Below are 54246 nucleotides of genomic sequence, written 5' to 3' on the forward strand. Positions count from 1 at the left end.
TGGCCAGGTACTGTATATATAAAAAACTATTAGGAATGTACTGGCGTCTAGTATCATAAAAAGTATATAATGACTATTAGCAATGTACCGGCGGGCCTACTAGTATTATAAAAAGCATAAAGTGACTACTGCAAATGTACCGGCCTATTATTAGCTGAGTTTTATGCTATTACCATGTACTTTGATCGGTTCAGTAAAGAAAAGTTGTTTTGAAAAAAAAAATCCTGCTCAATGCGAGTATTCATCTTGCTGTGTTAATAAGGAAGGAGTTCCTGGCATAGCTTATAGATATGGTATTCGATGGTTCCATCTATAGTTATCAGAAATCCATTCCCGAAAATATGGATGTGAAAAATGAGTTCCAAGAAGGACCTGTACTGAAAAAAACAAACACCCCCAGAGAGAGAGAGAGAGAGAGAGAGAGAGAGAGAGAGAGAGAGAGAGAGAGAGAGAGAGAGAGATTGCATGCAAAGAACTATATTTCATATAGTGGATTTGGTATATATATTGGGCGCTCTAGAGTCCCAAAACAGAGTCCTAGTAATTTAACGTTTTGAGGTCAGATCAACACCCCAGTCATCTGAGTAGAACAAGTCCTAGTTTGGACGCTAGGACCCCCCCCCTTTTTTTAAAACCCTTAGTTTTGTAATGTTTTACATATAGTGGAATTGCTGTATATCTGGCGCCCTAGTGCAAAGGGTCTCGTGTAGAAAAATCAAGAACATCCCCAACTTTTTTCAAGAGGGATGTCTTGAGTTTTCTACACAAGCCCATGTGCTTAATCAGTGCTTCAAAACGATGCCTATACTTACGCAATACCATTTTGAGGGTAGTTTCTTTTGAAGAACAATGTTCCAACATACTCCGGGGTCACCTGAGGGAATGGCAGAATTCCTAGTATTGGCGATACTCGCAATAATGCAGGGTGTTGCTATAACACGGAATGAAAAACGGAACGGAAGACAAAAAGGAACAGAAAACGGAAAATAATTTATGCAATAATGTTATGGGGACAGTGGTGGATTTAAAACAAAAAATCAAGGTAAATCATGGTCTCTTGTTTAAAAAATGTAAACAATAAAAGAAGCAATAATTTCTTCCACTCTCGGAGGAATAAATGACAAAATCTTTTGATTTGATAAAGTATATTTATTGGGAGAACTTACATTTTTTCCCTATAAAACCTTAAAATTTGCGTCATTTTATCAATTTCACCTTATAAAAAATGACAGATAATAGTAAAAATTACTATATAAAAAAAGACATATTTCGCCCCCTGGACCCCCACCAGAGCTTTGCCCTGGATCCACTAGGGGCCTCAAGGCGGCCCCAAGCCTAATAAAAAGTTGCTCCACTAACTGCAATTCCAGGATCCACCCCTGGAGGAGGTCAGCATTTTTTAGAATCAAAAGGCTTATTATGAACTAGGGAAGCAGAAATTACACAGAGAACAGGAAGTTATCCTCAGAATTTAATCAATTTGATGCAAAATTTTATGATAAAGGTGTTTTATCGCTTGTAAACATTCCTAATTTGTTGGTTTTAATCAAAATGAATAATTTCTCCCAATTTTTTGGCGTTATACTATCTATATTAGGCCCCAATCATTCTAATTCTTGAATTCTGTTCCGTTCCTTTTTTGGTCCGCGTTTTAGCATCGGGCTCGTTATACAGTTGAACATTTCCTTAAATGAAATATTATTGGTCTGATAGCAGATAGGAGAAAAAGATCGATTGATATAGGATTTCAGCTGCATAAGAAGGTGACTGAGCAGGAATTGAGGCCATGAGTGTGATGATAACTAGGAGGTAAGACACAGTAGTTAACGTTAAGTTTAATCAATACCTCAGTTGGGGATCGAACCCGGGGACCTCCAACACGACAGCCCAGACAGTGCTCCAGACCTTCCGGTCAACACGACAGCCCAGACAATGCTCCAGACCTTCCGGTCAACACGACAGCCCAGGCAGTGCTCCAGACCTTCCGGTCAACACGACAGCCCAGGCAGTACTCCAGACCTTCCGGTCAACCCTATCCCGAGCTGAGTAATCCGAGATTCCTCTGATTTCTTGTATTTTCTATTGTGACATGTGCGAGGGATCACAGAATAGGCTCTTGTAGGATAACTGTTATCAATAGAAAACTTAGTGCCGATTATCATGAAGGAAATTAATTGCTTTCATATAACTTATAAGCAGATATTCACAATTTAATATTCTAAAGAATTTTTCTTTATCAGACGAAATAGTAAAGTTTATTCACTTTCGAATGTACAAGTTTAAATGATTTCTCTCTTTGTTCGTGTTGGCTATATTTGCCACATTGAATGAGGAAGGAAGTGAAATTCATCTACTTCAACTAAACTTCCTGTAAATGGGGGAGGGGGTAAGAATCTCAGATTATAGCCAGAGCAACATGTAGTAGGGATTTATGGCTCATGTATTTAACACTACATGTCCACTTCCATAGATTATTAGAATCCTTCATCACGACGAGTGTGGGATTGGGAAATTCCACCAGGGACAAGATTCATAGTCTAGGACAAGGCTTTGCCGAGTCCTAAAACAGCGAATCTTGTTCCAGAGGTGGAATTTCCCTATCCCACATGTAAGTGAATAATAGAGGATTATTTTCTCACATTTTATCTAGTGCTGTTTAGTGCATTAATTCAAGAGCTTTGAGAAGATTTAAATCATCAAAATTTTCATTTGAACTTAAATGCTAAAACTCATAAGACAGTCAGAAAGAGCATACCTGAAAATGGTTTACACTAGCTTCTCGGGTAAAGTGAAATCTTTATGGTTTCTTTACCATCATTTTAACACGACTTTTTCAAGTGTATAATTGTATATTTATTTCAACTATTGTATTTTATATCATTTGATTGTACGGCGTGAAACTTTCTTCATGCACATCATGTTTTAGATTTTAGTAATTTTACTTAACATTTTTGATGATTTGCTAGCATTGTTTTGATATTATTTGTCTTAATGCTATTATAATTTCCTTTTACTACTTTTATAACATGTTGTATCATTTTTATCATTTGTGCAGCACTTTAAAGTGATTATTTATAGTCATATAGGGTGCTATGTCAATAAATATTATTATTATTATTATAAAGTAAACTAAAAAAAAACCAAGGCTGTCCCCTGGAAAGCAATATTAGCATCCAATACAAAATATTTTACATCAACATATAGCATGTACATGACATCATAATCAATGATATTGTAGCTAGTGATGGGCAATCAGGGGGGAAAAATTGATAATCGGATTAATCAGATGCACCTTTTGGACTTTCATTCATTTCAAATTTGTGGCAAAAATATATTAAATTTACTTTATTAGTCCCCTCCCGACGAAGTCGAAGGGGACTTTAGGTTTGTGCTCCATCCATCTGTCCGTCCGTTTGTCTGTCTGTCCGTCAGTCCTGCAAATCAGTTTTCTGGACTTTTTTTATTACGTACTTGCAGATATTTGGTACATTGCTTTGTCATAACAAGTTAAAGATCAAGTTTGAATTTCAACTCGGCCCATTGACTTTTCACTAAATTATGGCCCTTGGACTTAGAAAAATATATTAGTTTTCTGGACTTTTTTTTTTACATGCTTGCAGATATTCATTTAATATTTGGTACATTGCTTTGCCATAACAAGTTACAGATCAAGTTCAAATTTCGTTTCGGTTCGTTGATTTTTTACTAAGTTATGGCCCTTTGACTTAAAAAAATAGCTTAGTTTTCCCAACTTTTGTTTTACGTGCTTGCAGATATTCATTTGATATTTGGTACATTGCTTTGCCATAACAAGTTACAGATCAAGTTCAAGTTTCGTCTTGGTCCATTGATTTTCCACTAAGTTATGGCCCTTGGACTTTAAAAATCTTCTCAAGAACCACTGAGCCAGAAAAAATGATATTGACATGAAAGCTTTCTGACATAGTGCAGATTCAAGTTTGTTCAAAGCATGGCCCCTGGGGGTAGGATGGGGCCACAAGGGGGGGGGGGTATCAAAGTTTTACATACAAATATATAGGAAAAATCTTCAAAAATCTTCTTCTCAAGAACCAATGGGCCAAAGAAGTTCACATTTACATGAAAGCTTTCTGACATAGTGTAGATTCAAGTTTACAAAAACCATGGCCTCCATAGCCATAATAGGGACTACGGTTTTACATGCAAATATATATGGAAAGTCTTTTGATATGGACCAAGGTGACTCAGGTGAGCAATGTGGCGGGCCTCTTGTTTTTATGTTCTTACAGATATTCATTTGATATTTGGCACATTGCTTTTCGGTCTGTTGATTTTTTACTAAGTTATGGCCCTTGGACTAAATAAAATAACATGAATTATCAATTTTCTGGACCTTTTTTTAATGTGCTTGCAGATATTCATTTGATATTCAGTACATTATGATGGTTGCTTTGCCATAACAAGCTGCAGATCGATTTTGAAGCTTTACTTGTCCAGTCTTTGTACCTGAATAGTAGTTGATTTCCAACCATTGATATTCCTATCTTCCCTTTTACCATAACCTTGGTGTCATAATGAACTTCAAATATTGTTGCGGTCCAATAATTTTTGCCTCCGGTAGGGGACTATGTATTGCTATGCAATGCTCTCAGATTTTTTATGCTTGTTTTTACTCTAAATTGTCTTTTTACCCTAATTAGAATGAAATCAACCAAATTTGGCAAAAAGCATCCTTGGGTGGATGGCTTTCAAGTTTGTTGAAATGAAGGGCCATGTCCCTTTCAAAGGGGATATAATCACAAAAATAGGGTGGGGAGTCATTTAAAAATCTTTCTCTGAAGAACCATTGGGCCAAAAGAGCTGAAATTTACATGAAAGCTTCCTGACATAGTTCAAATTCAAGTTAATCATGACCCCTGGGGGTAGGATGGAGCCACAATAGGGGATAAAGGTTTTACATACAAATGTATAGGGAAACTCTTTGATAATCTTCTTCTCAAGACATTCAACCACTGAGCCAGAAAAGCTGATATTTACATGAAAGCTTTCTGACAGTGCAGATTAAAGTTTTGTTAAAATCATGCTCCCTTCCCCCTCTTGGGAGTAGGATAGGGCCACAATAGGGGATCAAAGTTTTACATACTTAAATATGTTGAGAAAATCTTTAAAAATCTTCTTCTCAAAAATCATCGGGTTAAAGAAGTTTCCATTTACATGAAAGCTTATTCCTGACATAGTGCAGATTCAAGTTTGTAAAAATCATGTCCCCTGGGGGTAGGTTGGTGCCACAATAGAGATTAAGGTTTTACAAGTGTTTAGATATGGGCCAAGGTAACTCAGGTGAGCAATGTGGCCCATGGGCTTCTTGTTTAGCTCACCTGAGCAGAAAGATCAGATAGTGAACTTTCCTGATCACATTTTGTCTTAAATTTCCATCAGTCGTAGATTTTTCACATTTCAACTACTTTTCATAAAGCATCCATGGGGAGGTGATTTGGATTTGTTGAAATGAAGGGTCAGACCTTTTGAAAAGAGAGATATTTAAGATTGGCTGTTTGATTGTTTTGCTGTTTTCTGCCACACTCAAAAATTTTTCAGTTATCTGGTGGCACCCAGTTTTTATTGGTGGAAGAGAGAACCCAGGTACATTGTACCTTGGAAGAGACCACCGACCTTCCGCAAGTAAACTGGGAAACTTTCACACTTTCCGGCACGAGTGGGATTCGAACCTGCGCCGACCAGAGGTGAGAGCTAGGCCGTGTTATTTTGAGCGTGATGATCTAACCACTCGGCCACAGAGGTTCCTAGATATTTAAAGCTGTATGACCCGATGTTCATGTATTATTTTTGTACATAATTACTTTAAAGCAGATTAATTACTTTATAAAGTTATTAACTTTCCCTTAATTACATGCTTGAAAACATCTGCATGTAAAAGAAAACAGTGCGAATATTATTTAGAAAGTAAATATAGTGGCTACATATATAAATCATCCCATAATAGACGCCTATAAATAGACCCACGTGCGTCAGGGGAATCCCAACATGATGTATTAACTCATACCAACTGCTGAAAGAGCGTAAAACAACGAATTACTAAGAGGTATTTGATATTTTTATTTCTATTAAACTTATGGTACGGTACTGTTATAACAAAATACACAGCTTTACACAGATAAGACCACCGATGATCTGAAAGTTTGAACTGATCACGTGACTGTCACTTGAAATGGCAGAGTGACGCGGTTATTTGTAAACATCGATTTAAAATCAAATTATTTGGATTAAAACAGGTGAAATAATTTATGATATGTCGTACAGTCTCATAACTACATACGTGCGATGATTTAATAGCGTTTTTACGAGATGGAAATAAATATTGTAATTCGGACCATACAGCTTTAAGAAATTGTGAAAATATGATGGCATATTTTGAAAAATTTCTTCTCAAGAACCACTGAATGAGAAAAGTATATACTTTGGTGAAAATGTATATTCAAAATTATTCAAGTCATGGCTGCCAGGGGTAGGTTGGGGCCACAATAGGGTATCAAAGTTTTACATGGTGAAATATAGGAAATATATCTAAAAATCTCCCCAAGACCAACTAAATTAATCACAGTAATATACAAGCATCCTTAGGTACTGTAGATTCAAGTTCAAATCATGGCTTGGGGGGTACATGTATGTGTGTACAATTGGGGAAGAGAGTTTTATATGGGATTTAGTTTTACTTAATTGTAACACACAATTTGATTGGATCTTTTAAAGTCGTGTAAGTGGAATTTTTAGTGAGACACAAATTTATTAATTTTCCCATAAAAATAGGCATATATATTTAGCAAGAGCTAATTTTAGCGACTATATATTATAATTCCAAGAAAGATATCTATTACCTACAATAGGATGATACGGAATAAATTGTTAGTGATATTCAATTTTAGTGATCTCAATGCCTTGCTTAATAATGCCAAAATCAAATCTTTATATCGTATAAACAAAGTTGCCATTTAGTCCCGCTTTATATGATGTCTTTAGGAATGATGTCAGAATGTGTTTGATTGATATTTTTCGATTTTGTTTCTATGGTATCATTGGTCCTCGTCATATAGAATTAATGTTTACTTTAGAATAATCCATCAAATGATATCATACATGATTTATTAAAGTAAATTATAAGGACTGAAGTAATATGTGCTCCTTTTATATGATATAAAGTAAGACGAGACCCAGTGGATGCTTTTTGTGTTTTGGTGATCTGTTTTATTTCTAGAACTTCAAGTTTATACTTGTGGACGCAAACCCTATTGAATAGCGCATGGTATCCACTAGTGAGAATCTAACGTAATTTAACCTCAAGGTGTTGGTCTCCAGTTTTCATGCGCCAAGATCGGGGGAGGGGGGGGGGGGGCATATTGTTTTTGTCATTCTCTCTGAAACTTTAACCTTGCTAATAAGTTTTGAACAATAAGTGCTAGAGCTTTAATATTTCACATTCGTATTCCTTGTGACAAGACTTCTCTGTGGGTACCAACAGTCCCTGTGACCTTGACCTTGGAGTTTGACCTAATTTATGAAAACATTAATCTTGCTAATAACTGTTTAACAGCAAGTGCTAGAGCTTTGATATTTCGCATGAGTATTCCTTGTGACAAGACCTTTCCGTGGGTACATGGTAAAATATTTATTTTAAACGTGCCTACTCTATGTCAGTAAAGCGTTTGTTGCGGTAAAACAGCTATTCAATTGTTTAGTAGAAAAGGTATGCAGAGTGTTATTCAGTCGAATCATTTACGTAACCAGAAAGAGGACTTGGATGAGGATCAGCGCTAAGTTTGCATAAAAATCGATGAATTTATCTCACGGAGGCGTGCATGTTGATGAGGTTAAAAAACTAGAATCGAATCCCTGTATAATGTGTTATTTAGAAATAAAATTAATTTTCACCACAAATTAAGTTTTTTGTATCATTAACGTCTTATTTACTCTAATGCATAAACATATACATGTAATTGGAAATTGATATGTATGATATCTTAACTGCGTTTGTTTTAGCCCCAAAGATGTAATGTATATCTTACGTCATATTTACATTTGTGTACACATAGGAAAATATGCTGATAGAATTGATCTACGTATAAAGTTTATTTGTGGTTATGTAAATAGTTGAGTAGTTACAATTGAGTGAAGGAGGGGGGGGGGGGAGCTTGGTGAAAACTATGTGAATTTTTTTTTATATTTTTTTTTTTTTTAACATACATACAGAATATATATATACATACTTTCTGCAAAGAAACTTGTACAAAATGTAAGAAGCTGTCAAAGGTATATGTATATATTCTTTTCTGAGAGAGAGAGAGAGATGCATTCAGTCATTATCTAATATATTAAAGGTACATATATATTGAAATTTATATATTTTTTTAAACAAACAAAAAGAAAAAACAACAACAAAAAACCACTCAATGAAATAATTGCTTCCAGCGGTTCCAGCAGGTGTCAAACAAATCTTTTTCACCATTTTTATATGCAACATGTCTTTGAGTTTCATAAAATGTATTCATTAGCGATATCGCAACATTACATTCAGTGTCTTCCCTTTACATCGATGTGAATTTAGTTTTTTGTCAGACATTGAACTTTTGACCTTGCCCCAAGTATCCATTGTTGACTGATCACATCCACTGTGAACCCTATATCTTGTCTGGTAAACAGAGTAATCTGTAGTCCAAATTGATATGTAAAGAACAGCCAAACAATTGTTATGTAACACGTCAGATAGCATTCAGTCTAACGACAGATTGTATTTGCAACTAAAATCATTAAAACAACCATAGAATTTGCGAAATGCTGACTTAGAAGAGTGTTGAACCCCTGTAACTTCTTTTGTCAGTAGCTTGCCTTGATTTAATATTTGATCATTTGCAGAACATGTTCTTGTGTAATATAATGAAATAACTTAAAATCCAATCTTTGGTGCAGTCCATATGCATAAAATCATATTTACATATAGTATACTTAATTGAAGTGATGTCAATGTTATATCATGCACAACTAATGGAATTTTTCTTTGTTATGTAAAGGTGAAGAGATGAACTTGGAGGCATGGAGACTCCTGAGAAGTCTGTTGCCATAGTAACTGTTCAACCTGAAAAGTTGGTGACCATAACTCATATCAATCAAGTATTCACTGATAACCCAGCAGCTGTAGAACAGTGTGTCCAGGATAAATTACAAAAATTACTGGAACTCAATCAAGACAAGAAAACTCACACTGCAGCACAGAATGAAATACAGGCAGAAGAAGACCAAGTGATTAGATATGAAGTTACTCAAAACCCCAGTCTACTGAAGAGAAACAAAAATTATAACTGTGAAAGTTGTGGTAAAATATTTGGACGATCATCACACCTTAGACGCCATGAAAGAATTCACACTGGGGAGAGACGTTTTGTGTGTGAAGTTTGTGGTAAAGCTTTCCATCAGAGTTCTGGTTTAAAGAGGCATGCAATCATTCATACTGGTGAGAAATCTTGTGAATGTAAGGTGTGTGGTAAACAATTTGCTCACAGTTCAAGCTTGAACACACATATGCTTCTACACATAGGGATAAGACCATACATGTGTGATATTTGTGGCAGAGCATTTTTTCAGAACAGTAATTTAAAGAAACACTTGGAACGTCATGAAAAAACCTCAATATTTCAATGTGAAATCTGTTTCAAAGGCTATGCAACAAAAAACCATCTCCAATCTCATATAAAGAGACACCATGAAAGTTTCTTGGCAAACTGTAATATTTGTTTTAAGCAATTCAGAAGTGAAAAACAGCTCCAGACACATGAGAAGACACATCAAAGAAGTGGGGACCCTATATGTAAAGTCTGTGGGAAGAAGTTTAAAAATCATTCCAATGTTGAGCGCCATATGATGATTCACACAGGCCAAAAGCCATATGTTTGTGATGAGTGTGGGAAGGCGTTCAATCAGCTACAATATCTAAACACCCATATGATGATCCACACAGGCCAAAAGCCATATAGCTGTGACATTTGTGGAAAATCTTTTATTCAGAAACAGAACAAAGGGCAACACATGAAAACGCACAAGAAATCAATTGATATGTGCTAGAAATTCTAACTCAGCAACAATGGAATCGCATAATACTAATTGAGAAAATCTTCCTCTTTAACACATAAAACACATACAAATCAATTGAATTCAATTGTGCTATGCATTCCTACCTACCTACCTAGTCCTTGTTGCACTCGTGGGCACATAGGGCAAGGACTAGTTTCTTCCACTCCTCTCTGTCTTTTGCAGCCTTTTCAATTTCACCCCAGGTCATGCCAACCTCTCTCATTTCTGTTTCAACGATCCTCCTCCAGGTGGTCTTTGGAAGGCCTTGCTTTCTTTTCCCTTCTGGAGTCCATCGAAGTGAGACCCTAGTGATGTCATTGATGGGTTTCCTTAAGACATGCCCAATTCATCTCCAAAGGTATTTCATAAGTATGGTGTGCATGTCTGAGGATTTTGTTCTTGCATTCCTACTCAGCAACAATTGAATCCTATAATACTGATGGGGAAACTCTTCTTGAAAATCAACTCAAATTCTGTTCATTTCAATGTGTTGACAAGTCTTCTACTTGTATACTATGTACATGTATTGTATGGTATTTATACTCGTATATTTTTGTATTACTGTATTTAAACTTGAGTTTTACAAATTGGTACAGTCAAGCTTTAATTATGGGATTTGTGAGATTGATTGCTGTTCATTATCTTCACCTTTTAATAAATCACTGTTTATCTTGACTTACTTTTACCTAATACTCTGGTGATGGATAGTGCCTGTGGGCCTCTTGTTTCATCTTCTCTAGAACCACTGGGTCAATTTCTCGTGCACATCTGACAAAGCATTCTTTGATAAAAAGGATTCAAGTTTATTCAAAGGGGAGATAATGGCATGATATTGTGATGGTTTTTGAAAAGATTTCAGTAGCCGCTATGATAATTTCAACCGAACTTCGCACAAAATGTCATTGGGTTAAGGGGATTTCAATTTGAACAAAGGAGATAATAGTGAGGATTTTTATTTTGCAAATCTTCTAGAAGCACTGAGGACATTTCAGTCAAACTTGCATCAAAGTACTTGCAAGGGGAGCAAACCCTTGTTTTCCAGAATAATTGCTGATATTGTCACAACCTTTACTTAACGTTTCTAATGGTCAGATTTGTTCATATCCGTCTCTAGTGTCTAGGAATGGAACACAATGGGGTACTAAGTGTTATACAGAAATATACATGATTTAATCTATCTAGCTGTCTTTAGGTATAAAGCTTTTTTAAAAAAATGTTTAGCTCACCTGAGCTGAAAACTTTTCTGATTACTTTTTGTCTTCAGTCCGTCCTTAAACTTTGGACAATTTCGACTTCTTCAGAACAATTGGTACCAAACTTACCATAAAGCATGATTGGGTAAAGGGGATTAGTTTGTTCAAATGAAGTGCCACACCCCTTTTGAAGTTTAAATGATTAAAGGCTAGGAGTCATCTAAAAATTTACACTCCTTCAGCAATTAAGCCTATTTGGCAAGGCAGGGCTTAGCAGTGTTATCAGAAGGAGCAGCAGACGGATGTCTGTCTCTACACATGCTCTGCAGCACACACTATTTTGAACAGGGAGAATTGCATGTAGGTGGCACACTGGCATGACTATATTAAAAGAAAACTTAACTTTTCCTGCAATTTAATATCACTGCTCCATCTGTGAGGCACTGAAAGGATATATGTTTAGAATATAACAAATCTTTAACTTGGGAACTGTCGAATCAATTCTTCTTTTGAAATACATGTATGTAGTTTTTAGATAATCTAAACAAATACTGGTGTATATTTATAAATGGAAATCTTCTAATTTTCCTCTTTAATTAAGGATTAGTGTGTGTGTGTGAAGTGTAGTACAGGTGCGTAGGATTATTAAAAAATGTTTGTTATATATTATAATATTTGGAGACCTACATGTACTATCTGATATTGTCTCTCCAGACATTGTAATGTTCACACATAGTCCAGATTGCAAGAAACTCTAGAGTAATGGTTGATCAATTGCACATATATAATTGGTAAAAGGCAATGGGAGTTACACAAATCAGACAAACTGACTTGACATTATGTGAGAAAAGTCAATCCTTATGATGTGGCAGAGTAATTTTCAGAATGTTAACCTAGTTTTTAGCTCATCTGAGTTGAAAGCTCAAGTAAGCTTTTCTGATACCCATTGTCCGCCTGCTAGTCTTTAAACTTCACATTTTCGACCTCTTCTCTAGAACCATTGGGCAAATTTCAACCCCACTTGGCAAAAAGCATGCTTGGGTGAAAGAGAATCAACCTGAAGGACAACACCCATCTCCTAGGGGAAAATACAATGACATTTAAAAAATCTCCAGAACCAGTGGGCCAATTTCAACGAAAATTTGCACAAAACATTTCTAGGGAAAATGTGGTTAGTTGTATGTTGTATAATATCCCACCCAAAAATATTTAACTCATGGAGACGTCATCATTGCTGGTGAAGGACTGCACAATTTTGGCCTAGGTATGCTAGGAGCTTATGGCTTTGAGCAGGAAGTGATCTTTATCGTGGTTTTGACTCAAGGAGCGGTCAGTTTTACCTCGTTATGGTGAAACTGTCACATCAAATATACGTAAATATGATGAACTCAAACATATGCATCATTCTCGTTATTTGAACGGTTCTAGACCACATCTGACCAATTTTTACCAAAGTCACTTACCAGTTGCGATGGTCCAGTGGTAGAGCGTTCGCTTCGGTAATAGAAGGTTATGAGTTCGAGTCCGCTCGTGCCACGACCACATCAAACCATATAAGTAAACGTAAGTACCGATTGATCCTTTGCGGTGACTTCTCAATATGAGTAAACAATTTTCGACGAGACGTAATACAACCAACTAACCGCCCGCAGTATGGACATCTTTGTATCATCTTTGTTCTCGTCATTCTAAAATCAGTATGATTTAAATTTCGTTCATTCCGAAATTCTAACACATCAGATGGGAGCAGACGGTTTAAAAAGAGAAATGATGACTCAAATATCAGATTGGTAAGACTACAGTCTTAATGACTGACTAAAGCTACAGTTCGAGGTTATATGGCACATTAAAGTGATGGTATTATATCTAGTCATATTGTCACAATATTGGCTCTAGAAAAGGAAAAATTTCTCGTTTTCAAACTGACCCTTGACATGTAAATAAGAAACACAAACGAGAAACAAGTTTATTCACATAAAAGAAAAAGACTTGCTTTTACACAACAAATTGATGTTACAGGGGTTTCAATAAAAATAGTCTTGTTTAAATTCTATGCTCGTTATATAATGATTTAGTTTGCCAATGCAACCTGTCACCGGGTCAAATGCTGTTTGACGAGTTTCATACCAATTGCTAGGCCGTTCCTGACACAATAATTTTGACTAAGGAATACTCCGTTTACCTGATACATGTATGCCCAAGAGTCTGTGTTTGCCCAACTCTTAATTTTGTGTTCTTTGTAGGAATTGAGATTAATCAATGTTCGTTATCTTCACCTTTTCACGTATACAACAATTACATATTACACACTCGCTAAAATTCGACACTCACGCACTCTAAATACTTAATATATGACAACAATGCAGTTTGCGTATGACACAAAATCTATTTCATATAAACGTCCGTGGCTGAGTGATTAGAGCATCGCACTCAAAATCACACGTCCCGTCACCTCTGGTCGGCGCAGGGTCGAATCCCGCTCGCGCTGGTACGTGAGAAAATTTCTCAGTTTACTTTCAGAAGTACGGTAGTCTCTTCCCAGGTACATTGTATCTGGGTTCTCTCTTCCACCAATAAAAACTGGGCGCCACCAGATAACTGAAAAACTGTTGAGTATGGCGGAAAACAGCAAAACAAACATATAAACCCCGAGCAGTATAGGTAGGACGTTTATTAGTCGACAATACGATGCACACATGTAGGGTACCTGTTCTACGGTACATGCTGTCTATGTCACCACCTGGATTCGGAAGATGTAATGCGTGTTATGGAGATTTCTCATTTTGACTACGGATAACTTCGTATACCGGATCAGGATATAGTGCTCACGGTGGGTGTGACCGGTCGACAGGGGATGCTTACTCCTTCTAGGCACTTGATCCCACCTCTGGTGTGTCCAGGGGTCCGTATTTGCCCGACTATCTATTTTGTATTGCTTATAGGAGTTATGAGATTGATCACTGTTCGTTATCTTCGCCTCTCATATAGCTTCATCCATATACGATGCGCTGGTACATGTACTTGTAGAACTACAGTTTGGTGTTGTTAATGTATGTGGGTTTATCACTAAGACCTACATTTCATCAATACACTTTAACATAGCAAACCCCAGGTGTTTTGACTCACTTTACTTAATGCGTTGATATTTCTATTTTGTAAAATTTAACAAGAGTACCACTAATTCATATTTTTGCTCTCGGAATTTCAACACGAGCTGGATCGTAATTTGAAATAATAAAAAAACCACCTATACATTCATTACTTAATGAACTAATATCCTGTAATAATAAGCTTCAGAAGGCACTTCCGTGAATGTTGTATTAAACATCCATTCTTCCATGCATTGCAAAGCAAGAGGCTGGTAGTCATGATGAAACTTGTTGGCGAAAAGTTCTCTCTTCGACACCAATCTATTCAAATCACCAAGGCCAAAAACGCAAATGTCCCGAACATACTTCCCGTGGCAATCTTTATGAACCATCTGCCATAGCGTGTAGACGGCTATCCACCATTTTCTGGTTGGAACGCCTACAATAGATGGTTGATATTTAAAGGGGCATGGACACGATTTAATTTTTTATTTTTCCATTCTTATTGTTTATAATGCTTAACTAAGGTATTTCTAATGGTCAACCAAAATTTGAATATCAGTTGTTGAGTTGCAAGTGAGATACAGCAGTCATAATTCTTGGTTATGTAAGCGTGTCATGTTTTTGTTTACATTTAGATGGCTTAATAGAAAATAGCAAGTTTAAAACAAACTGAAATGTGCCAAACACTAGAAACTATTCAACTGTGTTAAGAATTAACTTGTAAATTGAAAAAAATCTCCTTTAAACGAAGCTTACTAGTATATCTAACATATGTAAACAAAAACATGACACGAGCCTTGTTTACATATCAAAGAATTGCGAGCTCTTTATCTCCCAAGTACCTTGACAACGGATGGTCTACTTCTGCTGTAACCATTAGAATACCCTAGTTAAACAGTGTCAACATCAAAAATGGAAAAATAAAATTTGAAAATTTTCAGCATAAATCATGTCGATGCCCCTTTAAGTATGTGGTAACATTTTATTCATTGATGCCCCTTTAAGTATGTGGTAACATTTTATTCATTGATGCCCCTTTACGTATGTGGTAACATTTTATTCATTGATACCCCTTTAAGTATGTGGTAATATTTTATTCATTGATGCCCCTTTAAGTATGTGGTAATATTTTATTCATTGATGCCCCTTTAAGTATGTGGTAACATTTTATTCATTGATTGTGACAACACAGTCTTAAACAATATTTAGAATTAACTAAATTCCCTTTCAAAATAGAAGAAATTCTTTAAAATCACGTTTCAGTTTTTAACACTTTTGATATTCCAGATAATGGGACGAATGGATTTGAGTTACCAGACATATACAGAATTTCAAAACGTCATAACAGCCGTTACGAAGAAATATTGCACGATTTAGTAAATGTTCTAGCAAACTTATATTTTTACTCCTTATGGAAATATTAACTGCCGTGAAGGAGAAGATTCAGACATATTGTATCGTAACATATGGGAGAAGGTAAAAATAAACTTGGATTCTCAAAAAAACAAAAAAAAAAAAAAAACCAACAACAAAAAACCCACCCATCACAAAGCTCTTCTAAATTCAGCAGCACCAACATTTACATGGACAACTTTTCAACACTTTGCAAAAAGACTCCTTATGATAAATTGAGGACTAGTGTTTTTAGTATCACAAACAGCTGCTCTTCAATAAAAATGGATGAAAAAAAGTGAAAATAACGAACATTCTTTGTGACCAGACAAGCAAAAATACTTTGTTACACGCCATCCAGAATCTACACACCAGTACTCTAAAGTTGGCATAAGAAGATGCAAGAATTCCTCTTCGAAAATGTCTACGTAGTGCGTGGAGATCAGATCTTTCAACAGTCTGTTAGAATTTTATGTGTGCACAGAGTGAACTTTTGTTATCTGACCTGTTCTTTTCTATGAAGCAGAATTTATTCAAAAGCTTCTACACGAGAAAAATAAATCTTACAGAAAAATAATTCTTACGCTATGGTTTACTTTTAGACATTTCGATATGTCGGCGACTTTAAATCGACGAATAACATAAAAGTTTTGGTAGAACATTTCTGGATCGTCCAATGTATTATGTTTGTTAGAGGGTTGTATTGTTGATTGTTGATAATAGATACGGTAGCTTCAATCATTTTCACGTTGATATGAAATGTTTTGAAAACTAGAAAGTGATTTTGAAGAATAAAGGATAAAAAAAAAATAAGAGTAGGGCAAACATAAGTGCATAGAGGGAGGAAGTTACCTCCGTCAATAAGGTCACGATAGCAGTTCTTTAAAAAGATAATGAATAGAATATCTAACACAGGGCAAACACGGACCCTTGAAAACATCAAATGCGGCATTACATGCACATTACGAATAAGCATTCCCTGTTAACGTGAGCCCTCCATCTTGACATAAAAGTTTTCAGTGGAAATCATTACGTAAAACGGCCCAACAACTTATACAAAACATAACAGAGAGCGCTCGACTGGTTGTATTTACAAACGAAAACGTTATAACGACCATACAGTAGGCAAAGTATTGACTTTAAACGTTTTGAAACCCCTGCAACACATACGTATTTGTCTTAAAATGGATCGTAGGCAGAACATGTTCTTTAACATTGCTAGATGTAGACATTACATACAGGTGATAATGGGATAATGCTAATATTGCTACACAAGTCATTCCTTTAACTTCTCATTAATTTCTATGTACCTTTACATATCCAAATACGAAGCAACTATCGAAGACACTATGACATCTTTTATTTAATCTTTATTGGCATATATCGAATCGACATATGAATAAAAGACTAGCAAATAATGAAACAATTTGTCCACACAGAAATTCCAACTAATTGTTTAAGGACCTGATCTACATAGACTACTCAGATGCTGTCCATGTGTAAGTGGACAGCTAAAGAATGAGGTGCAAAATGTCATTGTTTAATCACTCTTTATTGCTAAAATTGTATACCATATACTAGGAATTACAAGTCTTTTTTCTTCGCTATGTTCCCATATGCATTTTACAATATTTCATCATCACCTGCATATGGTGTTTATGTCTCTCAACTAATTCGATATGCTAGAGCCTGTTCTGTGTTTGATCATTTTCTTAAAATCGAAGCAAGTTACTGACAAACAAGTTGAGGTTACAGGGTTTCAACAATCTCGATTAAAGTAAGTATTTCGCAAATTCTCTGGTGCTGTAATGATGAAAGGTGAAGATGAGTAACATTAATCAATTTCATAACTCCTATAAGCAATACAAAATAGAGAGTTGGACAAATACAACCGTCATTAGGTTTGATTTGACCACGAATGACTCCGTTTACCTGACCTAGATGGCTCTCATCTGGTGTGACCGGCCAACAGGGGATGCTTATTTAACTTACACAGGTACCCTGATTACATCTCTGGTGTGTCCAGAGGTCCGTGTTTGCCCTACTCTTAACTTGATATTTTTATGGGATTCGTTATCTTCACTTTTTTCAAATATCAAGGGTACCTACATGTTCGGAGGGACTGAGCAGTACTACTCAATGTATTGGAAATAACAAAAAGGTCACCTAACTCATTTCTCAATCGCAAAACATCTTAATCAAGTAGCCCTGGAGATAAAGACGTTTTGTGTTGATGCTGAAATCATATATCAGCTAACTATTGTATCACACATTTACATTGCATTACTTGATTGAATAGCGTACAGCCTCGAGTGTTCATTTTATGCTGATTAGATAAACTACAAAGACATTTTAAAGAATATTCATTTCTATGAACATTTTTGTGACCCCCAACCTAGCCCCAAGGTCACGACAAAGCCGAACTTGAATTAACACAATACGACGATGCCTCAATACCAATATAACTAACACGACCTTGTTGTTCTGGAGAAAAAAAAAACTTTTAAAAAGATTTTTTTCTTTGTATCCATGCATCTGATTTACCCTAACCCCATCGATAATAGTTTGAATAAGAAAAACCTGAATCCACACAACTTAGGAACGTTTGCATTTTGATTTGATATAGTGTGGCCCTGCTACTCATGAAAAGAACTTGTTTTGATTAATCTAATTTCGGTATATTCCCATTTGAGACTGATATCCCCTATTGTGGCCCCACCCTACTCCCGGATACACGTACCACAATTTTAATAATCTTGAATATGTACTATTTAAGGACGCCTGTATTCAATATGCCTTGTTTACCCAATTAATATGTTTTTCCTATGTATCTTCATGTTACTCTTTGATCTCAAATTGTAGCATCACCGTACAACAGAAGTTCATCAATTGACTAAACTTGAATCTACACTATGTCAGGAAATGTTCACGTAAATTTCATTTTTTGGCCCAGTCCTAGATCTACCTTAAATAGTCCAGGAATATTGCCTATCTCGGGTTTTCTTCAAAAATAGGTCAAACTCCAAAAAAAAAAACATTGGAAAGAAAGATTGATACTCGAATTAGATCGAGACATGCTACCGATAAACAAATTGATGCTACAGGGGTTTCAACAGTCTCGCTTAAAGTCAGCATTTTGCAAATTGTATGGTCGTTGTAACGATATAGTTTGCCAATACAACCTGTCATTGGGTCAAATTCTGAGTGATGTGTTTCATACCAATTGCTAGGTCTTTCTTTACACACTGAATTTGACTACGGATTACTCCTGATCAAGACATAGGGCTTGCGGCGGGTGGGACCAGTCGACAGGGGATTCCTACTCACACCTGCCCACACCTCTAGTATATATAGGGATCCATGATTTCCCAACTCTTCATTTTCATTGATCGCTGTTTGTTATGTTCATTTTTTTTTATCTAGCCAAAAAAAAAAAAAAAAAACAAAAAAAAAAAAAAAAACCCCACAAATATAAAATATCAGAGTCCTATCACTTACCATTCAAAAGTTATAAACCAGATTAATGTTTTGGAGTGACAGACAGACATACAGACAGGAGAAAAACAATTGCCATGGCTATAGTCGCGGGGTAATGAAAATTGAATACACACAATTTAGGAACTGTGTATTTTGATAAAATGTAATGTGACCGGTTTACTCTTGAAAAAAATGTTTTTATTGATTTTCTGTATATTCCCATACATATTTCTTATCTCTTATTACGACCCCACCCTACCCCCAAAGACCTCTATATTAACTAGCATTGAATTCAAGCTACCTGGAAATGTTAATATTGATACGACTAATTATGGTCAGCTGTACATGTGATGGAGATTTTCAAATATGTTTCCACACACACACACACACACATATATATATATATAATGTTATATGTATTCTCTATTGCAGCCACAAACCTTCCTCCGTGGGATCATTGTTTTAACACGTTTAAATCTGCACTACTTGGGGATGTTTGCTTATCGATATATAACTTATACGGTACCAATTTTGATGCACCAGATGGGTTTCGACAAATAATGTCTCTTCAGTAATGCTATGATTTATCGTGGTTCTGTTCTTCTTAAGATGATTTTTAAAGATGGTCCCTATCTATATATCTATATATCCACAGGTAAAACAAATACCCCCTATTGTGACCTTAACCTACTGTTAGGAGGCATAGCTTGCCTGGGGATAATTACATATTCATATGAATAATCCTGACCCTGTTGTTCTTGAGGAGATGACATTCAAAGATTTTTGCTTATATATCCGCATGTAACACTCCCTATTCTGCCCCAACCCTACCCCCGGGGTATGAAGTAAAGAAGCTTGAATTTACAGTATGTCAAAACGATTGCATGTCAATTATGATTTTTCTGTGCTCCTTTTTCTTGAGAACATTTTTAAATAATTCCACCCTATTTTGTTTTTACTTTTCGTGATTTTCTCCCCTTCAAAGGAAACACAGCTCTTCATTTATTAAAATTTACTCCCCTCCCGTATTTCTAAACGAAGATTTGTGCCAAATTTAATGGAAATTTGCCTAGTGGTTAGGGAGATGAAAATGTGAAAATTTTATAGACAGACAGCAGGGCCGTAAATTACATGGAGGCGGAGGAGGCAGCTGCCTCCTCCAACTTTTGAGCCAAAAAAATTAAAATTTAAAGTTCATTAGAATTTATGTTGTTTCCAATAACTAAGAACATGATACCTCCCTTAAAAAGCATTCCAAATCTTTCTTTTAGAATGAGTTAGTCAAGTAACATCTTAGAAGGCCCTAGAATCAAGGATTTTGCACGAAACGTGTTCAGTGTGCACAAAATGTGCTCAGCGTCTGGGGGCCTGGGTGGCCCCCCAGACCCCCGCCTGATTTCCTGCCTCCTCCAAATTGAAGGTTAATTTACGGCCCTGGACAGACAGACGACAGACACAAGGTGATCAGAAAAGTTCATTTGAACTTTCTGTTCAGATGAGCTAAAACGAATAATGTTAAGAATATGTAAGTGTCCATGCCAGTATCTGGTTAGTACCTTGGCTAATGTAGTGAAATACAAGCGTTGTGTTTTCAATGTCGCAAAGCCATATTCCTACATTTACGTTAATCAAGGATCCATTGATACCAACAAAAGCATTATTCATATCATAACTTCTTTACTCACCAGCGCAGTTAACACCCGGCACATTAAGATGTTTGTTAAATTGTAGAGTGGCCCAGAAGGACTCATCCGGACTGTATGTATCTTCTAACCATTTCAAAATACCCTGAGCTTTGGCGTCGTTTATGGAATAATTCACAAAGTCCCTACTGAACACACCGTAAGCACTCCCCTTTCCTACAGTGATATTATAAGGTGGCGGATCCTTCTTTTTTCCCGTCGACTTCAATTTGCCATCTTTGGCAGTATACGTTTCATTGTAGCGATACATTGTATTTTTATCGTAGTCACTGTCTACGTCACTAGTCGCATTAAATGTTTTGAGAATTCTGACGATTTCTAAGTTAGTTTTTAAAGGGAATTCCTGAGACGGTAGATTGATTACATATCGCCAATTAATGTCGACATTATTTAGTAAATCAGACATACAGTTCAAGTCTGCCTTAAGACGAGAAAATCCCGCATAAATAACATCCTCTGATTTTGAAGCAAGGAAGACATTAGGTAGACAGTTAGCGATGGATAACATAGCGTAACGTACCCATGCATTGTCTGAAGTTTTGTCTACATGGATGCAGTATAAATTGTGTGGGCGATAAATAGCACGAAGCAGTTTCTCTGTTTGAACAACGTCTTTATAAGTTAATATCGTATAAGCGATCGGAAAATCAAATTCTTCTTGTGATACGAAGAAAGATTCATAATCAAACGTTTTTAAGAATGCTCCACAGTTTTGAGCAAGATTCCCCATTTCCCTGTCAGTAGGAAATAGATACGTACGGTTGGACATCGTTGTATTAGCAGCTGATATGTAATGTTCGTCTCCTTGGATTATTCGCTGACAATCTATATCATAAACAATACGTTTAGGTCCAGAATGTGCTCGAAATATTGACGTCATATGAAACCTTTCACTAGAAAATTTAGCTGAAAACGTTTCAAAAGTGTACGTTTTCTTGTTCTGTCGTAGTGGCATCGGCTGTCTGTGTCTTAAAGTGGTGTTTTGAGGTATTATGTGCTGATTCAAGGCAAACATAACAACATACAATGCTGCAGAAATTGTTAGAAATCGATTTCTCCAACGCTTCATGTTCCACGATGCAGCAGTCTCTCGTCTAAAACCAAGAACATAAAAATTGAATACATAAAAAGATGGGAAAACGAACAGTGATCAACTTCATATAGGGCTAACGTCGGGTGTGACCGGTTGACAGATGCTGCTTACTCCTTCTAGGTACTTGATCCTACCTCTGGTATATCCAGGAATTCGTGTTTTCCCAACTCTCTATCTTGTATTCCTTAAAGGAGTTATGAGAATGGTCACTGTTTCTTATCTTAACCTTTCATACTACTATCATAAAAAATGAAATCAGCGCAACATGGACATCTGGAAACACAAGAGATGTGATATGAAGTTTATGGTGATTAAGAATCTCCTACCAATACTCGCCGTGTGCCTTGCATTTCGATCAGAGAAACAGAGTGATATATTGTTAAAATCAGAACATGTACCAAATACAGTTAATGATTGGATGTTACAACGAAAATTTGCATATCACTTAGGTTTTAAAGACGTCATAGCTAATGAAAATTCTATACCCAACATAGTCATCAGATAAAATGCAAGGGTATCAAATGTTTGGGTATGCCAAAATCCTTTTTCCACTGATTGCAATTGCATGCATTCAGATGTTGCAAAATATATGGTCATTATAACGATCTAGATTGCAAATACAACCTGTCATTATGTCAAATTGCAGTCTGACGTGTTACATACTATTGTTAGACTGTTCTTTACATTCTGGATTACTCCGTTTACCTGACCAAGATATAGGTCTCACTGCAGGTGTGACCGGTCGACAGGGGATGCTTACTTCTCCTTGACAGCTGATCCCACCTTTGGAATGGCCAGGAGCTACGTTTGCCCAACTCTTAATTTTGAATTCCTTCTAGGAGTTATGAGATTGATCATTGTTCATTATCGGCACCTTTCATGTATCTGATTTTAATAGCAATTAAAATCTGTAATTAGTAATCGACCACATTGCTTGGAAATAGGATTGACACTACCTTCCTGACAATCACAATTGGCTTCAAATAAATCAAAGTTACTTTGTATGTTGTGAAGGTATATTTAATGATATCATACAGCCCAGTAGCTTAGTACTTCGTTACTAGCTTGAAAATACGGATGTATATCTAATTGCTGTTATAAAATTTAGAAATTCATTTCAAAATTAAGGATTATCTCCCTCGTGCATAGCTCTTATCCTTGGACGAATTTGGCTCCACTTTTTTGGCACGCTGTTTTTGGCTACATTTAGCTCTAAAACCTCATAGTTATTTCGGATTTCAAACATTTCGGTTGAGCATCACCGAAGAGACATTATTTGTCGAAATGCGCATCTGATGCATCAAAATTGGTACCGTATAAATTTTACATTATGACCCCTGGGTCGAGGCCTCTGCTGGTGGACTGTTAGTCCCCGAGGGTCTCTACAGCCCAGTAGCTTAGTACTTCGTTACTAGCTTGAAAATACGGATGTATATTTAATTGCTGTTATAAAATTTAGAAATTCATTTCAAAATTAAGGATTATCTCCCTCGTGCATAGCTCTTATCCTTGGACGAATTTGGCTCCACTTTTTTGGCACGCTGTTTTTGGCTACATTTAGCTCTAAAACCTCATATTTATTTTGGATTTCAAACATTTCGGTTGAGCATCACTGAAGAGACATTATTTGTCGAAATACGCATCTGGTGCATCAAAATTGGTACCGTATAAGTTTTACATAACACACATTCAGTATTCCAAGAAACAATGTTTGCCATCTGGAAGTGTAACGATACTCTACCAATATAGGCAGATAGGCAATTATATCCCATATTATCTACAGATAACAAAGTATTTCTACTCATTGAAAAATTAAACATTTCAATGAATTAATGCAAGATCTAATATTTATCTTATAAATACGGTTTTACTGTTGGTGATACATGTGAAAGGTGAAGATAACGAATAGCGATCAATCTCAACTCCGAAAAGCAATACACAATAGAGAGTTGGGAAAACACGTAACCCTGGACACGCTAGAGATGGGATCAGGTGTAGAGCAGCCAGTGTATGTATAGATCAATCCATAACAGGTACGGAGAATAAAAACAACACCGAAGTTATCCGAATGTGTACGGACATTTGTCAAAACATCTTCTCAGCTAGCACAAAAACGTTATTAAACCTTGCATTAAAATGTTATATAAACGTTCTCTTAAAAAGACTGGAAACATTTTTCTTAAATGCTTGAAAAACGTAAAAATGTATGGTCACGGAAATGATATGATACAGTTTTCAACATTGATTGGAATTTTATAATTTTATAATAATGTTTTAAAAACGTATTTGCAACGCTTTCAGTTTACCGAATTTTAACTGTTTTATAGAAAGGTGAAGATAATGAACAGTGATCAATCTCATAAATCCCATAAGCAATACAAAATAGAAAGTTTGGCAAAAACAGACCCTTGGGCACACCAGGGGTGGGATAAGGTGCCTAGGAGGAGTAAGCATCCCCTGTCAACCGGTCACACCCACCGTGAGTCCTATATCTTGATCAGGTAAACGGAGTTATCCGTAGTCAAAATCAATGTGCCACGAACGGTCTTATATCTTTGGAGCTACCACTGCTAAATTTTTAACGTTATTTGGTTTTTCAACATTTGACAGTTCGGAGGTAGTTTCCATTGAAACCCATTCATGTACCTATATGATAATTGTTATTTTTCAAACAGGATACACCTTCTTTCTATGCTTAAGCTATTTTTATAAAATATAATTACTTTCATTTCAGCTTCGTATCTTCTTAACCCACGTATTCAGCTGTTAGTTGTACTCATTCCCTGGGCGATGACAGATCCTCCTGTCCATTCCAGCGTAGACAATTCAGGTGGGTTGGAACTGTTAGTTACCCCTCACCATTACTAATTTACTGCTGACAGTACTTCACAATATTGGCGTCGTCGTCGTCGTCAGGGTCGTTTTTTTTCAGTCGGTGAAGTGCGAAGTTACATATTTACATTTCGCGCCAACTTTTTGTTGATCGTGTATTATTAACATAAATTCTGAGATCGATTGCCATTTTTCTTTATATTTGTTTCTCATTTCTACACCGTTGCCTTACAAATACACATCGTGTTGTCGGATTTTCTGATAGCAATTTGGCCCGTGGGGATCCGAGTTAGAATTCGTCTTCGATACCCCCTTGCTTGTCGTAAGAGGCGACTAAATGGGCGGTCCTTCGGATGAGACCGGAAAAACCGAGGTCCCGTGTCACAGCAGGTGTGGCACGATAGAGATCCCTCCCTGCTCAATGGCTATAAGCGCCGAGCATATGCCTAAATTTTGCAGCCCTTCACCGGCAGTGGTGACGTCTCCATATGAGTGAAATATTCTCGAGAGGACGTTAAACAATATAAAATCAATCAATCAATCTGATAGCAATTAATTTTTTTAAATCCACTTTATATTCTCTGTCGGACTTTCTGATAAAGGGATCAACAAACACGTCTATTTCTTCCATCTATATTTTTGTTACTTGTAAATTCTAATAAGACATTTTTTCAATTAAAATGGTGTAAAACCTGTAGATATTGATAACAGCATTATCATAGATTTAAAAACAATTCCCAATATTGGCGAAAAAAGAGCTTTGACCCTTGTTAAGTTGAACGGAGAGCAAATTCTCTAACTTTAAAAGATATCAAACTCTACCATTCATTCCCAGTACAATTTGAGATCCACTGGCGAGTAAGGGTGTGATTGTGTTTTGAGAGAGAATTGAAAGGGAGAGAAAAAACAATCAGTTTTGGATCATGAGGAAACAATAAGCGAAATTACAAAATTACAATCACCAATTAGCTGATAAGAAAAAGAGATTGAAAGAAAATATATACATGTACAAATTAAATAATCAGAGAAAGACATTGTTGCTTCCCAAAAACAGTTTGAACATTTAGAAAACACCTTGGATGCACAAACAAGCAAGCGGTACTTATTGCAATGGATAAGAACCCAACAACACTTGACATTGCGATACAATACATGAAAAGTACTATAACAAATCAAAAACTTATATCAGGTGCAAGCAAGTGTGAAACAAAGAGGGTGAAATTTGAGAGTTCCGAAAGTGAGGGTGAGACCGATGAAGAAGCATCAAGCAAAGTTAGAGCTATATACAACACAAAGGAAACGCTATTACAAAGGGTTGAGAGAATGGAAGAAGACAAAAGGGATCAAATATAATGTTCAAAATATTCTTTAAATCCTCAAATCCTCTATTTAGTTTAATAGATCTAGGTCAAACAGTCGATGGAATTCAAAGGTTAGATCTCCATTTAGAAGTTCGAGTAGACAAGCTTGCTTTAAATGTGATAAAATTGGACACTTTGCTAGATACGGTCCTATTTACAGAAGTGGGTCACCATATCAAAATAGAGAGACATCATCATCACCTAACACTAAGGAATGAGAATAAAGTTAAAAACACATTATATGTTCTTTGTACAGTAAATAACAAAATAACCAATGCTGTAATAGATACTGCTGCAAAGTTACAATTAGGAGTTTTAAATTTTTTCAAACTCTTAAGCCCAAGCCAATATTTTGAAAGGAAATGGTATTGAAAGGAGCAGGAAATATAATATCATCAAAGCAAAAATTGCAGAAAATGTGATATCAAGGATTGAACCAATAGTGCAAAAATGGAATGTTGTTGTTAGAGAGAGAGAGAGAGAGAGAGAGAGAGAGAGAGAGAGAGAGAGAGAGAGAGAGAGAGAGAGAGAGAGAGCAGATTCTTTATTACTTGGTCTTGGTTTTATGAATATGCACAAGGGTATTGTGAATATTAGAAACATGACTCTTACATTGGATCAAGTAACATTTCCAATTACCAAGATCAAAACAAATTTCTGAAAATGTTGAAATATAAAGGGTTTCTCTTAAAAACTGTTATACCTCCTTAATCAGTCAAATTTGCATCATTCTAGACTGATAGACCATTTAAAGATTCAATATGCATTGAAGATTGGGAGGGAGAAAACAAGAAATTACAAATAAATAAAGAAATAGGATTATTTATGAAGAAAGGGAAGGGGAAATAATAGTTCATCAGAAAATACACTTTTCAGGAGAGACAAAATACACCTGATAGACAAAGGAAATGCAATTTTACTTGCAGACTTCAAAGACTTTTTATAAACAGCATAATAAATGAAGAATGTAAATATATCTATTTCAAAAGCTGTTTATAATGTTAGATGTTGTATATATATATTACTTCTTATTTTTATGACATTAAGTCAGATATTCTGATTTACGTCATATATAATGGAATTTACTGTATTGGGGAATAATTTCACGGGTTGTAATTTTCGCGTTTTTTTGCATTTCAGACACGTTCGCTGTTTCATATATTCGCGGATTGGAATCACTATAAGCGACCCCTTTTTTAAAGACATTGTGTAATAAAGAATAAAAAAAATAAAAATATTCACGGTTTCTTAAATTCGCGGATTTAGCTAGACCGCGAATATAGCGAACATTTCTACCGCAATTTATTTCCCCCGATACTGTACAGTGGCGTGTTTAAGGGGGCGCTGCCAACATGCCCCCTCCCCCCATGATTTTTAAATTTAAGATAAATCGTGGTGTCTTGTTTAGAAAAATACTAAACGATAAAAGAAGCAATAATTTCTTCCACTCCCCGAGAAATAAATTACAAAATATTTTGATTTCTTGAATTACTTTATTGGGAAAACTTTTTTTTTTTAAAAACCCTTAAAATTTGCGTCATTTTATTAATTTCACCTTATTAGAAATTATAGAAAATAGTACAAATGACTAAATACGAGACATATTTCAAGCCCCGTAAAATCTGTAAAATCCAGGAGCTTCCGGGGACTTCGTCCTCTGCTCTCCCAGCAGATCTTCGCCCTGGACCCACTGGGGGCCTCAAGGCGGCTCCCAGACCCGCTGCCCCATAACGTGGCGCCCCCGTAACCGCAATACCTGGATCCACCCCTGCTGTAATTAAAATGGAGGGGAATGTAGTGTTATTATTATAGGGTTCGGGAATCAGATTTATAAATAGAGGGACGTAACAATTACCTGTTAGTTGTACTCATACACTGGACAAAGAGTCGACAACTCAGACGGGGTGTAACTTTTAGTTACCCTTCACCTTTATTAACTTATTATTTCCCTATCTACTATCAGCACTTCACAACACATTTAGCATCGCTGTTGTCAAACAATATCTCAAACTAAATATATTCAATTTGACTGATGGTGAACTGAATAAAATCAGGAGGTTCGTAACTATCTTATTTAGCACGAATGATTGAATGATTGAATACCCTGGCAGTTTAGTTTTTATCCAAATGTATTGGTTGAAAGTATTCCACTTATATCCAAATCGACGTTTTTGGATTAACGTCATAAATGTTGATTGTGGGTGCCTACTCATACATAGTTGAAAGAACGTACTGATATTGCTGCCACACAAATAGTCAAGATTTCTTTTTTATTGAATTATGAAACAATGGTATATGTTTTTTTCATATTGCCTACGTTTTAAATAGAAAGTTAAGTTGATACTGAAATATTTTGCGTTTTTACATCACAGCAAGTAGCAGCTTGAAGACGCCTAAATATTTAAGATCCAACAATATGTAACTCCAAAATGATATCTGCTAAATGCTGGCTAGTCAAAGGAAAACTTTTGGTATGAGCTGTGCAAACATGTTTCGACAACGTCTCACATAAGTCACATGAAAACCTATGACTTTTCAATACTATACACGACCATTCCTCACGATAAATTAAAGACTATACTTTTTGACATTATAGACAGTTGCTTCTTCAACAAAAATGGAAAAAGGAAATATTCATATCTAGTGATAAGTCATCCAAAAACTTACTTTCTTAAAAACAACTCTGATTCCACGCACAAGTACTCTGAAGTTGAAATAAAAAATATGCTAGAGTTCCTCATTGACAATATCTTCGTGGTCTTTGGTGATCAGGTCTTCCAACAGTCTGTTGGAATTCTCATGGGCACGAATTGTGCTCCTTTTTTTGCTGACCTGTTTCTATATTCACATGCAGCAGAATTTATTCAAAAACTTATACGCGAGAACAAGAAATCTCTTGCTGTGGCCTTCAATTCGACATTTAGATATGTCGACGACGTTTTGTCTATTAACAATGATAACTTTTATCGATATATCCTTGTGAGATCGAAATAAAAGACACCACAGAGTCGTCAAACTGAATATCTGCTTCATACTTAGATATTTTATTGATAGTAGACATTAACGGCAAACTGACAACTCAACTGTATGACAAACAGGATGATTTCGGCTTCTCCATCGTCAACTTCCCATATCTATGTAGAAATATTCCATTACCACCAGCATATGGTGTTTATATCTCGATACGCAAGAGCTTGTTCTGCGTATTGTCAGTTTGTAAATGGAGGCAAGCTGCTGACAAACAAGTTGATGGTACAGGGCTTTCAACAATCTCGATTGAAGTCAGCATTTCGCAAATTCTATGGTCGTTATAACGATCTAGTACGTCAATTCAACCTATCATTGGGTCAAATGCTGTCTGTCATGTTTCATACCGATTGTTAGGCTGTTCTTGGTACACTGATTTTGACTACGGATAACTCCGTTTAGCTTATCAGGATATAGAGCTCACGGCGGGTGTGACCGGTCGACAGGGGATGCTTTCTCCTCCTAGATACCTGATCTCACCTCTGGTGTGCCCAGGGGTCCGTGCTTGCTTAACTCTCTATTTTGTATTGCTTGTGGGAGTTATGAGATTGATCACTGTTCGTTGTCTTCACCTTTAATGAGTGAAACAAAAGAAATAACGTAGCTCAATCTAATCCTCTTGTATACTCGTGTTACCGTTAGAGTTCGCTTTGCTTCGTTTGCTATTAGAGACAATTGAATATGACCATGTTGGAGGGGGGGGGGGGGGGTAAAGTATGCATTTATCACAAAACTTAGTTAATTAGTCATATGTTATCTTTAGAAATGTATCAGAATTAATCAATTGTCCTCATATCTTATGTGAACTTATGTGGCTGAATAAATGTCATACCATTTAACATCATCTGATAAAAAAGTCCATAAGTTTGAGGTATATTTTAGTTCTTTTTGTAGCTTTATATGTGTATATATATACTCTTATAGGAATTTTTCGTAATGAAACACTAACTCTCCATATTCTAGAGCATGTATTACGTCATAAAGATGGAAAAATGAACAGAATGAAAAGAGTTTTCCGTTTACCTTATCAAGATATAGGGCTCACTGCAGGTGTGACCGGTAGACAGGGGATGTTTACTCCTACTAGACACATTATCCCACCTCTGGTATATACAGAGGTCCGTGTTTGCCCAACTCCCTATTTTGTATGGCTAATACGAGTTATGAGATTGATCACTGTTCGTTATCTTCAACTTTCATAAAATTATAACAGTTGTCAAAGAACGTTGATTGTTACGTGCAGTGCAGAATGTGATAAAAATCATGGCCACACATATAGAAGAATAATCTTATTTTGCAGATGCCACGATACATATAATCGCTTGGAAAATACGTTCAATTACTGATAGATGCGATAGCTAACAAATTCATGAGTTCTGTATAGAATTCCTTTAGAGATAAGTGAGACTGGTGTAAGGGTAGCTATAGAACGATTTAAATCCCGAAATGTAAAACAGACACATATGGATTTTCAGTATCTCTGATCAGCACGTATTGGCTAGATTAGGGGATTAGGGAATGCTTACTCTTCTAGTCACCTGATACCAACTCTGGTATATCCAAGGGTCTGTGTTTACCCAACTCTCTATCTTGGTTTCCTTGTATGAGTTATGCGATTGATCACGTCGTTATCTTCACCTTTCATAAGGAGTTTTAAGTAAATAATGGAAAAGGCTACCAAGTGATAATGCAAGCGCACACACACGCACACGCACCCACCCACCCACCCAGACACACACACACACACACACACACACACACACACACACACACACACACACACACACACACACACACACACACACACACACACACTGGAACATGCAAAACAAACATTACAAACATGCACGTTTTCATACTGTCCAATGTTCTCCTGGAGAGATACTGTTCTGCAGCTAAACAAGTTCTTTAACCGATGTCAAACAAGGCAATTTTGTCCAACTTACGGCTCATTGTGTACATTTATATTTGCACTCAATATGTACTTGGCAAAATCTTATTTTTGGATGAAAAGGTCCTTAATACACTTTCACACAAAACTATCTTGTGTTTTAAATAGCATTATTTCTTGTTCATTTTTAAGGCACATTTAAGGAAAAGAATGTTCCGTTGTTTATCTCATAGTGTACTTTTTTATTCGGCTATATGTTCTCTTTTGTAAAGTCATAAAGATCTGTAGCACGAATAAAAACAAGAACAAACGAATCATTCTGTATTAAAACAAAAAAAATTATGTTAGTACAGTTTTTCATTGTCATTGTTTGATATCAAAATGTTTTATGACACGGCCATTCTTTATCGGATCATTATACAAGTTTGCCTAGTAACTCAGGTATATGTAAGCCTCAACAATCGATAATCTTCAAATAATGCTAACAAGAACCAATATTTTATCTAGAGAGTTGTTTGAATCAATAGTCAAACCTCGTTTTGATTTAGATAACTGAGTCAGAAGTTGATTTATAAGAACATGATCTCAAAGCAACTTGCATTTTTACTGTAACAAGCAAGTTTTGTCATCTCGCCGTAAAATGGTTGAAATTTTGCCAAAAACGATGTAAAACCTCAATCAATCAATCAATCAATCAAATTAATAATATTGACATTTTCTACTGCTTTTTCTGCGATGGCTCTTTACAGCTCCAATGTGGTAGTTTTTCTCATATATCACATAAACATGCAAATTTCTCACTTGTATGCGAATCACAAGTTTCCATGATATCAGTGTGCTGGGACTATGAAAATTAACATGGAATGCAATATGTCTGGATTTTATTTGTTTTTATTTTGAATTCGAATATAAAGAACCACTGTCGTGAGTATATGAAGTAACCAACTACAATGGAAAACGTGATGCTATATGCCCAAAGGTTTCGTCGTTATAGAAATTATCATTCTTTTTCATTGTAAATACTCACATCACATACCTAGCAGACTAGACAGTGATTTCTTCAATACATGTACTTAGTATATTAGATAGTCTACTGATTATGACTTTCAGCTTTTGGAGTAAAACCGAATTTTGCGCTTACAACTTTTTATAAATTCCGAAATCGCTTAGTTAAGGATGGAAATAGTTTTAAAGTAGGTAAACGACTTTTAAGGTAACTTCATACTCGCAGTTTATCTAATAAAAGTATAAACGTGTATCTATTTCCATTTATTAAAGTTAAAACTGATTAATTATCAAATAAAATATATAGGTCATCACACTGTTTTAAAGGCAAGACATACATGCAAATAAACAGAATCTTATATCCACGTCATAAAATAGCACGATTTGAGCTTAAATTTTCAACTTTTGTTTTTCCATATTTAATGTTTAGAATGCTTAACTAAGGCATCTCTAATGGTCAACAACATTTTGAATGTCAGTTGTCGAGGTGTATGGAAGATACAGAGCTCGCAATTCATTGTTATGTAAACAAGGCTCGTGCCATGTTTTTGTTTACATAGATTAAATATATTAGTAAAAGTTCGTTTCAAGCAATATTTTCAATTTAATTCTGAACACAATTAAACAGTTTCTAATATTTAGCACATATAATTTTCTTTTACACATGCTATTTTTCGATTAAGCTATCTATATGTAAACAAAAACATGACACGAGACTTGTTTACGTAACAAAGAATTGGAAGTGCTGTATCTCACTTGTAACCAAAACTGCATACTGGAATTTTGGTTGACCATTAGAATTTACTTTAGTTAAGCATTGTAAACAATAAAAATGAAAAAAAAAATTCAGCTCAATCGTGTCCATCCCCTTTTAAACAGCGTTATCGAAATTTCATAAATACTGGTTAAACGATATGATAGTATTTATAACAGTTTTATAAATTTGTTTCTTCACAAAAATATACAAAATGTCTGAAAAATAAAGGAAATAAACCGTACAGTAGATCAACGAAAACAGAGTTATTGTCCTTGGATTCAATATTTTGAAATATATCATTTATTCTTCATATATAACTTAGACTTTTGAGATAGTTTTATGTTTAACAAGATTTCGTACAATAAATATTGGAAAAAACTCTTGCAAAACCTATGTTCCTATCATGCATACAATCTTGTAAATTGAAATGAATCATTGCTTTTGTAAACTCTGATGACATTACAGGAGAGTGAAATTACTTTAATATCTGTGTTTTAATAATGTTTTGACAAAGAAAAGTATACTTTAGAATTTTGGATTGTCCAAATTTTATTTCTTTGAAAGATGGTTACACAGTCCCCCAGTTTGTAAAAATGTTCCTAGTCATGCACTGGTTTTGACTACAGTTTGCTAGATTAACGAGAGAGAGAGAGAGAGAGAGAGAGAGAGAGAGAGAGAGAGTTGTGATCGGTAAACAGGACACGCTTACTCTTCATAGTCACTTGATCCTGTCTCTATCTTTTTCATTTTGCATGCGATATTTTCATCATTATCACAATTATCATTTTAAGCATTACCGGTATCAATATACATGTTATAGCGTTAACTATACTTCTTGTGCTAGTAAGACTGTATCAAAGTCGTTAAAATTTATGGGATTATGGGACACATAAGGTAAACATAGTAGATCGTATTTCTTTAACAATAAAAAGCTTACTATTCAATTTGTCAAATTTTCTGTTTCACTCTAACTAAAATCTTTTATTTTAATGACACTTTATACAAATGATCGAAATTTGTAATTAAAAATGACACTTTACATGTCTGCTTAATACAGGGAACACGTACGTGTGCATTGAACGAACTATCGTTCTTAAATTATATGCTTTGATATGATAATAAACATATAGAAAGTAGTCAATATCTCCATCTTACCTTGGCACTCACTCGATCCCACACTGACACCAGAAGGTGCAGGCATCTATCGTGTATTTATTTTCTCAAATCTTATCATAAAGCGACAGAAAGGATACCTTTAGCACGAGTGCATAGGGAAGGGCTGGTACAGCTCAAGATAAGACTAGCAGATGAATTACCATTCAATAATATGCCACTGAAAGCAGTATAATGAAATGTTAATAAACTACTAATCAAGACGTGTTTTTCGTATTAAGCAAACACATTTTACAAGGAATTTATTTGAAAGAGTTTATCAATTTATCTTTATGAAAAATCCCTGGCAAAGTTATTGAAAATATATGCTTGGTATCAAAACGAATACAGAGTATTGTTTATATGCTGATAAGCGTTGATAAGTGAAGTGAGAACATAATTAGACACGCTGGATAAGAGACGTGTTTAAATTCCAGACAATAAAACTTTTAACAACATTGGCTTTGTAAGGATCATTATTACAAATGTGTTTTAAACGAACTCGGCTTTAATTTCACATTTGGGAAGCCTAATTACTCGCCTACGTCCCTTTCAAAAGATGAAAATCTTTAAAATCATGCTTCAGTTTTGAAAATATCTATTATCCAAGTCAGTGGGACGAATGAATATAAATTAAGATACCTATCCTGGTTTCCAAACCTTCACAACCCTTAAAGGGATACATTGCTGGATCCAGTAAATGTTCTATCAAGTACCTATTATTACTCCTCACGAAAAATAATTACTGCTGTGGAGGAGAAACTTCAAGCTTATTATGTCGCAAAATATACCAGAAATGCTGTTAACTAAACATGGATTCTGAAAATGTGTAAAGAAGTTTATGTAAGTTTGAAATCTTCAAACTTTTCTCAAATCAAAACCGTCAAAATCAGTGATTATTCATCCTTTACCTTTACAAGATGATTCCTCATGATGAATCAAAACTAGATAACTCAGACAGCGACTTCTTCAATAAGAATGGGAAAAGGAAATATTCACATGTTGTGATAAGTCATTCCTCTGTAACCATCACTCTGAATCTACGCATAAGTGTTCTAAAGATGATATATAAAGATACGAGAGTTCCTCATAGAGAAAATCTTCGTGGGATTCCCAGGGGCACAAATTGTGCTCCCTTACTAGTTGATCTCTTTCAAAATAATATTCATATGAGATTGTGTGCATTCAAAAGGTTTTACACGAGAAGAAACAATTTTATTGCCGTGACTTTCAACTCAATATTAGATATATCGACGATGTTTATCTTTAAACCTGTTCAAAAACGTGAGTCATATCTCTTTGTAGTCTAACATGAAAGGTGAAGATAACGAACATTGATCAATCTCATAACTCCCATAAGCAACGCAAAAACAGACAGCTGGGCAAACACAGACCCCTGGATATACTATGCAAGGTGAAGATAACGAACAGTGATCAATCTCATAACTCCTACAAGTAATGCAAAATAGATAGTTGGGCAAACACGGACCCCTGGATACACCAGAGGTGGGATCAGGTGCCTAGGAGGAGTAAGCATTCCCTGTTGACCGGTCACACCCGCCGTGATCCCAATATCCTGATCAGGTAAACGGAGTTATCCGCAGTCAAAATCAGTGTGCCAAGAACGGCTTAACAATCGGTATGAAACACGCCAGACAGTATTTGACCCAATGCGAGGTTGTATTGACGAACCAGATCGTTATAACGACCATATAATTTGCGAAATGCTGACTTCAATCGAGACTGTTGAAATCCCTGTACCATCAACCTGTTTGTCAGTAGCTTACCTCGATTTAAAAACTGACTATACCCGGAAGAAGCTCTTGCATATCGAATCAGTTGAGATATATAAACACCATATACAGGTGAAAATGGAATATTGCTACATAAATGTGGGAAGTTGACGATGGAGAAGCTGAAATCATCCCGTTTGTCATACAGTTGAGTTGTCAGTTTGCCGTTAATGTCTATTTTCAATAAAATATCTAAGTATGAAGCAGAAGTGGACGACTCTGTAGTGTCCTTTATTTCGATCTCACAGAGATATATCTACTAGTTACTAGCTTGAAAATACGGATGTATATTTAATTGCTGTTATAAAATTAAGAAATTCATTTCAAAATTAAGGATTATCTCCCTCATGCTTAGCTCTTATCCTTGGACGAATTTGCCTCCACTTTTTTGGCACGCTGTTTTTGGCTATATTTAGTTCTAAAATTTCATAGTTATTTCGGATTTCAAACATTTCGGTTTAGCATCACTGAAGAGACATTATTTGTCGAAATGCGCATCTGGTGCATCAAAATTGGTACCATATACGTTTTACATTATGACCCCTGGGTCGAGGCCTCTGATGGTGGACTGTTAGTCCCCGAGGGTCTCTACAGCCCAGTAGCTAAGTACTTCGTTACTAGCTTGAAAATACGGATGTATATATATTTAATTGCTGTTATAAAATTTAGAAATTCATTTCAAAATTAAGGATTATCTCCCTCATGCATAGCTCTTATCCTTGGACGAATTTGGCTCCACTTGTTTGGCACGCTGTTTTTGGCTACATTTAGCTCTAAATTTTCATAGTTATTTCGGATTTCAAACATTTCGGTTGAGTATCACTGAAGAGACATTATTTGTCGAAATGCGCATCTGGTGCATCAAAATTGGCACCGTATAAGTTTTACATCAAATCGACATATGAATGAAAGCTATCATTGTTAATAGACAAAACGTCATCGATATATCTAAAAGTCGAATTAAAGGTAACAGCGAGAGATTTTTTCTTCTCACGTAGAAGTTTTTGGATAAATTCTGCTTCATATGATTATAAAAACAGGTCAGCTAACAAAGGAGCACAATTCGTGCCCATGGGAATTCCAACAGACTATTGGAAGACCTGATCACCAAAGACCACGAAGATATTGTCAATGAGGAACTCTAGTAATTTTTTTTTATTTCAACTTCAGAATACTTGTGCGTGGAATCAGAGTGGTGTTTAACAAAGTAAGTTTTTGAATGACTGATCACTAGATATGAATATTTCCGTTTTCCGTTTTTGTTGAAGAAGCAACTGTCTATGATGTCAAAAAGTCTAGTCTTTAATTTATCGTGAGGAATGGTCGTGTATAGTGTTGAAAAGTCATATGTTTTAATGCTATTGATTTGGGTAAAATTCTGTGATTTCAAGTTTACTAAAAGTTCGTTAGAATTTTTTAGAATCCACATTTGATTAACACCACTTCTGGCATATGTAGTCGCACAGTAAGTTTGAAGTTTCTCCTTCACAGCTGTTAACATTTTCGTGAAGAGCAAAGATAGGGGCTTGGTAGAGCACTTACTGGATCCAGCAATGTATCTTTGTTTGTAAGGGTTTTTATGTAGTTTAGGAATCCAGTATAGGTACGGTTACTCATATTCATTCGACCCATTGACTGGAATATTAAATGTGTCTAAAACGGAAGCATGGTTTTGAAGAATTTCGTCTTTTGAAAGGGCAGTTGGAGTATAAGTATGATTACCAAAAGTGGAAGTAATGCAAAGTTCGTTTAAAATACAGTTGTAATAATGAGCCTTACAAACAAAGACAATGTGTTACTAGCTTTGTCAGGTGGAACCAAAACACATTCCTCATGTTACCTATCTAATTCTTTTATCAATTCTGGTTTACTAAACCCAGAAGGATAGATGGTACGTACTTTTGTTTTCATGTGTCTAATGCGGGATATTAATATCCCTCTTATGCTTTTAACCCATTCTGAGAATGTATCAAGTTCTTTTTCATATCTAGCCCATCGTCTGGCATAATCTTCGACAGAACTTATAATAGAGATGAAGTTCTGTCGCCAATTAAAAGACCGAGGTTCTCTGTATTTAAGACCTTTAAGAATAAGTGATTTGAGGTCCTCATTTTCAACTATATCAACATCACCAGTAATGACATGTCCAGCTGGACTATAGTTGAAAGATGAAGAACAAGAACATGTTGGTGGATTACATTTGTATGTATAAGATGGTCGATATCTAAGCACTGCAAAGTTTGTTTATAATTAAAAAATTTGGATGCAATAGTAGAAGTATAGCTGTAGGAAATACAGGGTGTAGACTTGAACTTGAAATAAGTTGGAATACACGACTGAACCCTTTTATGACGAAGTATGTTGCTTATGTTGACGGCATCTATTCCTTTGTTTGTAAATTTGAGCTTAAGGAACTGACGGCATGATTTGGAAAGAATATCATCCATGGTCCGTGCTGGTTTATAGAGCCTGTGGTAGGCAACATCCATAATCATAGAGTTCAGTTTATATTCAGGTGTTGAAAAATCCAAGTATAGACTAGCCATAGCTTCTTCAAATAATGTGTGTAAAACCCTCAATGGAATAGAGTGTTTAACAAATTATTTTTTGGATGACTGATCACTAAATAGGAATATTTGCGTTTCCCATTTAGGTAAAGAAGCTATGATGTCAAAAAGTATAGTCTTTAATTTATCGTTAGGAATGGGCGTGTAAAGTATTGAAAACTCATACGTTTTGATGTTGTTGATTTGAGAAAAGTTTTGCGATTTTAAGTTTACTAAAAGTTCTATAGAATGTTTAAGAAGAAGAATCCACATTTGATGTACACCAATTCTGACATATGTAGTTGCATAGTGCGTTTAAAGTTTCACCTTCACTGCTGTTAATATTTTTTGAGGAGCAAAGATAGAGGCTTGGTGGAACATTTACTGGATCCAGCAATGTATCTTTGTAAGGTGTTTTATAAAGTTTAGGAATCCAGGATAGGCACGGAAGCTGATATTCATTCGACCCATTGACTGGGAAATTGTATGTGTCTAAAACTGAAGCATAGTTTTGAACAATTTCGTCTTTTGAAGGGATAGTTGGAGGATAAGTACGATTACCAAAAGTGGAATCAATGCCAAGTTCGTTTGATATACAGTTGTAATAATAAGCCTTACAAACAAAGACAACGTTGTTACAAGATTTGTCAGCTGGAACCAACAAATATTCCTCATGTAACGTATTGAATTCTTTTATCAATTCTGGTTTACTAAACACAGAAGGATAAATGGTACCTACTTTTGTTTTGATATATCTAATGAGGGCTTATGATATTCCTTTTATACTTTTAATCTATTGTGACCATCTATCAAATTCTTTTTCATATTTAGCCCATCGTGCGGCATAATTCTCAACATAATTGATAATAGAAATGAAGTCATGTTGTTATATACATGCGTATATATATTTTCTTTGATAAAGACAATTTGTTAGTTTCTTAGATTTACTTAAAATGATTTAGGCATTGTTTAAATGTTTTTGATTAATTGTTAGAAATGCGTATATATATTTTCTTTGATAAAGACAATTTGTTAGTTTCTTAGATTTACTTAAAATGATTTAGGCATTGTTTAAATGTTTTTGATTAATTGTTAGAAATCTATAATTGAAATTTAATTGTTTTATTTGATCATTAGAAAGAACATTGCTGCACCTGTTTGTAATTTCTCAAACTTGACATCTTTCTCCCCGTCCCACCCTATCGACGCTATTCGCTTGTAATTGTTATCAGATTTATGGTCAGATCTAAGACTGGTGTTTCTTTGAATTTGTTATGCTTACTCAAAATGTTTCCTGTCCTGTAAATTAATGTCATTGAGCTTTCCCCTAATTTTAGTACCGTTTTAAGTTTGTTTCATTTAATGAAAAGTGGGAGGAGTTGTCAAAGATGAGACGTGCGTGAGTTTGTCTGTTATTCACTTTTTACTTTCGACTCTTACAAATTTTTGTGTTAAAATGCAGTGTTTAATTTTGTACTTTTTGGACTTGAATAAATTCTAAACTTTAATAAGGAATTATTATTTACAAAACAACGAAAACACTACAATGTTGCCAATTGAAAGACTGAGGTTCTTTGTATATAGAACCGTTTAGAATAAGTGATTTGAGGTTCTCATTTTCAATTATATCAACATCACCAGTCAAGGTGGACTATAGTTGAAAGAAGCTGAAGAACAGGAACACGTAGGTGATACTATGAATGCTGGTATTTGGGTAAGTGGAATTTTACCTAATTAAGAATTTTTAAATTCATATAAGAGATAAGACATTTACTTGTATTGAAATATCTCCAATAACGATTGATTGAATGAATATTGTTTAACGTCCCGCTCGAGAATTTTCCCCTCATATGGAGACGTCACCACTGCCGGTGAAGGCCTGCAAAATTTAGGCCTATGCTCGTCACTTATGGCCATTGAGGAGGGAGGGGTCTTTATCGTGTCACACCTGTTGTTGCACATGGCATCGGTTTTTGCGGTTTCATCCGAAGGACCACCCCAGAAGGAAGGAGTACTGAGAACCTATTCTAACCCGGATCACCACGGGTTTCCATTAACGACCTGTATGTTTATTTAGTATTAAGACAAAACAAAACATCCACAAAAATGATGGCAACTCGTCAGCTTAAAGCTCGATTTTTTATACGAGGATCGGAACACGATGAGCTTGTATGCCATACTATAAATGAAGAATGCTCTCGCTGTTTTATCAGGGCTAAAGTTATCTAATCACTATCAATCGTCTTTTTTGTCAATATTAAATTACATTACAATGTTTATATAACCCTCCCTAAAGTAACTGGACAATTAGCAGAATGGACACCACTCTGCTAATTTAACACGTACAGCTGGTTATGTATCTCATCAATCTGATTAAAATACAGATCTCTCAAATACCACACAGTATCCTCTAAAACAGATGACGTCACAATGTATCAACGCAACGTTTTTTGTGAAAGACATCGACCGCGTTACAAACAAAACTGCGTACACAACAGACACTTCACTGTACGTCTGTGTTTTAAATAAGTTGAAATACATTTACTATCTTATAAATGTGGATCATAAATACAGAATGGGGTAAATAACAGATTAATCACTACTAAAGTAACTGGATCCGAAGAGTTGGATCACGTCTCGTTGACAGGCGCGGATCATCAGAGCTTCGCGTCTCGTTCGCTCTGATGATCCGCACCTGTCAACTCGAAGTGATCCGACACTTGGGATCGAGTTACTGTAATAATAATATATTTTTATCGCTGTAATTTTGATATTGAACAAGCGACCTCTGACATTTTTAAGTATAACTGTACTGGAACATGTAATTTCAAAGGGTTCCGAATAAAGGTCCTTAGGAAATGTATTCAATACTTGATGTAGTCATGAAACACGTAAACCCATGAAGGGGAAATGTTCTCCTTTCTTGACAATATTTTGTTTTCATTATCTTTACATGCAAAGCTGATTAATTGCACATGTTTAAAGGAAACCTGTACTTTTTAAACCGTTAACATATGTTTGATGCGTAGGGTAAGTTTGGAAACCGAGACAAGCTACTGACGAGTAAGTTGACGTTGCTTGTGTTTCAAGAGTCTCGTTTAAAATCAGTATTTCTTTTTTTTCAATAGTACAAATATTTATTTACCAAATGCCATATACCATACAATAAACAGAAGTAAAATCTTCTCAGAGACCCCCATACATAGTCCTCACCAAGGGTATCAGCCCCCCACCTGGATTAGGCAAATGTATTATCCATAAAACATATAAAACATATCACAGTTTATGTAATGATACAACATTATTAAGAAAAATTAGGTATACAGAGCATTCGTACATGCATGTGTATCCAACCGTTACAATATTCCGATGGTATAGAGAGTAATATGAAAGGTGAAGATAACGAACAGTGATCAGTCTCATAAATCTTATAAACAATACAAAATAGATAGTTCGACAGACATACTCCTGGACACACCAGAGGTGGGACCAGGTGCCCAGGGGGAGCCATCATCCCCTGTCGACCGGTCACACCCATCATGAACCCTATACCTTGATAAGGTAAACAGAGTTATCCGTAGTCAAAATAAGTGTTTATCTATATTCTATCAATATGTCGCAAATTCTACGTTTGTTGTAATGATGTATTTTACAAATGCTACCTGTCATTGGGTGGGATATTTCTGATTGTCATAGCAATCGTTAGACCATGTTTTACATATTGATTATCACTACGGATTATTCGGCGTACCTGATCAAGATATGGGGGTCATAGCGAGTGTGACTAGTCAAAAGTTTACTTCTTCTAGACATTCGATCCCAACTTTTGTGATTTTCCTATCCTCGGTTTTATGTTCTTTATAAGAGACAGAACTATGTTCGTCATCATCAGAATTTGATATACAATTATTACACAGAAAAACGAAATCATGTAATCCTCTTCCATGTCTATGAAAGCAAATTCGAGAAATCGACACCTCTGTCGCTTATCAGTTAAAAGGTAAGGTAAATCTAGTTCAAACAATTCCAATAAAGTGATTGATAACCTCAGATGTCCCAATATTACCATATTTCTATCTTTCTTACCTTCTTTTAGGGCCCCTTGCTTAGCCTATTCCATGGTTGACCAATTACAGCGCTTTGGTCATTCCTCTTTGTTTGATTGGAGTGCAAAGACCGCTCAATTTATTTTGTGTACACAAAATTAATTTGATACCCACCAAACCTCCACATCCTCCTTTGTAATACTACTTTGATGCTAGTGTGTGTGCCTGATTTATTGATCACTGTTCGTTATCGTCACCTTGCTTGTAAAACCCAGCTCTATTTCAATATTTCATATATGTTTTAAGGGGGTCAGATTGCATAATCATACCTATGTGATACATATACATAATGTAGTCTGATATTTTTGTTTTTAATTCATTCTGTCCCCCACTAGATTATTCTGTTACATAACTTCGTCATTTTCAAAATAAATGACAATTGTTCAATTCACATTAACGTCCTCTTGCCGTTATCAAATAACAAGCAAAGGCTACTTGGCAGAACGTATTAACTAAGGAACATACATCTAAAAACATTTCCATCAAACAATTGAAAATATTCAAAAGATTTTTTATTTAAGGGTGACAATGTTATTGAAATCGGATCTGAAATAACCTAATGTTATTTCTATTTTCAAATAAAAATGTTTTCTATTGATTACATTAGATACATGTAAGTATTCCGAAGTGGATTTTAAGGCACGTACATGCATTATTCTAAGTATCAAGCACTACTTGTCTGGCGCTGTCTGCTTTATAAACAACAATTCTCTGTATAAAAATCAGTTTTGGATAGTTTGAATTATCATTACATATAATCAGAAATGTGTTGTCAGTATCAATTCATTGTTTACAATCATTATTTTGTTTTATTACAGTATTTCGTATAAAGTTGAGGAAAGTTACATGATGTCAATCATTGATTTAATAAATAACTAGGCATACGCATAGACGAGTTCTGTTTCCGGTCATTTTGGACAGTACACTGTACAGGTATTATGCACATATCGGCAAAATATGAATAATTAAAATACTTGGCATGGTAGAGCTGGGGTCAGGAGGAATAAGCATCCCCTGTCGACCGGTCACATCTGCCATGAACTCTATGTCTTGATCAGGAAAATGGAGTAATTCGTGGTAAAAATCAGTTTATAAAGAACGGTCTAACAAATGGAATGAAACACATCGATTGATCACTGTTCGTTATTTTCACCTTGCATCAGACAGCATATGTTTCATACAAATATAATTCTACTATTCGTTGGTTGGTTGTATGTTGATTAACGCCCCACTTGATATTCTTTCACTCATATGGGGACGTCACCATTGCCAGCGAAGGGGTGCAAAATTTAGGCTTATGATCGGCACTAATGGCCTGTGAGCAGGGCGGGATCTTTATTGTGCCACACTTGCTGAGACACGGAACCTCGGTTTTTGCTGTCTCACCTGAAGGACTTCTAAACTTTAAGAATTACCCACAAGCAAAGATACAATGTTGTATTCAATAGTGTTCTACCGAGCCCTTCCTCACGAAATTAACTGCTGTGGTTGAGAAATGGCAAAGGTATTGTGTGACAAGATATACCAAAGGCGGTGTAAATCAATTGTGGAATCTAAATAAATATAGTGAACCTTTAGTAAATTGAAATTAAAAAAACTTTACCCAAATCAACAACATCAAAATGCATGAAGTTTGAACGCTTTACCTGACCATTTTTCACAGTAAATTAAAGGCTAGACTTTCGGACATCATAGACAGTTGCCTGTCAACAAAATTGGAAGAAGGAAATATTAATATGCAGTGATCAGTCATCCAATACATCACTCTATTATATACCATTCTGATTCTACGCACAAGTATAATGAAGTTGATATAAAAAGATGCTGAAGTTACTCAGAGAAGACGTTGGCGATTAGTTCCTTCAACATGCACTTCGAATTACCATGGACACGAATTGTGCTTCAGTACTAGTCGACTTTTTTATATTCGTACGAGACAGAGTTTATTCAAAGCCTCTAAATGAGATGAAAATCTCTTGCAGTGGACTTTAATTTGACATTTAGATATATCAACCACGTTTCATCTATTAGTTATGATCATTGCCATTCATATGTCGATTAAATATCTCCCAGTAAACTCGAAGTAATGGAAAATAGAGTTTTTCACATCTGTTTCATATTTGGAGCTTCTTCATCGTCGACTTCCCATATTTATTTAGAAATATTTCAACATCACCTGCATGAGAGGTGAAGATAATAAACAACAATCAATCTCATAACTCCCATAAGCAATACAAAATAGAGAGTTTGTAGGAACTCCTGGACACACCAGTGGTCATACTAGGTGTCTAGAAATAGTAAGAATCCCCTTTCGACAGGTGAAACCCGCCTTGAGCTCTATGTGGTGATTATGTCTTCATTTATTCGTTGCAGAAGAGCTTGCTCTGCGTATGATCATCTTTTTCATCTCGGCAGGTAACTGAAAAGTAAGTTAATGTTACAGGGGTTTCAACATTTTCGTTTATAGTAAGTATTTAGCTAATTGCATGATTGTTGTAACGATCTAATTTACCAATACAATGGGTCAAATGCATGTTTCCTGACGTGTTGTCCAGGGATCCTTGTTTGCGCTATTGGTAATTTTGCATTTTCATAGGGATTATGAGATTAAGCGCTGTTCATGATATTCACTTTTTTATACTGAATGACACTGATATTGACACGGAGGTACTAGTGATGATAATGAATGAACCAGAGATAGATACTGAGGGTAGTGAGGCATTCCGAACAGCGATACTTTAAATCGAACATTGATCAATCTCAAAATTCCTATAAAAATGCAAAGATTGTATATAAGATTACGATAGCGATCATGGAATGTCATGAAGTGCTGACTTTAGACCATGCTTTTGGAACTCCTGGTTGATTTATTTGTATATACAACCCATCATTAGGTGGAATGTTATGTGATGTATGATATGTGAAAGGTGAAGATAACGAACAGTGATCAATCTCATAACTCCTACAAGCAATACAAAATAGATAGTTGGGCAAACACGGACCCCTGGACACACCAGAGGTGTTTCATACCAATTGTTACAGGGTTCTTTCTACTGTTTCTTATTGCGATAACTCAGTTCACTCGATCACCATTTAGGGTTCATAACGTCAATGTGACCGGTCATCAGGGAATGCTTTGTCCTCTTAGATAGCTGGTGTCTCCAGCATTCCGTGTTTGCCCTACTCATACTTCCGTATTCTCTATGATTTATCAGATTGACGGTATCTTCACCATTGTGTTCTTCTAGTGTTTGAGAGTACAAGTATGGGCTTGCGTTGACTTCTTGATGAAATGGATTCAAAGCGTTTACAAATATAAAGCATATGCATGTTGAATGTGTGAAATTATGATGTAGACCAAGCTACTTGTTAATGAAATGAAACAAGTTAATCAAATAAAAGATTGTGTATTTCTGATTTATTGTACAACTAATGCTCATGGCTAGACTTTTCTTTTGGCTTTTTGTTAAAGAGCCTAATCAAATGCACATTATGATCCTGTGGACATGAGTGATTTCTTACATTATCATTGCACCAATAATGGAATCGCCAGAGGCTCGGTGTTTGCCCTGTTCTAGATTTTGTATTCTTCATGAAATTGATTGCTATTCGTTTTTTTCAGCTTTTCATTTGTTATATTCACCTTATTTCATTTAGCAGAAAGAAGTGTGTCTCCATCATAAGATTATCTAATGTCTCATGATTTGATTTGTGAAATAAAATCAAGGCCCTGGGATCACCTAGGGCCAGTTGAGTTCCTCCATATTGAAGGTCGATGTCACTTACTATATGTATCCAACCCGTCTGGTAATTCTTTTAAGCATTGATTTCAAAATCTCAATCCTATAAATATGTGCTCCTTCTGTCATTTCTGTTCAGAAAATACTGACTACATGATTCCGAGCTTCCAGCTGTGACCTAACAATTCACAGAAAAATGAAATATAATTTTCACCTTCAATGCCTTCAAGCTGAATATCAAATTGATTTTTTATCATTGAAAGAAGTGAATTGGAGATCTACTATGGGATATGGTTCATTGATACTTTAGTCGTCCAATAAACACTTGCATTTTTAAGCACTTTCCACTACGTCTTGTATTTTAGTTATGAAGAATAGGTCGTTGAATATTGTATTTTTCCGGTAACTAAAACATCAAATTAACAAAGTCTATATAATTGATGACAACCCATGAGGAAAATAAATTTTAAGCTTCTAATGCAGCATTGGTCTTATCAAATTTCTATAATGATATGTTTGTAGAGGTATATTATTGATCGTCTTATTATATATCCATTCTTCCATGCATTGCAATGCAAGAGGCTGGTAGTCATGAACAAACTTGTTGGCGAAAAGTTCCTTCTCCGACACCAATTTATTTAAATCGCCGAGGCCAAAAACACAGATGCTACGAACATACTTTCCATGACATATTTCACTAGGCCCCTCCCATGTCGTACTGGCGGCTATCCATAATTTTCTGTTTGGAACACCTACAAAAGAGAATTAATCATGAAATCAGTATCAGAGGCTATTCATATCGTCTAAGGACTGATTTTAGTGTCAGTCGAGCGAATTGATTGATTAAACCGTCACAAAAGGATAAAAAAGCCATATTAGGTAAAGAAAACAATATGTTTGTCAAATAACAATATGTCTAACACAATATGCAATGTATCTAATCCTGAAAACATTAGTTTTGTTTTATGCTGTACCTCTGACAAGTTCCTAAATCTCAAGGCTCATTAGACCTAGTTAGATAACTAATTATACGAAAACAATTGTCACCAAACACAACAAAATATATCTTGCAATATCACCCCAAACAATATAAAAGCAATTTAAGACGAAGAACAAATTACAGCTGATTATAGATTCAAAAATAATCAGCTTCCATTAATTCAGGTTTTCATTGACTGATTGATTGTATACTATTTAACGTTCTTCTCGAGGATATTACACCCAAATGGAGACGTCACCATTGCCGGTGAAGGGTTGCATAATTTAGGCCTATGCTCGGCGCTTACGACCTTTGAGCAGGGAGGGATCTTTATCGCGCCACACTTGCTATGACACGGGGCCTTTTTCCTTCATCCGTAGGACCGCCCCTTTTAGTCGCCTCTTACAACAAGCAAGGAGTAATGAAGACCTATTTTATCTCGAAACCCCACTGTTAATCTGTTTCATAGAGTAATATCATGCAATTTAAAAAAAAAATTACCTGCGTAGTTGACTCCTGGGACATGAAGCTGTTTGTTAAATTGTAGAGTGGCCCAGAAGGACTCATCCGGACTGTACGTATCTTCTAACCATTTCAAAATATCCTGCGCTTTGAGGTCATTTATTGAATAATTCACGAAGTCCCTACTGAACACACCGTAAGCACTTCCCTTTCCTATTGTTATATCATACGGAGGCGGATCCTTCTTTTTTCCTGTCGACTTTAATTTCCCGTTTTTCATAGCAAATTTCTCATTAAATCGATGTACTGCATTATGATCGTAAACACTTTCTATGCTATTTGTCCCGTTATATATTGTAAGAATTTTAATGATTTCTGAATTTGTTTTCAAAGGGAATGCCTGGGAAGGTAAATTTATGACATATCGCCATTTAACATCAGTGTTATTCAATAAATCAGACATACAGTTCAAATCTGCCTGAAGTCGAGAAAACCCTGCGTATATCACATCCTCTAATTTTGAAGCAATGAATACATTAGATAGACATTTAGCGATGGATTTCATAGCGTAAAGTAAAGTACTATCTGAACTTCGATCTACGTGTATGCAGTATAAATTATGTGGGCGATAAATAGCACGGAGTAGTTTCTCTGTTTGAATAGCATCTTTATAAGTTAATATTGTATAGGCGATGGGAAAATCAAGTTCTTCAGTTGATACGAAGAAATATTTATAATTGTACACCTCTAAGAATTTCTCACAATTCTGTGCAAGATCTCCCATCTCTTTGTCTGTGGGAAACGTGTATATCCGTTCTGAAATCGCTATATTGACCACTGATATATACTCTTCATCACCGTCTATTATTTGCTGGCAATTTACCTCATGCACAATGCGTTTTAGTTGGGAGCGTCGGTGATTTTTAGATGTTGTATCCAATTGCTGATTGATGATACTCCCAGGAAATGTTACACATGTATTCGCCATATCAATCCCTTGCTTTGGTGTCAGCAGCACTAAAGGTGTATAGAACATTCTATAATGAATCATGTAACACATAAGAACAATCAGTAACACTGTAATCAAGGAAAGCGTACGAAATCGCCTCAGCCACATAATAGGAAATACGGTATGCTGTCTATCTACAACAAAACAATGATTTATTATACTAAATAGCAGTACTTAATTGCAATTGTGGGGTAACTTCATGTAAAATATACCTTTAATCTTTGAGATTGACGTGTGCCCTTTGACGCCTTTCATCTTCACCTATTGACGATTTTAAGTTTTACAAAAACGATAGCAAATAGTACGTGATTTATCTACAACAAATATGAGATATTTTCAGAAAATGTTGAAATTGCAAACTAATTGATTGATTCGCGTTTTCGTCTATGGTGTAGTTAAGGTGTCAAAATAACATCTTACATGTTACCTGTTAAGCCCCTTTCACACATTCACGAATCAGGAGGCGGTCAACGCCGGATGCAAAATTCTAGTCATCCGGGTGATCCGACGTAATGCCGGTCTCAACACGGTCTTATCACGATGGAGACACGGAAAACGCGGGTTTCTCTACAGATAAGCACGGTAGCTAACCGTATGTCCTGGGGGAAAATCCCGGTCGGTGCCGGCATGATCAAGGAGCGTACGGAAGATCACGGTTTTTGCCGGTCCATTCACGGTTGTTTCACGGATTATCAAGGTCTTTCTTCCCTGTGTTTATCGTGGCTGTCCGTAATGTTACCGGGAACAATCCGTGTACAGACCGTAGACATCTGTGTTCTTCAGCAGAAAAGTTTCGCACACGGATGACCCCGGATTTTACACGGTTACTTTGGTGGCTACACGGACTTCTCGGTTGATACAAGACCTCTCGGTTGATACACCCTGATACACGGTACCTACATGGATCAATACGCAGGATTTTCTTCCGGGACGATCCGGGGTAAAAATTAAACATGTTTAATTTTTTTTCACGGTTTGGCTTTCCGAAGCCGGATTGTCCCGGACGACGCCGAATGCATATACGGTTTATACACGGTGATGACGGATGGTCACGGACCATCACGGATTGACAATCCGGGATAAACCGGCGTCTCATCCTCGAATGTGTAAAAGGGGCTTAAAAGATTGCGGTCATTGGAGATTTGTTCTAATCCATCTTAATCATATTATCTTTGACTATTCTAATATTGATGATATAATTCAGATGAACATATTCGTAGATAAAAAATGTGTTTACAATTGTATCTCTTTGAATAACTAAAGAAAGGTGAAGATAACGAACAGTGATCAATCTCATAACTTTTACAAGCAATACAAAATAGATAGCTCGGAAAACACGGACCCCTGGACACACCAGGGGTTGGATCAGGTGCCCAGGAGGAGCAAGCATTCCTTGTGGACCGGTCACACCCGCCGTGAGCCCCACATCCCGCTCAGGCAAACGAAGGCATCCGCAGTCAAAATCTGTGTGCCAAGAACGGCTTAACAATCGGTATGAAACATGTCAGACAGCATTTAACCCAAAGATAGATTGTATTGACAAACTAGATCGTTATAAAGACCATAGAATTTACGAAATGCTGACTTCAATCCAGACTGTTGAAACCCCTGTACCATCAACTTGTTTGTCAGTAGCTTGGCTCGATTTAAAAAATGACTATACACAGAACAAGCTCTTGCATATCGAATCAGTTGAGAGACATAAACACCATATGCAGGTGATAATGGAATATTGCTACATAAATATGGAAAGTTGACTATAGAGAAGCTAAAATCATACCGTTTGTCATACAGTTGAGTTGTCAGTTTGCCGTTGATGTCTACTTTCAATAACATATCTAAGTATGAAGCAGAAGTGGATGACTCTGTGGTGTCCTTTATTTCGACCTCACAGGGATATATCAAATCGACATATGAATAAAAGCTATTATTGTTGATAAACAAAACGTCGTCGATATATCTAAATGTCGCATTGAAGACAACAGCAAGATATTTTTTTCTTCTCACGTAGACGTTTTTGAATAAATTCTGCTTCATATGAATATAGAAACAGGTCAGCTAACAAATGAACACAATTCGTGGCCATGGGAATTACAACAGACTGCTGGAAAACTTGATCACCAAAGATCACGGAGATATTGTCAATGAGGAACTCCAGCATATTTTTTATTCCAACTTCAGAGTACTTTGCGTAGAATCAGGGTGGTGTTTAACAGAGTAATCAGGGTGGTGTTTAACAGAGTAATCAGGGTGGTGTTTAACAGAGTAAGTTTTGTATGACTGATCACTAAATATGAATATTTTTTTCTTCACTTTTATATAAGAAGCAACTGTCTATGATGTCAAAAATCTAATCTTTAATTTATCGTGAGGAATTGTCGTGTATAGTGTTGAAAAGTCATAGGGTTTGATGTTATTGATTTGGGGAAACCACTTCTGGCATATGTAGTTGCACAGTCAGTTTGAAGTTTATCCTTCATGGTTGTTAATATTTTCGTCAGGAGCAAAGATAGGTGCTTGTTAGAGCACTTAGTGGATCCAGCAATGTATTTTTGCTTGTAAGGGCTTTTATTTAGGAATCCAGTATAGGTATGGTAACTCATATTCATTAGACCCATTGACTGGGATTACAAATGTGTTTAAAACTGAAGCAAGATTTTTAAGAAATTCATCTTTTGAAAGGGCAGTAGGAGTATAAGTACGATTACCAAAAGTGGAAGTAATGCCAAGTTCGTTTAAAATACAGTTGTAATAATGAGCCTTACAAACAAAGACAATGTTGTTACTAGCTTTGTCAGGTGGAACCAAACATTCTAGTGCACTAAACACAGAAGGATAGATGGTATGTACTTTTGTTTTAATATCTCTAATGTAGGATATAATATTCCTCTTATGCTTTTAACCCATTCTGACAATGTATCAAGTTCTTCATTTTCATATTTAGCCCATCGCCTGGCAGAATCTTTGACAGAATTCATAATATATATAGAATCTCCCAATATTTTCCTAGAGAGGTACTGATCTACAGCTAGGCATGTTCTGCAAACAAAGCAATTATCTGCAGCACGGTTAAAAACAACAACAACAAATGGTTCTGTATTAAAACAGAGGTAATTTTTGTACAGTTTGATATCAAAATGTCTTATAAACACGATCAATCTTTATCTTCTCAAAATGCTAGTTTGCATAATAACATAGGAATTTGTGATCTTCTACAATTCATAATTTTCGAATAGTGTTAATAACAATCGAAATGTTACCCAGATACTTCGTATGAATTTAAATGATTACCGAGTCTGAAACTGAATTATAAGAACAGATTTCCAATGCAACTTCTAATTCATGATGAAGCATTTCAAATTAAATATATTTATATTCCCCACTTTTCTCTGTGATAACTATTTGAAGCTCCAATGTATGTATTTATGCGTGGTCCTGTATACTACATCAAGATGCAAAGTTCTCACCTGGATGCGAATCATCCAGTTCTTATATCAGTGCGCTGGGACTATGTAAAATTAGTATGGAATGCCATATGCCTGAATTTTAAATTTTCCCCCAATTTTATTTCAAATTTGAATAAAGGAATCAATGTCTAGTTTTTTTGGGGTATGTGAGGAGATCAACTAAATTTGAAAACGTGATGCTGTATGACAAGAGGGTTCGCGTTATGGAAATTATCATTTTTCAATTGTAATTACTCACCTCACATAGGCAGAAGACTAGACATTAATTTCTTAAATAACCTCAGCAGAATAATATTGGTGACTATATCTCGTAGTTTTTGGGGTACACCGGAATTTTGTGCATACCATATTTCATACCTTGAAATCGCTTGGTTAAGAATGAACATGTTTTTAATTAGGTAACCAACATTTAAGATACAGGAAGAATCATAAACCCTCTGTTCCAAAACGATGTTTTGACAAAATAAAACACAATTTCGGGTTTAAGATAGTCCATGCACTTTTTTGTATAAAGAATGGTTATGCAGTCCCATATCATAGGCGCCCTTTTGTAAAAGTTTCCTAATCATGTACTGATATACTGGTTTTGATCACGGGTTGCTCTATTTACATTATTTAGAGAGAGTGGATCCACGGTGAATGTGATCGCTCAACAGGACACACTTACCCTTCATATACACTTGATTCTTCCTACACCGTTTTAAGGAGTCCATTTTGGGCATGCTTTTCATTTTGTATTTGATACATTTATGAGACTGTTCACATTTCGTTAGACTGTTCACATTTCGTTATTAACACCTTTTTTATGTTCCCAATCACTATTTTCAGCAATATCAGTATCAAAATACATGTTATAGTGTTCAGTAAACTTCATGCACAAAAGACTGTTCCAAACTTTATAAAGATTAGCATAGCTTTTAAATAAAATGACGCTGCATATTTTTATACCTGGTAGAAGGTACAGGTGTATGTCGATTCAAGCGAGCCTGGTTCCTAGATTTACATACTTTGAACTGATCATAAACATATATAAATAGCTTCATCTTACCTTAATACATCCTTGATCCAACACTGCTACAACCAGGGGCAGTTACTGATCGTGTATTTATTTTCTCAGGTCTTATTCTTCTACAAAAAGGACACTCGTCTTACGGGTGCACAGAAAAGTGGTCAGATAACGCTCATACAGCTAAGATAAGACTGGCAGATGAATTAACTCTCATTTCAAATGTCAACGAAAGTAGTATGATAAACTACCAAATAAGATGTGGTTTTTCGTATTGAGCAAACAAATTTTGTTACCCGGAATTTACTTGAAAGAGTTTAAAAATTTATCTTTATGACAAAAAGCTGGCAAAGTTATTTAAAATGTATGCTTGGTATCAAAACAACAATCTTTACTGATAAGTGTTCATATGTGATGTGTTGAAATGATTAGAGGGGTTAGAAAAATATGTTTTGTTCCAAATGAGAAAGCGTTGAACAAAGTTGTTGTTGAAATGTTCATTATTAAAACTGTTTAAATGAACTAGGCTTTGGTTTCACATTTGGTAATCCTACTGCTACTCCAACTTCCCCTGTCAAAAGTTCAAATTCTTCCAAAGTATGCCTCAGTTTTAATATCCCAGTCAATGGGAAGAATGGGTGTGAACTACCGAGCCCATAATCGTTTCTAAAACTTCAGACTAAAAACTTGAAAAGATGATAATAATGATAACTAGTTCTAATTGTAACGGGGACCGTTACATATGTTCCCCAAACCTCCCCCAATTAAAAACTGATGTCATTGTAAACCTATAGCAAAAATTCATTTTATTTTAGCCTTTAATTACACGTAGTGCGTTTAATATGGTCATTTCAGTAGCAAGAAATGAAAGAAAGTAATGCACATGCATACACATGCACGCGTGTATGATTCTGCACTTTTGTTGATGTCATTCAACAGGCATTTGTATCATATACCCACAGTATGAATTTCATAACGTTTCCATCAAATATAAGGAAGTTATAGTGATTTTAAAATTGTTCAATCAGAATTCAGAACACGTGC

General features: G+C 35.7%; 3 protein-coding genes across 5 annotated transcripts; 1 reads left to right on the forward strand and 2 right to left on the reverse strand.

Moving 5' to 3' along the window:
- Window positions 1–1653: 1653 nt before the first annotated feature.
- LOC125668007 (zinc finger protein 723-like) lies at window positions 1654–10794 on the forward strand. Of its 2 annotated transcripts, XM_056164066.1 has the most exons (3): window positions 1687–1809; window positions 1852–2046; window positions 9063–10794. In XM_056164066.1, exon 3 carries the CDS (start codon window positions 9085–9087, stop codon window positions 10108–10110), a length of 1026 nt encoding a protein of 341 aa, XP_056020041.1. In that variant the 5' UTR covers window positions 1687–1809; window positions 1852–2046; window positions 9063–9084; the 3' UTR covers window positions 10111–10794. The 2 variants fall into 2 exon arrangements, with proteins under 2 accessions (XP_048757690.2, XP_056020041.1); XM_048901733.2 differs by lacking the exon at window positions 1852–2046 and having other exon boundaries at window positions 1654–1809.
- Window positions 10795–13264: 2470 nt separating this feature from the next.
- On the reverse strand, window positions 13265–34119 carry LOC125668006 (beta-1,3-galactosyl-O-glycosyl-glycoprotein beta-1,6-N-acetylglucosaminyltransferase-like). Its single transcript, XM_048901732.2, has 3 exons — window positions 34098–34119; window positions 20959–22070; window positions 13265–14840 (listed from the first exon to the last, which is right to left on the reverse strand). The coding sequence occupies exons 2-3, from the start codon at window positions 22043–22045 to the stop codon at window positions 14575–14577; spliced, it is 1353 nt and encodes a 450-aa protein (XP_048757689.2). The 5' UTR covers window positions 22046–22070; window positions 34098–34119; the 3' UTR covers window positions 13265–14574.
- A 10556-nt stretch (window positions 34120–44675) lies between these two features.
- LOC125668005 (beta-1,3-galactosyl-O-glycosyl-glycoprotein beta-1,6-N-acetylglucosaminyltransferase 3-like) lies at window positions 44676–53002 on the reverse strand. Of its 2 annotated transcripts, XM_048901730.2 has the most exons (4): window positions 48942–53002; window positions 47760–48737; window positions 46326–47031; window positions 44676–44958 (listed from the first exon to the last, which is right to left on the reverse strand). In XM_048901730.2, the coding sequence occupies exons 1-3, from the start codon at window positions 48982–48984 to the stop codon at window positions 46754–46756; spliced, it is 1299 nt and encodes a 432-aa protein (XP_048757687.1). In that variant the 5' UTR covers window positions 48985–53002; the 3' UTR covers window positions 44676–44958; window positions 46326–46753. The 2 variants fall into 2 exon arrangements, with proteins under 2 accessions (XP_048757687.1, XP_048757686.1); XM_048901729.2 differs by lacking the exon at window positions 48942–53002 and having other exon boundaries at window positions 47760–48886.
- Between the last annotated feature and the right edge of the window lie 1244 nt (window positions 53003–54246).

The sequence above is a fragment of the Ostrea edulis genome, chromosome 4, assembly GCF_947568905.1.
Source record: "Ostrea edulis chromosome 4, xbOstEdul1.1, whole genome shotgun sequence".
In the NCBI taxonomy this organism is placed as follows: domain Eukaryota; kingdom Metazoa; phylum Mollusca; class Bivalvia; order Ostreida; family Ostreidae; genus Ostrea; species Ostrea edulis.

Coding starts and splice junctions, on each gene's coding strand:
- LOC125668005 (XM_048901729.2), bottom strand. CDS start 48,837: ATGTGGCTGAGGCGATTTCGTACGCTTTCCTTGATTACAGTGTTACTG. Junction 47,032..47,759: donor CCCAGGAGTCAACTACGCAG/GTAATTTTTTTT, acceptor TCTCTTTTGTAG/GTGTTCCAAACAGAAAATTA.
- LOC125668006 (XM_048901732.2), bottom strand. CDS start 22,045: ATGAAGCGTTGGAGAAATCGATTTCTAACAATTTCTGCAGCATTGTAT. Junction 14,841..20,958: donor GCCGGGTGTTAACTGCGCTG/GTGAGTAAAGAA, acceptor CATCTATTGTAG/GCGTTCCAACCAGAAAATGG.
- LOC125668007 (XM_048901733.2), top strand. CDS start 9,085: ATGGAGACTCCTGAGAAGTCTGTTGCCATAGTAACTGTTCAACCTGAA.